Source organism: Chenopodium album, chromosome 26 (genome assembly GCF_948465745.1).
Source record: "Chenopodium album chromosome 26, dcCheAlbu1.1, whole genome shotgun sequence".
Taxonomy (NCBI): Eukaryota; Viridiplantae; Streptophyta; class Magnoliopsida; order Caryophyllales; family Amaranthaceae; genus Chenopodium; species Chenopodium album.
Window position 1 is genome coordinate 19418021 of NC_137859.1, and position 71292 is coordinate 19489312.

A 71292-nucleotide genomic window follows, 5' to 3' on the forward strand; every position below is an offset into this window, starting at 1 on the left:
TTCCAGATAAGGAATATGCTTGTATTATGGAAGCAAGCACCATTTTGGCTTTGGGAATTAGAAGTGCAAGGAGAGAGGAGATACAAGCTATCCATCGAACGACAAGAGTTACTACTCCGCCTTTCTTAAGGCTTTCCCCATCAGATTTGGGGGGTCTCCCGAATCTCCCCCTAACGGAGTTTGATCCTTCGAACACTCCGGCATCGCATCTTAGTTCCTTCAATTTTACTAATTTATTTAACTATGATGACAGTGCTAATGATAGGAAGCGCATAAGGGAGGCAATCGGGCACTATCCACTTTCTTGTGATGGGGACTCAATTAGGTATAGTGAGTCGAACTTTGAGTGGGTGGAGAGAAAAAGGTTAAAAAGGCTTCATAGGTGGTCCGACAAGGGTGGGTTTTCTATTTGGATCAAGGATGGTATAGGGGAAGGCAAGTTTGCCTCAAAGGCTATCTCAGATCCCGACATGGCAAGGGAGTTTGGAGTGGAGATCGATGGGGATCTCAAAGTGAGGGGTAAGAACAAGCGACCCCAAGACATCTCTTCTTCTTCATCAGAGTCATTCAAGAGGCAAAAGAGTGAGGAGGTTACTTCAGCTTTTAGGGAGGTGAGAGATGACATGGATATCGATTATCAAATGGCTATTTTTAAATCGGCAACAAAGGGTGTGGCGGTTGTACCCGATTAGCCCCCAAAGGAGATATGAAGGTAGTGGCGTGGAATTGTAGGGGTTTAAATGACCCACACTCTCTTACAATTCCCTACCTAGTGTGGCTCAATCGTTCAAAATCTCCTAGTTTCATGTTCATTTTGGAAACAAAGATGGCTCTTGTTGATGCGGCTTCTTCTTTAGGTGTTTTGGCTCCTACATCCACTTTTGGTTGGGATTCGGATGGGTGTAGTGGGGGTTTGTTAGTTTTATGTTGGTCAAATGATGTAGTAGATTGTTTGTACTCTTCCAAAAACATTATCTTTTGTAAGATTGTTGAATCTAATGGAAGCTTTAAGTATGTCCTTTTCTCTTATGGCGAGCCTCAAGTAGAAAATAAGAAGCTAGTTTGGGAACTTTTACAATGGTTCTTAGATAAGTTCAAGAATGTTTTAGTCATAGGAGACTTCAATCAAGTTGAGAGTGGAAGTGACAAGCTAGGGGGCTCGGTTTTAATTAGAGGCCTTGATGCTTTTCTTGATTGGAGGTTCAGTAGTAACATTTCAGAGGTCCCCTTTTCGGGACCAAGGTACACATGGAGTAACAAAAGGGAGGGAAATAGCCTTATTCTTGAAAGTCTTGATAGGGCTTATATAACAGAGGATTGGTTCCATCACTCCCCGGATGGGAAAATTGTCCATGAACCGATTATCTGCTCGGATCATGCAGCTATTACTTACTACTCTCAATCCAAGGAGACCATCTCTAATCGGCCTTACCAACTTGAGAATTAATGCCTCAATTTTCCGAAAGTGAAGGAAATTTTGGCAACGGAATGGAAAGAAATAGTTCAAGGTTCTTCCATGTTTTAACTTGCTCGAAAGCTTGGTAGTGTGAGAAATAGGCTCCAGTTTTGGTGCTTGGAAAATAAGAAAACTTGGGGGATTAATTGGAAGAAGCTGACTAAGGATCTGCAAGGTACGGAAACAAATATTAGGTCAGTCCAACATGGGGACAACTATATCCAACAAGTTAATCTTAAAGTTCCGGAAAGTCAACTTTGCTATGATTTTTGGAAGCAACCAATGAAAGCAAATTGGGTTAGGATGGGGGATCTCCCGACTCCCACCATGTATAGGAAGGTAAAACAACGCCAGGCCCACAATGAGATCCTAACTCTACGGGATAATATGGGTGATTGGGTGGAAGGTCAGAAGGAGGTGGAAGATGTTATTCTTAGTTCAGTTAAGGAGGTTTTCAACCCCCCCTACTCGGAGTGTCATGGAGAGGAAATCGATCTTCTTCTTAGACAGCTTGATATCCCACAAATGTCAAGGGAAGACAGGGAAATGTTGGATAAACCGTTTAAGGTGGAGGAAATCAAGAAGGCAATGTTTGGTATGCATTGCTCGAAGTCCCCGGGGCCAGACGGGTTACAGCTAATTTCTTCCAGGTTTACACTACCACAAAAATGGGAATAAGCAACACACTATACAAAACTGTCAAGTTGGATAGGCGATCTATAAAATTTTACAGATCGCCTACCTTAGATGAGCATTGTGTAAGTTAAAACTTATAGAACGCCTCCCCTACTTAACCGTTCTATATGATTTATTATTTTTTTAATGAAAAAGTGACTTTGCAATATAGAGCGCCTATCTTAGATAACAGCTCTATTTGCTTTTAACATATTAATAAAAAATAAAAAAATGCTTTAAAAAAATTAAAAAAAAAAAGAAACTGAAAAAAAAACCCTAAACCTCCTTTACTTTGCAATCAGCCGTCACTCTCATTTCCCTCAAAATTTTTCTATCTCTCACCTCCTACTCCTCCTTTCTTCCTCTTTAGATCTAGGCCATCTAGCTAATTTGTTGAACAAATTAAACAAATTAAATGATCAGAAAGTCTCTCATCTTCATCTAGCCCACCATATAAGCTTGCACTCTACATCCACCATTGACGTTTCCTCGCGCCTCCTCCTTAGCCAGTTTGATTCTTTTACAATTGATTATTGAACATTATCGGTTACAATTGAAGCTGATGATGCTAGGTAAGAAGTGTCTCTTTGTAATCATCGAAAATCAATTTAGAAGTTTTTTTTCAGTTTGAATGTTGTAAATGATGATTGTTGAGTTAATTTAACTTTATTTTTTCAAATTTATGTAGCTTTTAGTTGTTTTAGCTTTTTGAGTAATGGTTTTTATGGATAGTTTGTGCTTGATTTTTGTGGATTCAGATATAATATTATTTTTCGGTATGAAGTTTCTGATATTCGTATATATTTGATTTTCGATCTGAATGTTTTTTGTATAGTTTGCGCTTACTTTTTTCGGATTAATTTTCAATTTTTTTAGGATTCAATGATTATTCTATTTTCGATTTTCGTTTTAATCCTCAATCATTGTAGCCCTCTAAACTAAGTATTTATGATATTCATGTGTAGATTTTGTTTTTAATTTAGATTTCCAATTATAAATAATTTGTTGTTTTTGTTCTTACTTAGATCTGATTTTATCTTTTATTATCTTTGAGATAACTATTTGTTAATTTATATAATTTTGTTAATTTTTGGGGTGTGTGGCAGATTTTCGGATTTAGTGGTTAGTGTGGGTAGTGCGAGTTGTACTGCAAGTGGTGGTGTGGATCGTGGTGGTTGTGCTGCAGGTGGTGTGGGTCGTGGTGGTTGTGCTGCAGTTGGGGCTTGTGGGGGTGCGGTATTGGGTGGTTAGTGGTGTAGTCGTTGTGGTGCAGTGGTCGTGGGTGTTGTATTTAGTGGTGGTATTCAGGAGCTCGTGACGATGTGAAGATGTTGCATAAGATTAGAAAATTGATCTTTAAAATTGTTCTTAAATTTTATAATTTGTATAATATTTAGTTTTTAATTGTATTTGAGTTTTTCTATTTATATTTTTTTTAGGAAATTTTGACTTTTACCACCAAAAAAAATCAAAAAATTGTTTTTTACCACCAAAACTTCTAAAACTTTTATTTTACCACCAAAAAAATTTCTAAAAATTGTTTTTTACCACCAAACGGCAAGAAAACCGTTAAATCTAACGGCTTAAAAAAATTTCCTTCGAATTTCGTGCGCAAAATATGTTTTTCATGGGTTTAGGGGGGCACTTTGGTCCTTTGGGTCCAATTTGAGGTCAAAATTGACAAAAAATGATCGAAAATGCCTCGTTTTGCGTGTTCACGCAAATCGAGGTTTTTTTAAACACGCAAAACGAGGCATTTCCGATCATTTTTTGTCAATTTTGACCTCAAATTGAACCCAAAGGGCCAAAGTGCCCCCCAAAACCCCTAAAGAGCATGTGTTTGACACGAAAATCAAAGAATTTAAAAAATTCCGTTAGGTTTTTGACGACAGGTGGTAAAAAACAACTTTTAATTTTTTATTTGGTGGTAAAATAAAAGTTTTAGAAGTTTTGGTGGTAAAAAACATTTTTTTGATTTTTTTTGGTGGTAAAAGTCAAAAAATCCTTTTTTTTTATTAATTGAAGTTATAATGAAAAACTATACTTTGATGTTTTGTCGTAATTGTTGAACTTTTTTTTTGAATCATTATTATTATTGTTATTAACATTAATAGTAATATTATTAATATTAATAGTAATAATAATATTTAATATTTTTTTTTAAAAAAAAGTAAGGAAAAGAGAACGCCTATCATAGATAGGCGTTCTCTATTTACTTACTTATAGAGCGCCTATCTTTAGATAACCGCTCTTTTTCCCATGTTCTATATTAATTTTGTACTTAGAATATGAAGCGCCTATCTTAGATAGGCGATTTGTATTGTGCTAGATATAGAACGCCTCTTTGAGGCGTTCTGTAGACTTTATAGGGCACCCCCTCAGAAGAACGCCTCTGAGGCGTTCTATATTGCATGTTTTAGGCGTTCTGTATTCCCATTTTTGTAGTAGTGTTACTAGGATGAGGTAGGAGAGCTAGTGGTGAATAGTGTACAACAATTCTTGAGGACAAGTAATATGCTCAAGGAGTGAAATCAGTCTCTTTTGGTCTTAATCCCCAAGGTTAAGGCCCCTGAACTGGCAAGCCAGTTCAGACCGATCAGTTTATGTAACACAGTCTACAAATGCATCTCCAAGTGTCTGGTCAACAAGCTAAAGACTATTCTCCCAGGCCTTATTTCCGAAAACCAACATGCTTTCATCCCAGGTAGGTACATGGAGGATAATATCTTGTTGAGTCATGAGCTTATGCATTTGATTAATTCGAAGAAAGGCTCGAATTTCACTGCGGTCAAGATTGACATGTCAAAGGCATATGATAGAGTGGACAGGCTCTTCTTGCTAAAGGTGCTACAGGCTTATGGGTTTTCTGGTCATTGGATAAGGATGATTTCTCAATGTATCTCGACGGTTAGCTTCAAATCAGTCATCAACAGGAAAGCAACGGAGCACTTTGCTCCTAAGTGTGGTCTAAGACAAGGGGACCCTCTTTCCCCTTATCTCTTCATCTTCTGTATGGATATCCTTTCGAGAATGCTCTCCCTTGCAGAGGATATCAATCAATTCAAGGATTTAAAAGTCTCAAGAAGGTCCCCGTCTATCTCTCATCTTTTCTTTGCAGATGATGCAATGTTGTTCTTTAAGGCATGTGAGGAAGCGTGTTTATGCATTAATGATATTCTTCTTAGATTTGGGAAGGCTTCAGGGCAGCAGTTAAATCTCCAAAAATCTTTTGTCAAGTTCTCCCCAGGTTTTGACAATGATAGAAGGTTAGTGCTAGAGAGTATTCTTTCTATGCCAGAAACGGATAATATAGGGGTCCATTTGGGGGCCCCAATTAATATACAGGGGAAGAAGAGGGTGGCCTTCCAAGGCCTGGTGGATAGAGTTTCTGATAGGGTTCTGTTTTGGGCCTCTCTCACGCTCTCTCAGGCAGCAAAATTAATTCTCATCAACACAGTTCTTGTTAGTATCTCCGCCCATGTGATGAAATCCTTAAACTCCCGCAAGGCATTGCTAACAAGATAGACTCTCTCATTACACGGTTCTAGTGGTCCAACAAAGGAGGTAAGGGTATGCACTGGGTCAGTAGGGAGGTCATTCAAACCCAAAAGAGTATGGAGGGGTCTGGGAATTAGGGGCACTTCTGACCTTAATGATTCGCTTTTGTTCAAACAATCTTCTAGGATGCACCTCAACCCTCAACTTTTAATTTCTAGAGTGTATGGAGGGCTGCAGTCTTGTGGGGTGTGTTGTATGGCTAGGCCGTATGTGAGGAAGGGGAATCCATCGTTGGGAAGGTCAAGTCTGCAAAGGGTTGTTAGGAGGTTTAGTGATGGGTTTGCTTGGAAGATCGGCAATGGGAGAGAAGTTAAGGCTATCAGTATGCCTTGGGTTGATGGTGAGATCCCAACTATTAGGTCAAACCAAATCTAGGGTGAGGCTCTTGGTTGGAAAGTGGAAGATTCTATTGATCGGAACACAGGAACTTGGAATGCAGGGAAGGTTAGGAGCTGTTTCGATTGGGATAGTGCTAAAGCCATCTTGGCTATGGATCTTCCTCATAGCAGGGATGATGACTTCGTCTACTGGAAATACCACCCATCAGGGAGGTATACGGTTAAAACAAGATACTATTTTCTCTTGAAGGATGCGGGGCTGAGTCAGTCTTCCTTTTCTGGCAGGGATTAGAGGTTTGTAAAGCTGATTTGGAGGTTAGACATTCAACCAAAATGGAAATTCTTCCTTTGGAGACTCTTTCATGATAGTATTGCGGTTAAGGCCAACCTAGCAAGAAGAGGGCTACAAGTTGATGAGACTTGTGATTTCTATGACTCAGGGCCGGAGAATTGTCAACACCTCTTCCGGTTTTGTTCTCTGGCCAGGGAAGTTTGGGGGAATTCCCCTCTTCCTATTATCCATGACACTACTGGTTCCAACTCCGTGAGGAGGTGGATCTAGAGCCATATCCTGCTCTTTCATAGCGAGGATGGTAAGAATGGGACTCGTATTCCTTTGTTTATAGCAACCTTGTGGGGGCTCTGGAAGTCAAGGAATGTGAGATGTTTCAAGAATGCAAATGGGAATGCGAGTTTGGTTGCAGAATTCACTAGCCAAGCAATGCAAGACCATGAGGTCTTTACCCATAAGGATAACCATGATAGGGACAACACGGGGATAAGGAATGATGACCCTATCATTCCCCCAGGGTTCAATCATGTGCAGTTGAGAAGTGACAGGACTGGTTATGATGATTTCATAGTGGAGGTGGATGGGTCCTGGGATAAAAAGACCTCAAAAGCAGGGGTTGGATGGGCAGTGGTAGGGAATAACTCGGCTAACTTGATGAATGAAGGAGGTCTTAGTGGAGCAGCTTCATCGGCTCTACAGTGTGAAGCATGGGCATGCCTCGAAGCAATGAAATGGACAAGAGCACAAGGAGAAAATGGTATTCTTTTGCTTTCTGACTCCATCTCCCTTCTTAATAACTTACAGGAGCGCATGTGTAAGGATGTTAAGATTACCTGGTTGGTTAAGGAGATTAAGGAAATAGGGGCAACATTCCGAAGATGTGTAGTCTTAAAGGTCCCGAGAGAATAGGTGAAGAGGGCAGACGGCATAGCTAGGAAATGTCGTCTTACCTTGTCTAGTTTATATTAGTTTTTAGTTCCTTTGCTTTTGTTAAAAAAAAAATATTCAACCAACATAGATTAAACAGGTTTAGGATTAATATAATGTTTGCATGTTAGTCAAAAAGCGCACATGAATACGAGCAGAACAAAGTAGAGGCCTATTTTATAGGGCGGGTCCTTTCTTTTGTAGATTGGATTCGTACCCTCATCCCCGAACCCTATTTGGTTCAAGACCTTATGGAGTTGACGATTTCCTGGATCGTTTAAGGGGTGTAACCTTCACCACGTGATTGGTTTACAAGTTCCTAAAACTTGTTGGCGACTCTTTTGCTCTCTTTTCTTCCCTTTGGAACGCCACCATACTTTAGTGTATGATCACAGTGAGGTTCAAGCTTGGGGTTATAGTGCTTGAAATATATTCCCTACAGCTACTGCCTATATGGTTGCTCATCACCATCATATAGGTGGGCGCATCTTGGTGAGGGAGAAAAGAAAGAGGAATGCTAGACCCTTGTGGGTGCGCCCGCACACAAGCACTGTGCGGCCGCACACGAGACCTGTGCGGGCGCACCAAGCTCATGTGCGGCCGCACAGAGCTGGGTCGTGGCACCCTCATTTCTACCCCCCTTAAATCCGAATTCCTCTCTTATCCTTCTCTCTCCTACTTCATTTCATTTTCCCCCTCCAGATCTATTTGGTATTGCTCTAGTTCTTCCTTCATCTCCATCATATATTTCTCACTATTTCTTCATCAAAGTTCAAAATTTTCAAGTCTTTGTTGCTCAAATCCTCATTCTAGCACATTCAAGGTAACTTTCTCTCTCCTAAATTTGAGATTATTGGATATTTTTCAATTGAAGCTTGGTAGTATGTTGTTGAAAATGTTTTTAAGTAGTAGTATTTTTCTTGTTGATTTCTTGTGTTTTCTTATCAATTAAAGGTGTAATTGCATCAATTATGTGATAAATTTTCAATTTTTATGATTCATGAGAATTTGATTTCATTGGTACTACCTTTACTTACATACCCTTGTTGCTACTACTTGCTTCAATGCTTGATGATGATGAGGATGATGATGTTGATGGTGTTAATTTTTGTTATGATGATGGTTTTACTTGATCAAATTGAATATTTTGGCATGAATTTTGTTGGATTTATGTATAGATTAGTTTGTGGGTTTATTGTTGGTGTTGATAGTGTTCAAGTTGACAAGGGTTTGCTGCTAGTCATAAAATGTGATGTTGCTTCAACTAATCGTGTTATGGGACAACATTTGTGACAATTATTGTGATTTGATTATGCATTATTTAATTGAGCTGAATATTTGCTTACCTCTTTGATTATTGTGAACTTTGTTTGTCTCACCATTATCATGATTAGTTTTTAGCACATTATTTGCTATATTTTGAAACCCTTTTTCTTTGTTGATTGCTTGTAGATGGTCACTCCTCGCCGAACGAAACGTGCCAAACATTACAACCCACGGGATGTAATTGAGCCGCCTCCTTCTATTGAGGAAACTTATGGTATAAGATTCGGAAAGAAAGAGCATTGGGATAGATTTGCAAATCTATCATCTAGGAAACTTTACTCCACTCGATTCTATGATCAAGAGACAACTACTCTTTTGGGAATTGATGACAACGTGAGGATGCTAGCAAGGAACTTGGGCCTTGAAAACTTCATTGATCTTAATGCCCCAACTTTTCCTCGAATTACATTTGAGTTCCTTGCCTCACTAGATGTTCATGGTGGTGGTGATGATGATGATGAGCCTCCTACCTTATTCCTTTCAAGTTTTCAATGAAGATCATTCCATCCCTCTTTCTTATCTCAACGAAATGTTTCATTTTTCAGAGGCAATTGAAGGTCTTCCATTGATATACCCGGCTTATGAGACTCTTCACGGACCACAAGTATGATGAGAACGATTGGTGGGATAGCATGTCTTTTGAAGAATCTTATCGAGCTCAAAATTCAAAGTCCGCTTCAATCATCCACGCGGCAATGCGCTACTTTAGCCGAATTCTCACCTATGCTTTCTTCTCCAAGGAATCTCTTGGAGAGATGTCTCAAGAAGAGCTTAGTTGGCTTTGGCCAAAGGATGAAGAGATTGAAGTTATTGATTTTGCTAGGCATTTGCTTGATCGTTTCATTGATATACATGATGGGATTTTTCTCTCCGGTAGCATTCAAATAGGAGGAATGATAACCATCATTGTCTTGTCTCTTGAGAAGAAGTATGGTGGCATGCTCCAAAAGCTTCAACCAATTCAAGACATAAGAGAGAAGACCCCTTCATATCTTTTGAGCATCTTTGTCTTAATCAACCAAAAATCCTTGGAGCGGACTCTCATGGAGGATTTATTTGTATGGAAAGTGTCTCGCACCACGGATTGGTGTCTTATTCCCCATGAAGGTTCAATGGTGAGAGATTTGGAGTCGGCCTACCCATGGAAGCCTTGCAAGAGGGATATTGCTAGTTCCCTTCGACGGGTCCCCTTACCCCCCATTCGGCAAAAGAGGAGTGCTCCTCCTAAGTCTAAGGAATCTTCATCAAAGAGAGGTAACCCTAGTCCTCCACCTTCTCCTATTTCTCCTTCTATGCATGATTTGTCTAGTTTGCATGCTAAGGTTGATGCCCTTGCTTTTTCTTTGTCTTCTTCCTCTTCTATGGGGAATGGTTGTATGGGTAGTTATGACTTTCATGCTAGGAGAGTTTATAATTTTCATGTTTCAAGGGGAGAGATTGATCCATATTTTAACTACCCCTACCTTCAGGTCCAAGAGGGACCTATCCCTCAATGGGAGCCTTTTGATAAGGCCGTTGGACCCCGTCTTTGCTACCCTTATTGGGAGGGTCCCCGTGTGGCACGTAGTGCCATCCTTGGGACTTCTCGAGGGGATTATGACTATACGCGACCGGGGGGGGTGTGATTGGGCGTATGATCCTGGTAACCCTGCTCCTTTCCCTTCCCCTGAGACTGAGGGGAGATGGGGACATTCGGGCCCTCCCGTTCTTGATGATTGGTCCCATTTCATTGCCGCTGATTCCCTTAGGAAGATGGGTAGTCTAAGGGGAAGGATTTAGTTCGCAGTGTCGTTTATGACATTGGTGGGGGGAGTTTTAGCTCTACCCCCTACCACAGTGCCGAGTGAGCCTTGTCGGCTACCCCTCCTTATGCTTGTATTATGATTGTGTCTTTTGCTTGCCCTAGTGTTGGGATTAGCTTGGGGGAGGGGTAGCTCATATCTAGCTAGGGTGAATTGTTTTTGGTAGGTTGTGTTTTGCATGTCTTTCCCCTTGCTAGTGGTTCATTTGGCATTGTTGCTTTTCAGTCTCCATGTCTTGTATCTGCACAGTTGTTTCTCTGATGATGGTTTGTTGGTTTCCTGATGATGTTTTGCTCTGATTTTCTCTGATGATTGCTCTGATGTTATTCTGCTGGTTTTTATGATGATGCTTCCTGTCTGCTTCTATGATATTTCTCTGTCCCACTGATATATATTTTTGATATCCTGTTGTTATGCTGCCGGATTTTCGGCTGATTTTGTTTGGAAGTTACTAACAATTTTCTTTGTATATAGTTTTCTTCATTTCTTCTTACTCTATCCGGGTTGTCTACCTTGCATCTGCTTGGAGATTTATTTGGTGATTCACGTTTTTGCTTTTATTTCTTCGCTTTACCACTCTCCTAAAAGGGCTATCCTCCCATCTTGCTTGGACTTCCCGGTGAGACCTTTCCTTTATTTTCTTTTATTTTCTTGGTTGCTTAGAATAGGATTAGTTTAGGGAAGTTGAATGGTTCGAGGATGTATGTGTTTAACACCTAGCGTGTTTGGGATCTTATGGTGTTGATACCATTAAGATCACTTGTTTTTCTATTGGGATTTATGTGTTGCATATACATTCTTGTTATTATCTTCATCTCTTACTCTTCCTATTTCTTTGCATTTTGCATTTTGACCTTTTATTTTTGTTTCTTGCATTTTCTTTTTACTTTGCGTTTCTTTTTGAGGCTTTTTCTTTTCTTTTTCCCCTTTTCATGAGTTGGACTTTATATCACTCGACTTTTGCCTTTGAATGATTTTCTTCCTAAACGTTAGAGGTTTGCACATTTTGAGATTATGCTCGGTTGATCTAAGAACTAATTCATGCTAAGGTAGTTGGTTAGAACTAAGAGGATCATGAAACCGGATTCTACTTGATTGTGGCATGTTGGTAGTTGCCCACTATGGTGGATTTGACGCTAATAGTGAGTTTTTGCTAAAAACCATGTGAGTTCTATGTTTTTCAAGCCTTTTACCTTACTTGTATGAGCGGCATGGATCCTTGACTTCTTGCAAACCTAATCTTAAAACTTAACTCATAGATCTTGAGTCCGAGACCGAACCATTTAGGGAGGACAAAGGCATATTTTCGGGGTGGTATTTTTCTATTTTTAGGATAGTTGTATTCCTTTATGTTATTTTGGGTTTACATTTTTCTTATTGCTAACCAATTTGAGCCTACACCTTTCTTTTCTAGGCGCGTACTTAGATTCTTGAGCCTTTTGTTTCTTTTCGTTCCATCTTTGGTTTTTGTGAAGCAAATGGCCATATTTTGGAGTTGTGGTGTATAAGTTTGAGTTTGGTTCTAATTGGGAGCATGTTTGTGTTATGTACATATTTTGTGAATAATGGCAAATGAGTTTAAGTAAAAGCCGTCCTACATTGTAAAAGGCAAGGACGAATAAGTGCAAAGTTGTAAAAGCCGTCCAAACTTAAAAGAGGCAAGGACGATGCATTTTTGAGTATAAGGAAAATAAATGAAAAAAAGAAAAATATAAATTCAAAAATATTTTGATGTATTCTTTTCTCTTTCTAAGCATTGAGGACAATGCTCCATTTTAGCTAACACTACTAGAAAACAGGCCATTTCCGACGGAAAAATTCTGTCGGAAAAAGCCTGAAATCCGTCGTAAAACACGTTTCCGACGGAAATTCGGTCGGAAGTGGTTGTCGGAAAAGGCTTCGGAAAAAGCACCTTTTTCATCGGAAATTCCGCCGGAAACACTTTTCCGACGGAATTTTCCGTCGAAGGTGGTAATTCCGGTGCCGGAAAAATCCGTCGTAAATTTTCGACGGATACACTTCCGTTGGAAATTTACGACGGAATTTCCGTCGGAAAATTCTTTTAAGAAATTAAAAAAAATACGCCGCGCACCACCGGCACGGCGTATCACCGCCACCAACCACCACAATCCATTACCCTTACGGCCTACCCAACTGCCCGAAGAACCCATAAAACCCAGCAACCACCCTAACCGAAACAAACCCACCACCCTAACCCACCCCACTTAACCCTAACCAACCCAAATCCACATCAACGACCCAAACCAAACCCAGATCTACGTACTGTTCTAACTAAAAGACCACTCAAAAATTTTAAAAAAAATACATAAAAAAAAAGTCACAACACTGCTGCCAAAAACCACCATTACAACCAACAAATTAACTGTGAATTTTTTTAAAAAAAATCCAAAATTTGACTAAAAAATTAACAAAAAAAAAGAAAAATTAAAATCAGGATAACATACCTTAACACCAACTTGGATCTTGAGTTCTCCTCGAATTTGGTTTCATACGGCTAAATTCGGCCATGAAACCTCTAGATCTAGGGATTTCATGGTCGGATTTGACCATATAAACCATTAATATGAACTAAAAACACCATGAGCAAAGGAAAAAGAGGAGAGGCGTGAGAAAGAGAACCATCGGCGCCGACCTTCATTAAAGCTTTCAATTTTGAGTTCAATTTAGAGGAGAAAATAGAGGAGATCCGTGAGGAAAGAAGAGAGAAGAGGAGAAGATAGAGAAGATAGAGGAGATCCGTGAGAAAATACAGAATGAAAGTACGAGAAAATAGAGAAGATAGAGGAGATCCGTGAGAAAGACTAAAAGAGGGAAGAGAGAGGAGATCCGTGAGGAAAGAATAGAGAAGAGGAGATGAGAGGAGCAGAAAGAGAAGATGAGAGGATGAGAGGAGAGAGAAGAAAAAGAGAGGCTGAGAGAGGAGAGATAGCGTGTCAGTAAAATAAAAGGGGGAAGAGGCGCCGTTTTAATTAGGGTTTTGGGTGTTTTCTTTTTTTTTTTTAACTTAAATTCAGTTGGAAAGGATGTAAATTTCGTCGGTAGCTTTCGACGGAATTTAAATCCGTCGGAAATTTCCGACGGAAATTATATCTGTCAGAAAATGTAACACTTCCGACGGAAAATTCGTCAAAAGTGAATAATTTTCCTACGGATTACAATTCCGTCGGAAATTTCCGACGGATTTTCGACTGAAATAAAATTCGTCGGAAATTTCGTACTTTCCGACGGATTTTAGTGTCCGTCGGAACCGTTCCGTCGGAAATGACCTGTTTTCTAGTAGTGTAAGGGAAAAGCGCTTACGCTTTTAGTGTATATATTGTGATTTGTAGCTTCGAATAAGCTTGGCGGTGTTGTTTTTGTTTGTTGATAACTTGGTTTTGGTGTAAAGAAATGCGCAATCTTTGCTTCACAATTTAGGTTAACCACCAAATTTTAAATTTTAGCCTACCTTCACCCTTTTGCCTTAACGTCACAACCTTGGGGAAAGACCTTTTGATCTATATGGTTGAGTCATTCATCGGAGGAGAGGGATGTGAGTTTTTGTAGTAAGGAGAGGGGGTGCAAAAGTCAAGATGTCGAGTAGCCTAAAAATCTTCCTTTTCCGGTTCCTTCGAGGAATCATTGGGACGCTCACTAGAGGTTGATTTGAAGCTAGTAGGGGGAACGCGGTAAGAACGAGCGGGATGAAAGTGGAGTGTGATACTTAGTTCTCTATGCTTAGCATGTTTTATTCTTTCATCAACCTTGGATATCTTGAAATGTGCTCTCCTCTATTTGTTCGAGAAAGATTGTCATACATTGGAATTGTAGTTATTGTGAAATGTCCAACTCGTAGAATTTCATATTTTCCCTTTCCCTCTTGTTTTAACTTTGTCTTTTGGGTTTTTCCTCATTAATGTTTGGTGGAGAGTTATGGGTCAAACTCTTAGGATACCCTTACGAGACCTCACTCGTCCTCATAGGCGACTTTGGGGTTTAAAGGGCTTGTTGTAGCTAAAAGCAACCGTGGTTCCTACGATAGTGAGTCTTAGTGTACATTCTTATCTTGAGTCTTTCTTTATCATTTTCAATAAATTTTTCATCCTTTTTCTTTCTAGCTTTGTTTTGCTCGAGGACGAGCAAAAGTTTAGCTTGGGGGAATTTGATGAGTGACATTTATGGCACTCATTTGATCTATTTTTTGATGAATTTCATTTCATTTTATAGCTTTTCTCTTTAGTTTTCTTTAGTTTTGCTCTTTATTTCTTCATTTTGTGCTTTTCGTAGTTAGTTTCTTTATTTTGAGCATTTTCTCGTTTATTTGTTGTTTTCTCTATTATTTGCTTCTTTTCTTTTGATTGTAGGTTATGATCGATCATCCAAAGATTCCCGAGCTTCCGTTTAATGATTTTCATTGCTTTTGATGCCTTGTGCTAGTGTATTGAGCTTCAAGTCAAGAGGAACTCGAAGAGCAAGTTTCAAGACCGGTGCACACAAGTGGTGTGGACACCATTTATGTCTTGTGCCCACCAAAATGGCCATAAACTTGCTGCCTACTTCGTTGTTCATCACCATCACCAAAGGTTGTGTGCACCGAATGAGCAAGGATAAAGAAGGGGGGATTAGACCCATATAGGTGCGGGCGCACAGGCTGATGTGCGGCCGCACAAGTGGCGCGTGCGGCCGCACCCACATGGGTTTGTGCCCGTGCGTCCCTTTCTCTCTTCTACGTGCGACCGCACCGGCGTGGGTCTATTTTTGGAAGTCATAACCAACTTCTTCTTTGTATATATAGTTATTTCCTTCTATTTTTAGGGAGAGAATTAGATCTTTATTAGCTAGAATTAGATTAGATTAGATTTTAGAGAGAGAAAAACACTTGTTCTTAGATTTTTAGAGAGAGAAACTTTGGGTTTGATGATTGATGATTGATGATTGAAGATTGCTACAATTGATTTGATTTCTATCAAGTTTGTAAGAATTCTTTACTCTTTAATACAATTTTATGTTTGATTTCATTAGTATTGTTGTTGATTTAGTTTGTTAATAGTTTGATTGATTTGGTTTGAATTTGTTGATTTCAATTGATGAATATGGATTTGTTGATTAGTTTAGCTTTGATCTTGATGTTCTTAATGGATTGTGAGTAGTTTGATTGCTAGGGTAATGGTGAAGCATGTATTAGTAATGAATTGAGATTAATTTGGGGAAATTGATTGAGTTGATAATGTGATTAAATTGGTTGATTGATTTTGTGCATGTATGAGCTTGATTAGGCTTGATCACCCTTGTTATTCACACTAGGTTGCATGGTAAGTTCACATTGATACGGACCATTGATTTGTGGCTTGCATTTACACGATTGAGGTATCTTGTGACGTTTTCTAGTTAGAGTTTATCGTAGTTGGCGCTAGTTAGACCTCTAGGAGAATAGGATGATATGCTCTTTTGGTTGCAGTTTCGATTTTCCCTCACATTGCTTGACTTAATTGATTGACCTCCCAAATTGATGAATTTTCATTGTTAATGCATGTGGATCCTAACCCTAGTGTTTGTTATTTTTGGTTTACAAGTTATTAGTTGTGTTTAGCCCTAGTTTAGCCTTACAACCCTGCTCTTGACTTCGGAATAGCTTAGTATAAGACGATAGACTCTCAATTACCATTCCCTTGGGTTCGACCTTGACTTACTACTATACTCATATAGGGGTTAGTTGAGTTTACAAATATTGTCTGATCGGGTGGGGAAGGTAGCCCAACGACCTATCGTTTCAACGCTCATCACTTCTCTCCTCGCCGTGATTTCTTTTCTTCTGCCGGATGGGCTTTCTCTTTGGATCCACGGCGAGTTTGTGGACAGCGAGATCCGGGCTGATGCCTAGCATCTCTTCCACTTCAAAGGCAAAGATGTCTTTGAATTCTTTAAGAAGAAGGTGTAAGTCTACACCCAACTAAGCATAAGCAGTTGTCCCAACCTTTACAGTTCGATCTGGACGACTATCGTCCAAAGCGAGATCAATATGCTCACCAGCCGACTGCGGACGGAGCTCATCTGACCGCTCTTCGGTTAGTGATTGCTATTTCTTTTCCTTCTTCACCTCCACCAGCAGGGCCACTTTTCTTTTCTTTCCAGCTGCTGGTGGGGCTTGGCTGGTATCCTTGACATCGTCAAGGTCTATTGGTTCCTGCCCCTGCCCATCTGGGGCCACTGTATCTTTGACAGCCGAGAGATAGCACTCCCAGGCCGTCTTTTGATCTCCGTTCAAGGAACCAACAGAGTCATCATCCTTCTCATACTTGATCAACATGAGTGAAGGGATGATTACCGCCTTGGCTTCGTTGAGGGTGGGCCGACCTAAAATAATGTTATATTCGGTCAATTCCTCAACAACCAAGAACTTGACGACCAGGTGTCGTCCTTCGCCTTTTTCTCCCAGCCGGATGGGTAAGTCAATTCGGCCAGCTGGGTACACCATTCCACCCCCAAAACCAACCAGGGGGTGGGATACCGGGTGCATGCTGCTGGGCTTGTACTTCAGCTTTTGCAAGCACTTGTAACTGATGATATCTGAGGAGCTGCCGGTGTCTATAAGTATTCGCCCAACCAGCTGGTTGGCGACTTTACATTCAATGACGACCAGATCGTCATGCGGGTGGCGAACCCTGCCCCTGTCCTTCTCATTAATTAGGACATCAGGGAAGGTGCTCCTAGCAGACGCCTGTTCCTCATCAACAGCCGAGTCCATCTGCCTCAAATGGCTCTTGGTGCCCCGAATAGTAGGGCCTCCACAGGAGAATCCACCTACTATAGTGTCGACCAGATCTTTATTAGTGTCCGTGCTACTAGTAGGCTTGACGGTCTTTGACAATTGTCCTGGATTCTTCCCCTTGGATTTGGAGATGTAAGATTTCAACATCCCCTGGTCCGCCAGACGATCCAACGCCCTTTGAAGACAAAAGCAGTCGTAGGTATCGTGGCCAACTTCTTCATAAAATTGGCAAAATCTGTTCTTTTTCCGCTTCTGGAGGGAACTCTTCATAGGATTCGGCTTCTCAAGGGTTAGCTGGTCCTTGATCTCCATGAAAATGGAGTTGCAATCCTTGTTAAACTTGTACTTGGGGACATACGGTTTAAACTCCTTCTTTTTCTTCCGGGACGATTGATCAGAGTCATCCACCGCCCAGACTTCCTTTCTCTTCTTGTTCTCTTCCTTCTTTTTTGCCGGCTGGCTAGGCCGGCTATCTTTTGGTTTGTCGGACTTCTTAGGGTCCGACTGATTTCCAGATGAGCAGAGGTCGATCGCTTGTATAAAGCTTTCGGCCTCCCTCAATGCCGCCTGTAGGGTGAATGCCCCTTTTCTGACCAGGTCGAACTTAAACGTTGACCGGTCTTTCAGACCCTTGAAAAATTCTGTGAAAGCTACGTCGTCAGACAACACCTGGATTTGAATCCAGGTCAGGTTGAACCGCCTTACGTACGAGCGAAGACCCTCCTTCTCACCCTGCTTAATGGTGCTCAAGTCAAGACTTGTTTTCTTTGCAGGGATGTTCATTGAGAAGTTAGAAGCGAACAAGAAGGCGAGCTTCTTGAAGCTATCAATGGATCCGGCTGGCAGATTGCCAAACCATTGCTGGGCAATGCCCTTCAATGTGGTCGGGAAGCGACGGCACGAAGTGGCATCATCAGACCCCTACAAATACATGAGGTTGGTGTACGCCATGAGGTGGTCTTCTGGGTTGGTAGTACCATCATAAGTACCCACCAACACATTCTTAACCTTGGCAGGTTGAACCGCCTCGGTTATCTCCCTGGTGAACGCAGAAGGTTGTTCACCAAGTCTAAGCAGACGGAGCTGCCAGTCCAGAGGCTGGACATATGCCGCCTGACCTCCAAAGGGGGCTGACTGCATGAATTGAAGGTCATACTGACCATACTGCGCCTGAGACGCATGTGGGGCGTGCCCGATCAGTTGCGGACCAAGCTGAGCGGACTTGCCACCAGTTCCACTCTTATGTAAGGACAAAGAGTTCCTTACAGAGGTTTCTTTGAAGCTGTCTGGAAAGATCGAGGTTGAGGCTGACTCAGATAGTTGCTGATGTCTTCCTCGCTCAATGATATGCCGAGCGTCATGAGATGATTTTTTGCTGGTTTCCGGTTGATCATGCCGGATGTTCCTCTAAGGCCCTATGGGCAGGAGGATCTTAGTCCAGTCAAGTCGTGCGGCTGCCTTCTCCTTTGGATGGAGAGTTGGCTGCCTATCCTTGACTGGCTTCTTCTTCGTAGAAGAGGGAGCCTTTTAACCGGTTGGCTCTTGCTGATCATTTCTTTGATTTCACCCTTGAAGGAGTTCATGAACTTTAAGAGCTCCTCCCGAGTGACTGGGGTGTCCCCCTGCTTTTAGGGGCTTTCCCTTCTGACCTTCCAGGGGGCCGTTTGCTTGGACACGCTTTCGATGTTCCGTTCCAGCTGGTCTCTAGAACGTCTGTACTTTGAGATGAAGGAGCCGTCCTTGGCTACATACGTCTCCACATCATCATCATCATCAGTTTCATCCTCAGTGACGACCGCTGGCTGAGGCCGGCTGATTGGCTGAGGAATACCAAAGCTTCCCGGTTGAGTAACCGGTTGAGGGTTTTCCTAGGTTACCGGTTGGATAACCGATGATAGATTTGTAGGTTCAGGATGTTGTACAGACTCTTGAACCATCTTGAGGTACTCTCCCCACAGACGGCGCCAAATGTTTTGGGTGTTTTTAGTCCCTTGGGAGAGTTATAGCTCGAAGATTGGTCCGGTGCGGCCAGTACCTGGAAAACAACGGAAACTCCTGTTGATTGGAGTTCCGCCTCCGACACTCAAGTTAGAACGTGTAGGAGAGTAAAAAGTGCGGAAAAAGATAAAGGTGAGATCTTTACAGATCCCGAGATCAGGTGCTTTCTCTGATGTGAGAGAAATGCAAGTGATGTAATAAATGATTGATGGTAGTTGTTGTAAGTTGTCCCCATAATGGGGAATCTCTCCCTATTTAAAGGGTCATGGGAAATGTGCCCTTATTCTAGGTCATGTGACCTAGATTTGGTGGGCTATGACAAGTTATGAGTAATTGCGCTTGAAAGCTGCCATTCCATGATGTGACAGTGGAGTCCACGTGTCAGTTTTCGATTGGTCTTGTTTTGACCAATGTTGGGCGGACAAGTGTCCTAATGCTGGGCGGACACGTGTCGTATTCTCAGGCCGCCACGTGGCAGGGTAATTTTACCCAAAACAAAAATAGCGGTTAGTACTTAGTAGCATATTAGGTGGGGGCCACAGACGAAAAATCTACCGGAATTTTGAAAAAGATGGGAATCTGCGTAATTTTTTAATTTAAGGGGTGGTAAAATAAAATAAAAAATTAACGGGTAGTAATTTCAAATTTTCAACAGTCTATTATATGGGTGGTAATTTAACACCCCGATCAGTTGTAAAAAAAAAAAAAAAAAGAAAAAAAAAAAATTGGAAATGTTGGGCCAATGCCCCCTCCCTTTTTTCCTTCTTTCTTTTACGCTCGTTCGCACGACACTCGACAGTCAGCACTGACACTGTTACAGTGAAGAGGAAAGAAAAACAAAGAAAAGAAACAACCTGCTCAGCTTTGGTTACTGCAAAACTCAAACAACTCGACCTCCATAAAACAACCGTTTTCCCTCATTTTAATTTCCTTTAGCAGTAGGGTTTTGTTTTCTTGCTCCCTCATTTTCTTAGAATTTTCCACAAAACAATCAGTAAAATTGTTAGTTGTTGCTGCCTCTGCTTCTCCATTGTTCTACCACCCTTCTTATTTCAGGTACGTTTCTGTCTGACCCCGTTTTTTGGGGTAAGATAACGTGGTTATTGATTAGTGATGTAGACGGAATTTGATCTTAAAACAAATTAAGAAAGTTAACTCAAATATGAAATGCCCACATTTTTACTTATTTGGTTGTTTTTTTTATTTTGGGAAATTCTCTTTGGTAAACTCCAAGTTTATAAAATTCTAAGTGGTAAACAAAGTTTTTTAAAATTATCTTTGGTACTCCTAAACTTTTTATAATTATTAATGGTGCCATTAATTATTATATTTTATAAAAAATTTAACTATAGTTAGGTTTTTTTTATTTTTTTAACAATAACATTTAACTATAGTTAGGTTTTTAATTATTTTTTTTATAATTTAATAATTATACTAAAATTAAAAAAAAAAAAACCAACCACCCCTTCCCCCCCACCCACTGCCATCTCCCCCTCCCCTGCACCCACCCACGCCGGCGCACCGGCCGCCCAACCTTCATCGGCGCGTCGTCCTCCCTCACCCTGGAAACGCCGACCTCCCCCAACCTCTGTTCGCCGCCCTAGAAACACTAAACCCAACCCAAAAACACCAAAAAAACCCAAACCCGTTTAGGGTTTTTAAACCAAACCCAGAAATCGAGCTGAGTTTGTGTTTTAGGTGGTTTAGGGGGCTGGTTTTCGGGGAGGCGAAAGGGATAGGGGTCGAATCGGGGGGGGGGGGGGTCAGGGGAGGAGGGCCAATTCCGACAGGGAGAGGGTCGTGGTATAGGGGAAACGGGTTTGGGTTTTGCGGTGGTGAGAGATTATTTTCGAGGGAGAGTGGGCGGTTTTTGGGGTTGGAGTGGGCTAGTTAGGGGTGGTTTTTGGGGTTAGGAGTGGCTGGCCGGCCATTTTCGGGGGATAGGGGAGAAGGCCGATCATTTGCCGACGAGATGGGGGTTGGTCATGGGGTTTTGCGGTGGCGGGAGAGGAGGGGAGGGGGGCCAATTCCGACGGGGAGAGTGGAGGAGTCGTAGGTGGAGGTAGAGGTCGCCGGTGCTAGGGGAGGTCGGCGTTTTCCGGCCGCCGGGAGGGGGCTGGCAGTGGGTTGGGGGAGGAATTTTTTTTTTTTTTTTATAATTTCAAAATAACTAAAAAAATAAAAAACTAACTATAGTTAAGGAAATAACACTTTTCAATGGTAATCAATAATTTAGGTTTACCATTGATAATAAAATTTAAGATTGTTTACCACTTAGAAAATGGAAAAGAGAATTTCCCTTTTATTTTTTTTTATTTTTATTTATTTATTTTTTTTTTCTCTGTAAAAAAAAACCAAAAAAAAGTAATAATGTGTGTATTTGGTTGTTGGGATTATAGTAATGAATATACCAGATATATTATGTTTTACTTTTTTTATCCATCTGTTTTATACTATAAGTTAAAATGTTCAACTGTTTTTCTTCCCCTGTATTTAATGTTAATGTTAATTAATTGATGTATTTGCCATTTTATTATTAGTCTTAGATCTAAGCTCAACATTTGTGCTCATTATGTATTTTTTATTTATTTATTATTTTTTTTTTTAATTTTTTTTTTTTTTTTTGAGAGGAACTAGATAATTAGAGGGGAGTAATAGGAGTGACCCTGAAAATAAAACTAGCAAATTATATATATAAGAGGGGTTCCAAATGCAGATGCATTGCGTAGGGTAGAAGAGAATTGGTTTCTTATTCTGGAAGTGGAAGTTATTTTAGAGAAATAAAAAATGAATAGATACACCAAGATTAATTATTTATTGTTGCTGTTGTGTCATTGCTTCCTAGTTACATATCCCTGCTTTTCATAATGTTCTATAAGACCAAATCTATGTTCTTATGCACATTAACTTTAATTTGGTGGATGCGAGCTAGTTAAGTTGGTAAAGTCTTAGCGGGACCTGATATTGAATCCCGCTTGTTATCACTGTCCTTTATGGCTCTTTTTACACGTGTATTCAAATCTAGCTTTACTATTATATTATATAAAAGAAGAAAAGAAAAAGAATAAAAACAGTTTATGGTCTGGAGTGAAAAGGAGGAAAAGAAAAAGAAACGTAAAAATGTGGTTTGTGGGGGTTGCTTTTGTTTAGTTTTGTAATAGTGTTGTGTTTACCTTTTATCTTAGATAGCAACTGGTCTTTTTTTTTTGCTTTCCTAATATGTTTTCTGTTGTGGGTATTGGTTGGTACGAGTGGCGGTTGTTTAATTTTGATGGAGTTCCTTTGAAGGGATTGTTTGTATTGTTTGTTGTTGTTAGTTTTGCTTTGATTTGTATTATGCAAAGTACTACTCATTAAGTGTTGGGTATCTCTCTGATCAGCATTTCATTTCTTTTCTTTTCTGCACATGTATTGTTTCAGAGAGGTTTTCTGACATTGCTGTGTGTATATGCGCACTGGTGGGTCAGGGAGAAGGCTAATTTGACCATTGCTGTTTCTTGTTTGTTACTTATAAGATCGGGTGAAATATGCAGACTCCAAAAGAGAGGTAATGTCTGCTTTGTGTTTAACTCCTAAGGGGAACTTACAACTTTCTTTGCTTATCTAAATACAACTCATTTCTCAGTTGTTTTCCTGAATCCTGACCTTGCTGTTTATCATATTCGCTGCTCATGAGTCACGGCTATGTGCTTGAAGCGGTAATATGTATGTTCAATGTCTTTATGTCAAGTATTTAATTTGTTGGCTTAGGATATCAGTTTAATGTAGATCATAAGATGTCTGATTTATTTTGTGTTAGTGACCGAGTGAGTACTTCCCTCAAGTGCAGGGTGTGCACTCATAATTAAATTGTTGACAATGTTTGCTTGTAGGGCACATCTGGCATGTTTTACTCTGCTATGATTTTGTTACCCACATTCCTTGGCCTAGGAATTAGGAAAGGAGACAAAGGGGTTAAAGAAAAAAAAAAAAGACACCAATGTTCTGTGGCTATAATATGGAGTATATTATATAATATTTTTTTGCATAATAAAACTTTCTACTAATGAAGCTCGTCTTCATTTTTTTAATCGAGCTAAGCAGCAATGTTTTTGGGTGTAGGTGTGGAGAAGAAAGTATCGGTTCATTTTCAAACTGCTTGTATGAATTGAACATCATTCGACAACATTGATATACAGAGATTGTTTTGTTTTTGTTTGTTTGTTTTTTTTAACCCTTCATTCTGAATGGACTTGCAATGAACATGATATGCTTAATCAAGTGGTTCTTTTAACTTCCGTTTTTTATTACCTTGTGTGTGTGTGCGTGCTTGCGCGCGTGTGTAGGGGGGGGGGGGGGGGTGCAAGCTGTATATTGGATAAAAGAATAGAGAGATCTTTGACAAGAAAAGATGCTTGTATTTGTGACACTTCCACTGTTCACAACCAAAAAAATATCCACTGTCATATGGATACAACAGATGACTATGAAAGAGTTTATTTTATGCGGGAATTCATGCGCTGGCTTGTACTTCTATTAATTACTGATTTATTTTATTTTATTTTATTTTTTGTTTGTTATGGACAGTAGGAATGGCTCATCAGAAATGCCTCAGAGGACACCTTCGTCCACAAAATCTTCCCAGAAGTCATCTCCCACGACAAATCGGATTGCTAGGCCACTCAAGGTGGCGGGATCAGGTTCTGGATCAATTGTTTCTCCAAATTCTTTGAGTAAGACACCTAAAAAAAGGAGTCCTAAAGTCTTGGAACGTGGATCACCACGAAGCCCAATGAATGAGGTAGTCTATCCATTATGCTAATGAGTCTGATCAACTGGATTAGACTCTAATACTCTACAATGTATTAAGCATCCAATTAGCTGCACGTTACGAATAAACTCATCTTATGTTAATCAAGAAACATTACATGTTTTTGCAAGCTTCTGTTAATATATGAATATGATATAGGATTTCAGTTGTATCAATACATCTATTACATGGAAAAACTTCGGTTTTTGAAACCCACCAAGCAGATAATGCTGTTAATTCTTTCTTAAATTGATCGATTATGTTTTCTTTGACTGCCTACTATTTGTAATGTTTAAGGCAGTTGCATAACTTTCCGTAATAAAAAAGTTCAATGTAAAATTTTATCCATCTGAACTGGCGGATGGGGATAAGCAATATATGGAAAGAAAGAACTAATGATGGGCGGACGGTCAAATAGGATTCTTCCTCCCCATCTAATATATTTTTAGCTTAGTAGTATTATACGAAGTAACTGTTATTGACAAAGTTATCATTTGGTATTCTCTCTTATCCAGAAGCATACCCCCAGCAAATTGTCGGAGCTAGAATCTCAGCTCTCTCAACTCGAAGCTGAGTTTAAGAAGGCAAAGGACCAGCTGATCTCATCTGAAACACTTAAGCGGCGTGCCCAACAAGAGTCTGAAGAAACAAAGAAACAGCTCTCAGTCATGTCGGCAAGACTTGAAGAGTCTCAGCAGCAGCTGATGGAGCTTTCCACTTGTGAGGATTCTCGGGTTCAAGAACTCCGCAAACTATCTCAAGAACGTGATCGAGTTTGGCAATCTGAGCTTGAGGCTATCCAGAAGCAGCACTCTATGGATTCTGCTGCACTGGCCTCTTCCCTAAATGAGATCCAGAAACTTAAAAGACAGCTTGAAAAGGTGGCTGAGTCTGAAGCTACGCAGAGTATGCATGCAGAAACAGCACATTCTGAGATTGAAAATTTAAGGGTGGAGCTTTCTGAAACTTTTTCGCTGGTTGAGAGTATGAGAAAGCAGCTTAATGACTGCAAAGGATCTGAAGCTCACGCACTGCAAGTGGCTAGAGAGGCCCAGATGCAATTAGAGGAAACCATGAAAAGTGCAGAGAGTCTACGATATGAGGGTCTCAAGGCAAAGGAGGCTTACAATAGTTTGATGTCAGAGTTAGAACAGTCGAAAGGTGAAGTCACTTCACTGGAGAACATGGTGAGGAAGCTCAAGGAAGATTTGGAAACTAAATGCCAAAATTCATCGGAAGAGATCATGCCCAAGGAGGATGGTGAAGACACGAAAGGTGAATCTGGTGAGCTCAAAGCTGAAATTAACTCATTAAAACTAGAGATTGATCAACTAAAGTCTGCATTAGAAGCTTCTGAACTTAGATACGAGGAAGAGTATATCCAAAGCACATTACAAATTAGAAATGCATATGATCAAGTGGAGCGGGCAAAGTCAGACTCTTGTGCTAAGGTGGCTGAATTGGAGGAAGAGTTAAAGAAAGCAAAAGGTGCCATTGAAGAGCTGAAATCAGAGATAATGATTAAAGAAACAATGATAAAAGATGTATCAGAAAATAACAAAGAACTAAGCATCAAAATTGAGGAAAATGAGACAAGTCACAAGAAGTCTGAACTTGAGGTGGAACTGAAGAAGTTGAACACAGAACTCCAGGATCTTAAGGAAGCTTTGTTGGACAAGGAGACTCAAATTCAGCATACTGCAGAGGAGAATGAGATGCTAAAAGCAGAGATACAGAAAAGAGAGGAGAGCAGCCAAAAAAACAATGAAGCAGCCGCATTAGCAGAAGCAGCAAAGGCTGCTGAAAGAGATGCGTTGATGAAACTTGGGTGTGTAACTGAAGAGGCAGATAAAAGTAGTCAGAGAGCTACAAGAGTTGCTGAACAGCTAGATGCAGCGCAGACTGCAAACGCAGGATTGGAAGCCGAGCTAAGGAGATTGAAAGTTCAGTCAGACCAATGGAGGAAGGCAGCTGAAGCAGCTGCTAATATGCTTTCAACTGGGAGCAATGGAAAGTTTGTGGACCGCACAATTTCTCTTGACAGCAGCTATAATACTCTTGCAGCAAAGATGGACTCTCCTCTTTCAGATGACATGGATGACGACTCACCCAAAAAGAAAAATGGTAACATGTTGAAGAAGATTGGGGTGTTATGGAAGAAGGGTCAAAAATAGGATGCATCCAAAACGAAAACTGTTGTACTGTGTTTAAAATATCTTCTTTTAGAATCTCTTTGATGTTTTTGGTAGATTATGGCAATGTAATTGTGTATGTGGTTGGAAGGAAAAATCTCTAGCAAGACATGCTTTTACAGAGGGTTTGTATAGTTCAGCGGACACTTTCGCTTTGTTTGGATAGCAAATAAGGAAAGGAAGGGGAGGGAAAGGAGGAAGGGAAGGGAAAAGCAAGGGAGGGGGAGGTGAGCTCCATTTTCCCTCCAAATCTCTCCAATTTGGGAGGGAATATGCTTATTAAAGAAACAGGGAAAATGGATCCCTTCCTGTCCTTCCCTTCCTTTACCCAAACAAGAGAGTTTGTTCCCCTCCCTTTCTCTTCCCTTCTTTTCCTTTCAATTCCTTCTATCAAAACGAAGTGTTAATTCCAGTTATTCCATTACTATAAGCTTAGTACATGCTTGTTCTTGAGGTGATGGTTGAGTTCACCTTCTATGCTATTCAACTAAATTTCAAAATTTAAGCTACCTCTAGGATTGACAAGCTCTTAGATATCTTCAGAAAATATTGGAAGATATTGTTTATGTTTTGAAGGTAATGTAAATTGGTTTATATGTTATGAACCCCTTAGTAAGGAAGCCTACTTACCCACCATGTATACTAATGACATGAAAGCACTAAGGCTACATCTGATATCGCGATGAGTAGCAACTAGACTTGGTTATTGGGCGGGTTAAGTCAGGGTCGGTGTGGGTTGAGTGCGAGTTAGGTAAATAGCAGGTAATGGAGTGGCCAACAAAATATCAATGAAATTAATATTGGACAATGCCATTATTAAGTATATATGGTTACAAATTTATCTTTGTAATTATTTTTACATTATCTATTTTCCTTATCTATTAAATTGGAAAAACATTTTGACCCTATATTGACCCTATCCAATAAAGGCTCTGTCCATTAAAAGCCCTTTAAGTTTGGCTCTGAGCCTATTATCATTGAGCTACCCTACCCAATAATCTGGTCTAGTAGCAACATAAACCAACTCTTTGTTCCTTCCAAATGTGCATTTTTAATCATGTTGGTAAATGTTATCCTTACCAACAAGTCAAGTATATACTTTATCTTGTTTATTTGTTAAGGGGTCACCCCTACTGTTACTGGTTTCAAAAGAAAGATGACTTCGCTAACGTAACACAATAAAAACAAGTTAAATAAGTTAGATTGCTAAGGAAATGAGTAGATAAACATATATATATGACAAAAGACGCAAATGATTTCCATTAATTGAAAGATAAAGTCAGGGCTACAATTGTATAAATTGAAGGAAAGATTACTTCCATGTTCATACAATTAGAAAAACGGTTAATATTCAATACATGCTAAGGAACTAAACTATCGCTTGGCTACCAAGCCAAAGGAAATATTAGAAAGCTTAATGAAAACGAAATGTTTTTTGTTGATTGATTTGCTGATGATATTTTTCTTGAACATTCCCTCAAATTTATTGACAAACTATATTGGCATCGTTTACTCCACTAAATTCAATAACCGCTAGACAATTATGGCTCTTGACGCCAATTCCCTTTGAAATTTGAAGTACTCTATTTGCCTTTTAATTGGTTCCATTCTTATTCTCAAGCTTTCTAATTGAGCCTTATCCACCCAACCATACCTTACATTTTTTCAAAGTCCATTTCTCCTTAGTCAACATACTTAAATCAAGATAATTCAAAATTTTAATTTTGGGTGTAATAATTATCGTACGTGTTTAGATTTTCTCCCCTCAAACCTTTAAGTGGATTGCTAAATATCGCCAACGGCTTTTATTAAACCGCCAACAAAAGTGATGAAGGGACAAAATTACCCTTACTCATCCCCACTGCTTTCTCTCTCCTAAGTGCATCAAGCCTCAAACTCAACCATCAACCACCACAAAAGCAACCACCCTTGCCACCACCACTCACGCCACCACGACACCACCCACGCCACTACAACCACGACACCACCATCCACCATGACTACCCACATCCACTGCACCAAGAGGTACTTCTTTTTTGTTGTCGAAATCCCGAAAGAACCAATAACAATTATTAGCCATCGAAAAATGACCCACCACCTTCCCTCGTCTGCGGGAGGGTGGTGACTTTCTTTTAAGTTCTGTGACCAACACAATCGGCCGCTTGAAAAACCGATCACCTGGGATGGTAATCGATTTTCCAGCGTCGGTTGAACATGGTAACCGGTGTCCAAAACCGGTTACCGTCCCAGGTTACTAGTTTTGCACGCTAATTGACCATGGTAGACTGGCGTCGATGTGAATCAAGAGAGGAATTCTTTTGAAGGATCTAATGTACTTTTAGAAGGTCTTAATAACTTCATTATAGGCTGCCCAAACAAGGAAAGGTTCAATAGATCAATTGAGAAAGAAGGAAGCTTGATCACCAAGGAAGAAGATTTGCAGCAGCTTACTTCCGGCGGGGATGATGATGCACACACGTCAATCTGGGTCCCACGCGTCGGCTTCCCAGCACCGGCTTGAGCCCAGCTACACTGTGTCACTTATGGTGGCGTGTGAGGTGGTCTTAAGGTGGCGACACGAAATGGAAGATATTTTATACTTTAGTTTTTCTAGAGTTTTGCTTCTAAGTTTTTACCTTTCACTTGAGAGGGTTTTTCTTAGTTTAAGCATCCTAAGTTTTCTTTAGTTTCTTGTATTTTAGTTGAGTTGGAATTCCTAAGTTGTTAGAAAGTATCTTAATTAGTTTCTTACTTGGAGACCAAGCTAAGGGAAAGTTTCCTACTTCTAATAGGTTTATGCTTGGAGCCCAAGGTCTATGCTTTATTGTAGCCTATAAATAGAGGTTGGTCGTGGCCTTTCTTTGACACACAACCAGAAAATTCAATACAAGTTTTATAACTTTGTTTTACTTAATTGCTTACAAATATTTTGCTAGTTTTCAATTCAAGAAGTTGTTTTGATAATTAGAACGTTCAATAATTAGTTCTAGGAGTAGTCTTAGTAATTTCTGTAGTCTTGCATTCGTTCCAGGAGTGGTCGAATTACAAGTCATATCTGGTTCGTTGTTCTTCAAATTGTTCGAATTTCCTATCAAGTTCGGATAATTGGTTCTAATTGTGATATTGTAGGCGTCGCTTGAAGCGCGTCTACGAAAAAGCAAGTGTGAATATGCTTGGCACTCATAGGAAGTGGGAATTGACATATACGATTAGGGACAAGGAAAGTAGGGAGCCGCAAACAAGTTTTTAAAGAACTTATAAACTGTTCACGGATCATAAAAGACAACCACGATAAAGGGACAACGATAGGCAACAACGATTGACCCATGAAGGTTACACCCCTTTCATAATCCATGAGATTAGTAACTCCATATGGTTCGGAACCACGAAAGGAGGATCGGGGATGATGGTACGAAGTGAGTCATGGAGTCACATTCGCCTGTATTGGCCTCTACTCGATTCTTATTGTAAAAAGTATTCATGTGATCTCAAAGGCAAGTATTTCTTTTGAGTCTTTGCATGCATAGTAGAACTCGAGATAGGCCCTTAGTTGCCTTGGATCCGGAAATTGAAAGAACTCTTTCACGAAGAAGGATAGCCAACCGATGTTTGAGCCTAAGTTTCTTAAGTGAAGAAGAGTTTGAGGATGAAGAGCAAGAGCAAGGCATGGGAGAGAATCCAAGAGTAGCTTTGAAGGAGTTGGGAATTCTCGGTGCTTATAGGTTTGAGAGCGGCATTGCTCCACCTACAACACCAGCGAACGATTTTGAGATAAGACCGGCCATGATTACTTTGATAGATAGGAGGCAATTTAGTGGAGCCAAGAGTGAGAGCCCGTTGAATCACCTAAAGGAATTTGAGAAGTATTGTAATACAATTAAGGTGAACGGGATTTTTCAAGAGTTCATTCGGCTAAAGTTGTTTCCCTTTTCTCTTATTGGTCGTGCCTTAGAGTGGTTGGATAAGGAGGTTATGCCCAATTCACTTAGGATGTGGGATGAAGTCACAAAAGCTTTCTTGTCTCGCTTTTACCCTCAAAAGAAGACGGAGGAGGCTAAGGCATTGATCCAAGGATTCAAACAAAGGCCTAATGAGAATCTCTATGAAGCATAGGAAAGGTACAAGGAGTACCAAAAAGAGTGCCCACATCATGGAATTTCTACCTATCAAGTGATACAAATTTTATATGGAGGTTTGAGTGCTCAAAACAAGTCATGCCTAGATGGAGGAGCCGGTGGTCCTATAATGAATAGGACGAAAGAAGAGGTAATTGACATAATTAAGGATGTGGTGAGATACTATAGAGATTGGCAAGAAGGAGAGAGGGAGTCTACCGAGCAAGAGTGGCTCAACGGTTTATTTAGTGGATCATCTCAACGCGATTAACAACTTGTCATCCCAAATTTCAAATCTAGGGAAGGAGATAACATCGATCAAAGCAAAGCTTGAGAGTGTTTCTACGAATTCATTGAGTTTTCCCTTCCAATCCAAAGGGAGAGGTGTTAGTTTAGATGAACTACTACGAGAGGGGGGGTGAATAGTAGTAGGTTCCAATCGCGGAACTTAAGCGAAAATAAACAATAAAAACGTAAAGAAAATTTAAGCACACAACAAGTTTACGAGGAAACCATCCAGTGCCTAACTGGAAGTAAAACCTCGGCCCTATTGGGACTTATAAACTAATTCCACTATAATAGGCAACTCCCCTAGTACAACCTATTACACAGACCTTTGCTTTGCAAGTTCCACCACGGACACTTGACTCTATGATAGGATACTTCCTACCAGACCTAAGACACTTCTCAGGACCCTTTTTCTCTCCTTACCCAGGACACTTCCTAGGTGACCCAAGACACTTCTCAGGTACCTTTCACTCTCTGTGCACTCACAGTTACTACTCGAATTTTAGAGAATTCAAACTCATACACTTATGTGAATTTAAGAGAATTCACAATCTCACCCCAAAACCAATTACAACTCAAAAACACATTCTAACACATAAATGGAAAGCTACACATGAAACCCGAAATCAAAATGATAAAGCTTAAACCTTTGGCAAACTTACTCTTAAGCACTAAGTGGTTTTCACGCTTAAAACTCTCATTTTGCTAAGCTGAAATACTTCTATATTTATAGAAGTTCCTCAGCTTCTCAAACTAGGGTTTTTGCAAATAAGATAGCTCAAACATAAATCTGATCTTATGTTCTTTAAAACCGAATCCAAACAGATTTAAATTCGTTTTTATAAAAACCAAATTTTATCAAATTCGTTTTTGTTAAAAGATAAGATTTTGTAAAAAAGATCAAACCAAGTTAAACTAGATTTTATATATAAGATAAAATCAATTAAGTACTTTTTTATAAAACTCATAATTATCTTTTACGAATTAGTTAGTTTGCCAAGCTTTATCCGATTTCTAATAAGTTCCATGCATAATTATCATTTATATGTTTACATCATCCTACGAAAACAAACTTATCTTTTGCACAACTATAAGTTATGAAGTCCATCTTCTTTGGTTGATATCTTGATCTTTGTGTTGATCCTTGATTGTTGAGGCTTGCCCCAGCATTACACCAGAACCAGGTCGTTACAACCCGTTTGAAGTTCCTGTTGAGAAACTTCGGGAAGTTCCATTGCTGGAACTCTTCTTCTGTTCTTTACTTGTCTTCATGGATCTTCTAAAGTTCCTTTGTTCCAGTTCCTACTTCAGCCCTCTACGCTTACTAAACCTGCCAACATCACAACACTAGAGAATCCTTATTAAAAGGAAGTTTGCTCAATTCTTAGTATCATCATCAAAACCTCATAAGGGTCAACAATTTCCCCCTTTTTGATGATGACAAACTGAGCACACTTCTGAGGATGATAAGTAAAGAAATAGAAGGTTAATTTTTCATTTTTCAATTTTTTTCTTTTTTTCATATAAGCAAAGCAAAGAAACAAAACAGAACATAAATAACAGAATGAAAAGAATAAAAACAAACAGAAAGCAAAGAAAAATTTTAGAGAAGAGAAACCTTTGTTACTTACTCAATTGGAACTAGAACAACTTCAGCTTTCAAGTTTGCTCCTGCTTTTCCCCCTTTTGGCATTATCAAAAACTTGACTTTTCAAAGTTTTATTCATCTACTCACAGCCCCACAGGGAATTCATCGAATGTGGGAAGCTGGAAGCAGCGTTGGCTAGCTCTCTTAAGCTAGTACTTTCACACAAATTTTCCTGTTTATTCTCATCAATGCAAGCAAGTATAGACAAAGTTCCATAATATTAAATAAAACTAACCATCCAGAGTACTTAAAAATATTACAAACCAAGTTCCAAAATATTCAAAAGCAAACACAGTTCAAAAACATCCATTAAAAAAACATAACATTGTTCCAAAAACCAACAAGAGATATATATTAAGCTAGGAAATGGCTAGGGTAGGTTGCAGAGGTCAGGCATCAAGCGCATGTAAAATCTTCTCAAGATCAGCTTTGTTGTCCTCTTGAGCTTTCTTCATTTTCGCTTCAAGGCTTGAGATGGCTTTGTGGAACTCCTTGGCCTGAGCAGCGTCAGTCCTCTCCATAGCCTTCACCTTCCCTGTCAAGTCACGGAGCTACCCTTCAACCTGCATGAATCTGTTAGATAAGTCAGCTATCAGCTCATCAGCTCCTCCATCACCTTCACTCAACTCCAGGGGATCAGCAGCACTGGTCTTAGCCTAAGTTCCAACAGAGAGCCTTCTGCTCTTCCTGACAGGAACTCTCATCTGTGAGTCCTCTTCCTTCTCTTTCTTCTTTTGAGCAGCTTCATACCTCACACACTTCCCCCTCACTACAGCAATACTCAACCCTCTCAGAGTGGTTTCATTGATCACATTTTCTCCTTTCTCCCTCATATGCCCATAGAAATCCCTCAATTGCACACCTAAATCTTCAAACACAGAAGCAAGAATTGCAGCATATCCAACCTTTATTTCTTTTTCTATGCAGTGCTCTAAGTGTTGCAGCATAATTGCTGGGAAATTGATTTTAATTCTCTTAGACATGCAAAAGATTAGGGCCATATCTAAGTAGCACAATTAATTTTTCTTTTGAGTCCTTGGAACCAAGGACTTCTTTACCAAATTAAACAGCAATTTGTGCAAAGGAGAGAGATCATTGTGATTCATTACGCTAACACCCATTTTACCCCCTAAGTAATTTATGATTTCAGTTTTAGTGTGCCCTGCTACCTTAACAGTCACAGCCCCTTTCATGTAAGTATCAAACCCCTCACATGGAACTTGCAGAATAGACCCTAGTGTAGCAGCATCAAACTCAACATCAACACCATTAACTTTGCTATAACACACACCATCCTCAAATTCACATTCCTTACAGAATTCATCCATAGCCAACGGATACAAATAATTTTTAGCTTTAACAGCAAACATGAAATCCCAACCTTGGAACTTAAGCAGATCTAGAAATTCAAAATTCACCTTATTACACCATGCATCATCAATTCTATAACCTACAACATACCTGTTAGCAAATTTTCCCAATGCCTTCTCATCTTCTTCCCCCTCATAATGTTCTTTCTCTTCCTCAGGTTCCTCGTCCCTCGCCATCATGTCAATTTCAAGAATTTGATCTTCGAGTGACTTGTCCGTCTTTTCGGCTTTCCTTTTCTTCCATAACCCGATTCGATCAAGAACGTTGGGTAAACTTCCAGTAGAGGAAGTTGCAGTGTCCTCAACTGCTTTTGGCTTGGTATTTTTTGGTTCTGAGGTGGTTTGAAGTATCACAACAGGAATTTCTTGGCTGAGTGGTTGCGGGCTAGGTGATTTGGGAGGTGATTGCTCTTCTTGGTTCTTATGGTTTTCTTCGGCCATGGTTGATTGTGGTTTAGCTGTAGAAATTTTGATGTGGTTTACTTGTAGAAATTATGTGGTTGAGAGAGTTCTAGAGTTTAATTTGATGTGACGGTAAGTTAATGGGGTTGGTTGGGTAGTATTTATAAGGGAGTAAATTTTTGAAGCGGTGCATTGAAGTGGAAGGGATTAGTTTAGGAACAATGAATTTTATCTTGTTTTTGAAAACTAATTTGGATGGAATTTTTTACAAATCAAGAATTTATCTTTTCACACTATATTTAATAAAAGATAATTCCAGAAGATAAATCTTCTTGAAAAGAAAAAATAATTTTTCAAAAATAAAATTCATGGAACAAGTCACATACAAGTCTACATTGCTTTGAATAATATGTACAGTTTTAAATAAGTGTTAACTGCACTAACCTCCAAGAATTTACCAACGGTGACATTCCCGTTATGTTTATCACACAAAATTTGTGATAGATGTTTTATTTTTCTAATTGATCTTGTTAATTGACAATGCCATATCTAGGAACTTCAGTTGCAATCAATTGAGCTTGATCATCCCAAGTTCTAGTCTCATGTTCTCAAAGCGTTCTCTGCTCAAAGGCTTAGTTAGAATATCAACAATTTGATTATCAGTAGGACAAAATTCCAACTTAATATAGCCTTTTTCCACATTATCTTTTAGGAAGTGGTGTCTAATGTGGATGTGCTTAATCTTAGAGTGTTGCACTGGATCTTTAGATATACAAATAGCACTAGTATTATCACAGTAAATTGGAACACATTCAAATTTTAAACCAAAATCACATATTTGCTGTTTTATCCACAGCATTTGTCAACAACAAGCTGCAGCAGCTACATATTCAGCTTCTACTGTGGACAAAGCAACTGTATTTTGTTTCTTGGAACCCCAAGAAACTAATCATGGTCCAAGAATTAGAGTCATACCTGATGTGCTCTTTCTATTCACTAAATCACCTGCATAGTCAGCATCTGTGTATCCAACTAAATCAATTGATTAATTCCTTGGATAGTAGAGACATAAATCATCAGTTCCTTTGAGGTACCTAAGTATCCTCTTAACTGCCTTGAGATGAGATTCCTTTGGATTTGCTTGGAACCTCGCACATAAGCCTACACTGAAAGATATATCAGGTCTACTAGCAGTTAGATATAATAAGGAACCTATCATACCTCTATACATCTTCTGATCTATGCAAGTTCCAGCTGTATCTTCATCCAGTCTGGTGTTAGTTCCCATAGGTGTTCTTATAGTTTTGGAACTTTCCATCTTATATTTCTTTATGAGTTCCTTCACATACTTTTGTTAGTGAATCATTATTCCTTTCTCAGTTTGCTTAATTTGCAATCCAAGAAAGAAGTTTAGCTCACCCATCATGCTCATCTCGAACTCACCACTCATAAGGTCAGCAAAATACTTTACTAAAGATTCGTTAGTTGCACCAAAAATGATATCATCTATATATATTTGCACAACTAAAATGTCAGTTCCTTTATATTTCAAAAACAAGGTTTGTCTATTTTACCTCTTTTAAAATCATTATCTAACAGGAACTTGGACAACTTCTCATACCATGCCCTTGGTGCTTGTTTCAGCCCATAGAGAGCTTTATCAAGTTTATAGACATGATTTGAGAAATCTGGATCTTCAAATCCAGGAGGTTTTTCCACATGGACGTCCTCTTTTAATAGACCATTTAAAAATGCACATTTGACGTCCATCTGAAACAATTTAATCTCCATAAAAGCTGCAAAAGCAATAAGAATGCGTATAGCTTCTAACCTGGCAACTGGAGCAAATGTCTCTTCAAAGTCTATGCCTTCTTGTTGATTGTACCCCTTGACAACCAGTCTAGCCTTGTTTCTTACTATGATTCCATGTTCATCAAGCTTGTTTCTGAACACCCACTTTAGACCTATGACTTTCTGGTGTTCCGGTCTAGGAACTAGGTGCCAAACTTTGTTTCTCTCGAATTCTCCTAGTTCAAGTTGCATGGCTATGATCCAATCAGCATCTTGTAAGGCTTCATCACAGTTCTTTGGTTCCAACGTAGATAGGAACTAGAAAAATGCACAGAAGTTCCTTAGCTGTGACCTGGTCTGAGTTCCTTTGGTTATGTCACTCATAATCACATCCACTGGATGAGACTTTTGATGTTTCCAACGTTTAGGGGTAAAGTCTTTGATTGGATACAATTTTTCAGGTTCAGCATCATTGTTTCTTGTCTCTTGATTCAGTGGTTCCTGATTCTCAGGTTCTGGATTCTCAGGCTCAGGATGTTCCTCTTGTGGAACTTCTGTTTCAGTTGCAACTTGGTTTTCAGCTACTGGATTCTTGTTTTGCTGCTTCGTGGATATTGTTGATTCCTCATCAGGGTCATGTCTTCTTACTAACCCTATCTCGAAATCATCATCATCTTGTACATTAATCACAAAATCAGTTTCATCAAAAATTATATGTACAGACTCTTCAACACACATTGTTCTTTTATTATAGACTCTGTAAGCTGTACTATTTGAGGCATATCCTAAGAATACAACCTCATCACTTCTTTCATCAAACTTTCCCAAGTTTCTCTTTCCATTAGTGTGTACAAAGCACCTGCAACCAAAAGATCTAAAATAGGAAATATTTGGTTTTCTTCCTTTAATTAGTTCATAAGGTGTTTTGTTGGTTATTGCTCTAATAGAAACTCTATTCAATATGTAACACACTGTGTTTACTGCTTCTGCCCAGAAGTTCCTAGGCAGTCCACTGGAAATTAGCATAGTTCTTGCCATGTCTTCCAAGCTTCTATTTTTCCATTCAACTACTCCATTTTGTTGTGGAGTCCTGGGAGCAGAGAAGTTGTGGTCCATCCCATGTTCATCATAGAACTCATCAAATTTTGAGTATTCGAACTCAGTTCCATGATCTGACCTTAGGTGAATCAGTTGATGACCTGTTCTTCTTTGTTCTTTCTTCACAAAAGCAACAAAGTGATCAAACGTATCATCCTTGCTTACAAGAAAGAAAACCCAGGTATATCTGGAAAAATCATCTACAATAACCATCACATACCTTTTTCCACTTCTGCTTTGTATCCTCATAGGACCACACAAATCCATTGGATGAGTTCCAATGATTTTGTGGTGCTTACCATATTCTTAGATTTGAAAGATTTTCGTGTCTGCTTACCTCTAACACATGCACTGCAGACTTTATCTTTTAGGAAATTGATGGTTGGAAGTGATGAGTGGCATTTATGCCACTTTTACATCCTTTTTCTCTAATGACCGTCCCCTCATTTGCACTCGTTTGACCCTTTTTAAGCGGTTATCCTTTAGTTTTGCCTTTCTCTTTCTTTTCTCGTGTTTCCTTTCCCCTTTTCTCTTTTTGTTGGTTCTTCTTGAGTTTCTTTGTTGTTTTGTAGGTTCTTGGCCTCCTTGGATGAGCTTTGGATTGCATGGCATGCCGTGAAGGAGGAGCATGAAGGTCAAGAGAAGTAGAAGGGTGGAAGAATGAGCTAGGTTCGGCCGAACCCTGAGGAGGTTCGGTCGAACCTGGGTGTGGCCGAACCCTCTTTGTGGTGCGGCCGAACCACTTTGGCAGTTTCAAGATGAAAAACGGCCGTTTTGAAGGAGTGACCGAACATCAGCAGTTTGACCAGACCAAGATCAGGGGAGGTTCGACCGAACCTACCCAGGGTTCGGCCGAACCTACCCTGTGGTCCGGCTGAACCTTCCCACTGTTCGGTCAGACCATCTTTTTTATGCTACCTGCTTTGTACGGTTTACTTTAGGCGGTTATTTGAGAACGTTTTTATGTAATGTTGGGGGATTATCTCATGATCCTAGACCATTAAACCTAATCTTGGAGAGAGGTAGAGGAGTATTGCAGAAGTTATCTCATTGTATGCAACTTTGGTTCAAGCTTTCCCTTCAATCAATCAATCAAGTAACTTTGCAAGCTTTAATCTTTCTACTATTGCCTATCTAGTAATCTCTATTCCTTTCTCTTAGCTTTGTTTATTTGCACTCTACTTGTTTATTTCTATCTATTTTGTGGATTGATATCTTTTGGTATTTTCGTTGTTTTTTTATCATGTTTGCTTCCATGTCTATTTTGTTTTCATTTAGTTCTATCATCATGTTTAATCTCCCTTTTCTAGGCTAATTTCTTAGCTAGGGGAAGGGGGTGGAAAATATGTGTTGAATGTTGGATGAATGGTGATGGTTGGATTGAATACATGCCTTAAATTGATGAAAGATATGATTTTTAATGGCTTGAGATTATTGTTGCACTTTATTTTATTGCCTTCTAGTTTAAATGCATGAAAATGATTTGAACTAGATTAAGATCACCCCTATTTTGATGATTGCATGAAAATGAGTTGTTAAAATAGTGTTTTATGAATTGTGCCTCTTTATTCTCTTGATTTTACTAGTGTCTAATAGGATGCATGAGAATGATTCTATTAGCATAGGGCTCTTTCATTGATTTACCTAGACTATTGCATGAGAATGAATTGTTTAGGTAGGATCTTGTGTTCTTTGGCATGTTCTTCATGATAACTATCATTATTCGCCTCTTTCTAATCATGTTTGACACCCTCGTACCCCTAGCGTCGTTCTCTCGATCTTGATTTTGAATCTTCTTTTTATTTGCTTGTTTGTAGTCTTAGTGCTTTTAATTTTATCCAAAAACCAACAAAATTATCCTTTCCTTGTCTCTTGCTTAGTGAATTTGATATTTGGCTTGCATGCTTCCTTTGGGTTCGACCCTATACTTACCCCTATATTTGTATGAGGGTAGTTTAGGTTATAAGTAGTTAATTTGATTTGGGTTGGTAGTCCCAACGACCTACTAAATCCCGATCAGGAAGTCCTTCCACAAGTTCTTTTGATCTAAGTTTATCAAGCAAAGAAAAACTAGCATGGCCAAATCGTTTGTGCCATAATAAGGGATCATTCTCAATGACACTAAGACAAGTCAAACTACTACTTGGAACTTCATTGAGATCCACAATATATTTGTTCCCTTTTCTAGTTCCTTCAAGAATAACATTGTTAGTGTCATTGTTAATGATTCTACAAAGATTAGAAGTAAAGCTAACTGAGTTACCTTTATCACAAAATTGAGAAATACTTAACAAGTTGTGTTTAAGACCCTCGACTAAAAAGACATTTTCAATAGCATTGGAACTTGACCTTCCTACTTTACCTATAGCAATGATTTCACCTTTCTTATTATCACCAAAGGTCACAGTTCCACCATAGTAGGCATCCAGTGAGAGAAATTTAGATTTGTCTCCAGTCATGTGCTTAGAACAACCACTTTCGAGGTACCAAGTGTTGTTCCCCCTCACTGGAACCTGCATGAAAACTAAGCGTTAGTTTCTGGAACCCAGGTTTCCTTCGGTTCCACTGTTTTGGAAGAAGATTCAGATTTCTTCAACCATACCTGTTCAACATGCTCAGTATTCTTAAGAGTATCTTTATTTCTTTTAGGACATGCAGCTTTAAGATGTCCTATACTACCACAATAGTAACATAGTTTTTGACTAGGTAGATCCACATGCTTCTTGTTTCTCCTAGACTTCTTCTTATAACCTAGTCCTTCTTTATTCTTGTTATGGATATTAGCTATCTAAGATGGAATTCCATTATTAATCACTTCTTTTCCTTTCCTGGCTCTGGCAAGTTCCTCCTCCAAGGTTTGATTTTTTATTTTAACTTCTTCCAAATCAAATTTTAATTTCTCAAAATTTGGAAGTTGGCTTGCAATAGGAACTTCAGAGTCAGGGGTGTCAATTCCAAGTTTCAGTTGAGCTAACTCTACATTCAATAGAATATTATCATGTTTTAGTTTTTCAACTTGTTCTTTTAGAAGGACATTTTTATCATATAAATCAAAGAATCTAGTTTGTATGTCAGTTTTCATATTATCTACCCATTCACTATGTTCTTTGTAAATATTTAAAGCTTTATCAGTTTGGAACTTCGACCTGTTTAGTTCTTTGCAATCATCTTGAAGTTCCAGAATAATGTCCATAAGATTTCCTTTATTTAAATGTTTGAGTTGTCTATAGTCATACCATACCTCAGATTCAAGTTCCTTCAGACGAGCTTCTTCATTAGTTTTTGCCATCAAACATAGGTTGGCTGTTTCTTCTAAGGATTCTCTTTCTGCTTCTTCTATAGAATCAGAATTTCCCCAAGCAGCCATCATGGCTTTTCTGACATCCTCCTTGGAGAACGATGGTTTGTAACAATTGTTTGGTTCTTTCCCCTTGTACTTCGATTTTTCATCCTCCTAAGGTTGAGGACAGTCTCTGATGAGATGGTCCTTGGAAACACAACCGAAGTATTTGATCTCCCTGGAACTTGGCTGTCCTCTTCTGTTCTTCTCTCCTCTCTTTCCCAGCATCCTCCTGAACCTTCGTACCAGCATGGCTGTCTCCATGTCATCATCTTCAGACTCACTTGATTCGTAAGCCTTTAGAGCAAGGCTTTTGTTCTTGGAACTTTCAGTGTTTGCTCGAAGATGAAGTTCATGAGTGAGCAGTGATCCATTAAGCTGTTCAAGGTTGAACTTGGTGAAATCCTTGGATTCCTGCAGAGCAGTGACCTTGGATCTCCACCTCTCATCTTGAGGAAGACTTCTAAGGACTTTCCTTACCTGTTCATCAATGGGTATGGACCTACCTAAAGATTCTAACTCATTGACAATGTTAGTAAATCTAGTGAACATATCCTGAATGGATTCTTTGTGTAGCATTTCAAATCTTTCATATTTTGACATTAATAGATCTATTTTGGAACGTTTAACTTCATTCGTTCCTTCATGTGTTACTTGTAGTAAATCCCAAATCTGCTTTGCAGACTTACAACCCATGATCCTATTGTGCTCATGAGGTCCTAGTCCACAATGCAAGATTTTCACAGCTTGAGCATTTAACTCAAATTTTTCATAATCTTCTTTATCAAATTCAGCTAGTGGTCTAGGGATTACCTCTTTGTTTGCATTGGTTTTTGTTACCTCGAAGTCATCGCTTTCAATGACTCTCCATACTTGGTAATTTTCAGCTTTGATGAATATCTCCATTCTATTCTTCCAGTATGAATAAAACTTGCCATTGAACATTGGTGGTCTTTGGGTGGAATACCCTTTTTCAAGTTTCTCGTGTGCATTCATCACTTCAGGAACTTTACTCTACAAGGTTGCTTGTAATTTCGTGAGAACCTGCTCTGATACCAATTGTTAGTTTAGATGAACTACTACGAGAGGGGGGGGTGAATAGTAGTAGGTTCCAATCGCGGAACTTAAGCGAAAATAAACAATAAAAACGTAAAGAAAATTTAAGCACACAGCAAGTTTACGAGGAAACCATCCAGTGCCTAACTGGAAGTAAAACCTCGGCCCTATTGGGACTTATAAACTAATTCCACTATAATAGGCAACTCCCCTAGTACAACCTATTACACAGACCTTTGCTTTGCAAGTTCCACCACGGACACTTGACTCTATGATAGGATACTTCCTACCAGACCTAAGACACTTCTCAGGACCCTTTTTCTCCCCTTACCCAGGACACTTCCTAGGTGACCCAAGACACTTCTCAGGTACCTTTCACTCTCTGTGCACTCACAGTTACTACTCGAATTTTAGAGAATTCAAACTCATACACTTGTGTGAATTTAAGAGAATTCACAATCTCACCCCAAAACCAATTACAACTCAAAAACACATTCTAACACATAAATGGAAAGCTACACATGAAACCCGAAATCAAAATGATAAAGCTTAAACCTTTGGCAAACTTACTCTTAAGCACTAAGTGGTTTTCACGCTTAAAACTCTCATTTTGCTAAGCTGAAATACTTCTATATTTATAGAAGTTCCTCAGCTTCTCAAACTAGGGTTTTTGCAAATAAGATAGATCAAACATAAATCTGATCTTATGTTCTTTAAAACCGAATCCAAACAGATTTAAATTCGTTTTTATAAAAACCAAATTTTATCAAATTCGTTTTTGTTAAAAGATAAGATTTTGTAAAAAAGATCAAACCAAGTTAAACTAGATTTTATATATAAGATAAAATCAATTAAGTACTTTTTTATAAAACTCATAATTATCTTTTACGAATTAGTTAGTTTGCCAAGCTTTATCCGATTTCTAATAAGTTCCATGCATAATTATCATTTATATGTTTACATCATCCTACGAAAACAAACTTATCTTTTACACAACTATAAGTTATAAAGTCTATCTTCTTTGGTTGATATCTTGATCTTTGTGTTGATCCTTGATTGTTGAGGCTTGCCCCAGCATTACACCAGAACCAGGTCGTTACAACCCGTTTGAAGTTCCTGTTGAGAAACTTCGGGAAGTTCCATTGCTGAAACTCTTCTTCTGTTCTTTTCTTGTCTTCATGGATCTTCTAAAGTTCCTTTATTCCAGTTCCTACTTCAGCCCTCTACGCTTACTGAACCTGCCAACATCACAACACTAGAGAATCCTTATTAAAAGGAAGTTTGCTCAATTCTTAGTATCATCATCAAAACCTCATAAGGGTCAACAAGAGGTACACTTTCTAAATCTTCTCCTTCTACTTCCAATAACATGCCAAGTGGATGTCTATTTTGTGATTCTAGTGGATCTTATGATCATGGTTCTTCCATGTGTTCACAAACTTTTGTTGATGGATGTTGTGATGTTGAAAATAATGAATGTGAACATGTGAACTTTGTGTCTAATGTGAATGGTGGTCAAAGGTTTGATGGACCTAAGAATTTTGGCAATAGGAATTCTCATCCTCAAGGTGGTTTCGATAACTACAACAATGGACCAATGAGGGGCTGCCACGTGTCAGAGGCTGGCAGGTCACCTCTGACCAATCCCCAGCTGACACGTGGCTTCCTCAGATATGTCTTCAGAATTACGGCCTTCAGAGGCCCAATTCCCCATAAACCGCACTATTGCGGCGCAGCCCAACTGCCCTAGGTCAAATGACCTAAAGGAGGGCACTTTTCCCCATGGCCCTATAAATAGGGGGATATTCCCTCATTTTGGGGGCATTCAGAATCATTTATTACATCCATTTTTTCTCTCATCAGAGAACTCCTGATCTTGGAATCCAAGAAAATCCCTACCTTAAATTCCGTACTTTTTATCCTTCTTCAAGTTACTAACTTGAGCGTTGGAGGCGGAGCACCACCCAACCGGTGTCTCCGTTGATTTTGCAGGTACAGAGCCAGCGGGACCAGTCTTCGAGTTGTAACTCTCCCAAGGGACAAAAACACCCAAAACAATAACAACCAAGGTTATAGTAATCAAAACCCAAGCCATGGTTTTGCAAACCAAAGTCAAACTCAAGGCTTTGGTAGCCATTACCATAATGGTGGCAATAGTCAAGGCCGAGGGAATTAGAACAACAACCAAAGTCAGGGAAGTTTAAAAATAACAACCAAAGGGGACCCCCTCCCAGTTTTGCTCCAAGGCCCCAAGCCAATGGTGACAATTCTTACTCCCAACCATCATCATTTAAGTCAAATTTGGAAGAATTGATTGATAACCAAACCAAGATCATTTACACCTATATGGCGGTGAGTGACAAGAAATTTAATGAGATGATGACTCATAACAAAATGCTTGAGACACAAATAACCCAACTTGCCAACACTCTTAAGGATTGTGCTAGTCCATCCTCATTGCCTTCTCAAGGAGTGGAACCTAAGAAACTCGTGTATTCCGTCAACACTAGGAGTCGGAGAGTTCTTGATGAGGGTTTTTCAAGGTCCATTGATGAGGATGAGGTGAGGAGTGTTTTGAGAGAGGAAGATGAGAAGGGTGTGTCTAAGAGTGTTAGTTATGAGTAGGTGCAAGAGAAAAAGAAGGATGTTGAGAAAGAGCGTGAGGAAGTGAGAATACCCGATCGACCATACCCACAAAAGTTCTTGAGGCATAAAATGGATGAGCAATTTAGAAAGTTTCTTGAGATGTTCAAGGAAGTCCACTTTTCTATTCCCTTCACCAATGCAATCACCCAAATGCCTAGGTACTTTAAGTTCCTCAAGGAGATTTTAGATGGGAAGAGAGAGTGCAATGAGGTTGACTCGGTTGAAGTTGGAAAGTGCTTTAGTGCCCTCATTCAAAAGGAGTTGCCCAAAAAGATGGAGGATCCGGGAAATTTCTCTATTCCATGTAAGATCAAGGAAATGATGTTTGAAAATGCTCTTTGTGATCTTAGTGCTAGTGTTAGTATCATGCCTTATTCGGTTTTCAAGAAACTCAAGCTAGGTGAGCTCCTTCCATCCAATATAACCCTTTAATTGGCCGATCGATTCGTTGATTTCATTTTACTTGAAATTGAGGAAGATGGCCATATCCCTATCATTCTAGGAAGACCTTTCTTAGCCACTTCGGGAGCTTTGATAGATGTGAAAGGAGGCCGTATTACCTTAAGAGTTGGTAAGAAAGAGGAAAGTTTTAAGTTGAAACCAATGCATGAGTCTTTGTCTCTTGTGCAAGGAATTATGTGTGCTAATTCCCCTCGTTCTATTGATAATGTGTGCATGATTGATTCTTCAGCTAACGATGCTCTTGAGAATTATGATGATGTTTTTTCAAGTTTTGATAGCAAGAAGGTTAGTGAAGAGAAAATGATGATTCCCAAGCTTCTAGACGAGGAGGAAGTTGAGATTCCTCATTGGTTTGAGCTCTATCCTCAAGATGAAGGGGATGTTTCCATGAATATGGATGGTGAGAAACCATCTTCAATGAACAACAAGGCAAAGAAGAAAGCTCGTGATTCTAAGAAAAAGAGAAAGAAGTCAAGAAAAGAAAAATTTGCAATTGAGAAGTCTTTGTAGGAATTTCACCAAGCAACAATAAGAGGTTGCTAGAAGTTGAAGAGGATTTTGCTCTTTCCACTACCTTGAAGAAGGTGGTGCTCTTTGACCCTCCGTGATTTGGAGGAAGGGTCGAGCTTAGAACCATAAGCAACCCGGAGATTTCTAACTTTTCTTTTTGATTTTGAATTTTTCTTATTTTTCCTTCTTTTCGTTTCTTTTCGTTCACTTTTCTACTTGATTAGATTTGTAGGTTGCATTTTTGGGAATGGATTTCATCAAGTGAGCATGAAGAATGAGAAGGTGTTTTGCGGTTTTTGATGTGAATATACTCGATTTCATCTAGATTTGAGGTAAAAGGTGTAAGAATTTTAGTGAGGTAAGTTAGGGATTTTGTGCTTTAAAATTGAAGGAAGTTTATTTTTGGAGGGTTCATGTGGTGCTACCATTATTTTGGGATTTTGAACCCACTAATATCTTGATTTGAATCTGCCACTTTCAGTGGGTTCAAGAGCCCAAATGTTGATCTTGATCGATAAACCCACCGATGAACGCACCAAAAATAAAAGAGAAAGAGAAATTGGGCTTGGATGACCAGGTGCGGGCACGCACCAGCCGTGCCATACCCCCTTTTATTTTCTTTTTCCCTTCCTTCTTTCATTTCTCATTCATTCTTCCTCCTTCACTTTCGAACACCATCAACCTCAACCCTCAAGGCCGCACCTCTGCTTCTTCTCTACTCATCCAATTTCATCATTTTTCACTCAAATCTTCACTCCAAATTCACCAAAATCATCTACATTTTCATCCAAATCATCAAAAACATACTTATTTCACCAAATTAAACCTTCAATTTCTCTCCTCCATGCTTGGGTAAAATTTGGGGCTTTTCAATTTGGTGGAAATTGGTGGCTAAAAGTGGTTCAATCTTGCTCCATATATTGTATAATCATCTTAATTTCTTTAGTTAGATATTTGTTTAGTTGCTTACATAGTTTTACTTTACTTTCCTTTTTGGTCTATGTTAGTATTAGTTTTATTTTTGCTTAGTTGTTTAGAGTCTTTGTTAGCTTAGTTTAGTTTAATTTTGTAGTTTCTTTCTGTTGTTATGAAGTTACTAACCTTTTTCTTTGTTTATAGCTTCTTTTGCTTTTCTTATTCTCACATTGCTTTTTGATGTTGCTTACGATTTTGGAACGTAACGAAGGTGGTTCTTTTTATCGCCTCTCTTTATTATGCTAAGCATGGATAGCCCGATGAGACCTTTCTAATTTTTCTCTTTATTTTCTTGGTTGCATAGATTAAGATTAGTTTAGGGGAAGTTGAACGGTTCGAGGATGATTGCTTGTTAACACGTAATGTGTTTGGGATCGTTGACGATGTTGTCATTAAATCACTTGTATGTCGATTGGGATATATGTGTTTAACTTGCTTTCTAGTTCTTTTCTCCATTTTTCTTATTCTTCCTTTATCATGGCTTTCCTTTTCTTTTCTTTTCCTTTTATTACTTTTCTTTTCCTTTATTTTTCCTTTGTTCTTGTTTTGGTTTATGGTTTGGAATTTGTCTTTTGCATGAATTTCTTCCTAGGTAGTAAAGGTATGCACGGTTTGAGACTATGTTTGGTTGACTCTAGGATAGGTGTATGCTAGGATAGTTGGTTTGAACTAGGATGATCATGAAGCTGGATTCTACTTGTTTGTGGCATGCTTGGTAGTTGCTCCCTATAGTCGATTTGACACCACTAGTGAGTTTTTGCTACATCCATGTGAGGTTCATTGTATTTCAAGCCTTCAACCTATTTTGTATGAGCGACGTGGATCCTTCACTTTTGCAAACCTAATTTATAAAGCTTGATTTATGATTCTTAAACCCGAGACCGAGCTAACTAGGGAGGACAAAGGCACCTTTTCGGGGTGGTATTTTTCATTTTTAGGATAGTTTGGTTCATCTTTGTTTTTGGGTTTACATTTGCCTTCTTGCAACCATTTGAGCCTATTTTCTTCTTTTTCAAGCCACATTTTTAGATTTTTGGCCTTTTGTTTCATTTTATCTCTTTTCTTGTTTTTGTGAAGCAATTGATCATTCTTGATGGAATTTGTGGTGATTAAGTTAGGATGTGTGGATCCATTGATGCAAGCTTGTGATTATGTCTTCTTTGTGAATAATGGCAAATAAGTATGAGTAAAAGCCGTCCTACATTTTAAAAGGCATGGACAAATAAGTGCAATATTGAAAAAGTCGTCCGACTTTAGAAAAAGGCAAGGACATAGCAAAGCATATCAAATTGAAAAAATACAAAAAAATTGAAAAAGTGAAAATTCAAAAATAATTTGATGTATTCTTTTCTCCTTCTAAGCATTGAGGACAATGCTTCATTTAAGCTTGGGGGAGAAGCGTTTACGCTTTATGTACATATTTCTTGTGAGTATAGCTGTTTAGGGTAATTTTACCCCCCCCATGTGGCCAAATCAGAGGGTGACACGTGTCATTCATGGGATGGTCCAAAGTGGACCTATCCCTGTGTGACACGTGTCATTCCGGATATTTGGGAGAATGTCGGCCTTCAGGCCCAAATCTCGAGAAAGCCGTAATACGGCGCAGCCCATCTCTGATTAGGGTTCTGTCACCTGATCAGGGGCACAAATCCCAATGACCCTATAAATAGGGAGATTCCCCTCTTTTGGAGGGCACGTTTTTCCTTTTACTAAAAACTGTCCCTTTAATAGAGACAACTGAGCTAGAAAACCTAGCAGATCCCCACCAAAATTTCCGCACCTTTTTCTCTCCTTCAAGTTACTAACTTGAGCGTTGGAGGCGGAGCACCACCCAAACGGTGTCTCCGTTGATTTTGCAGGTACAGAAGCTCTCAGGACCAGTCTTCAAGTTGTAACTCTCCCAAGGGACAAAAACACCCAAAACATTTGGCGCCGTCTGTGGGGAGAGTACCTCAAGATGGTTCAAAGTTCTGTACCGATTCTCAATTCTACCTCTCTACGTCCGGGCACTCAGACGGGTACCTCGGACGACATGCAACCGGTTATTCAGCCGGTAGGATTTGAAATCCCTCAGCCTCCCCCTCAGCCTCAGCCAGAGGTATTCACTAAGGAGGAGGAAGAAGATGAAGATGATGATGTGGAGACCTATACATCTAAGGATGGCTCTCTCATCTCTAAATCCATTCGTTCCAGGGATCAACTGGAACGAAATGAAGACCAGGCGGGCCCAAGCAGGCGCTCATCTGGAAGGCCAGAAGGGGAAACCCAGAAGGCCAAAGGCCAAGCCCCAGTCACCCGAGATGAGCTCATGAAATTCATGAACTCTTTCAAAGGTGAAATCAAGGCCATGATCAACCAAAACAAGGCAGGCTCTAGCAAGAGTCAACCTGCTAAAAAGACTCCCAATGATGGGAAGAAGAAGAAGCCGGTCAAGGACAGGCAGCCAACTCCTCACCCAAAGGAGAAGGCAGCCGCAAAACTTGACTGGTCCAAGATTCTGATGCCTCGGCGACCCCAGCCGGAGGGCAAAAAAGCCTCCATCTTCGATGCCCGAGAAGTCATCAATCGAAGGAGGCAACAGCAGTCTGAGTCTGCTTCTACCTCCAGCTTTCCAGACAGTTTCAAGCAAGCTTCTGCAAGGAACTCTATGTCCTTGCATGAGAGTCGGACAGGCGGTAAATCCGTCAACACCGAACCTCAACTGATGATAGGGTCTATGCCATACGCACCTCAGGCGCAGTATGGGCAATATGGCCTCCAATTCATGCAGCCACCTCCTTTTGGAGGTCAGGCGGCATATACTCCAGCCCAGCCTCTAGACTGGCAGCTTCGGCTAATGAGGTTAGGCGAACAACCGTCTGCCTTTGCAGCCAATATAACTGAGGCGGCTCAGCCGGCCAAGGTTAAGAATGTACTGGTGGGCACCTATGATGGTACCACCAACCCAGAAGACCACCTGATGGCATATACCAACCTCATGTGCTTACAAGGTTGGGACGATGCCACCTGGTGTCGTTGTTTCCCGGCTACACTGAAGGGCATCGCCCAGCAGTGGTTTGGCAACTTGCCAGCCGGTTCTATTGACAGCTTCAAGAGGCTAGCCTTCTTGTTTGCTACCAACTTCTCTATGAACATTCCTGCCAAGAAGACGAGCCTTGATTTGAGCACCGTCAGGCAGGGTGAGAGAGAAGGGCTACGCTCATATGTCAAGCGGTTCAACTTGGTCAGAATACAGATCTAGGGGCTGTCTGACGAGGTAGCTTTCACAGACTTCTTCAAGGGTCTGAAGGACGGGTCGGCCTTTAAGTTCGACCTTGTCCGAAAAGGGGCATACATTCAGGCCACCGACCTCTGCTAGCCTGGTAGCCAGTCAGACTCCAAGAAGTCTGACAAACAAAAAGAAAGCCGGTCTGCTCAGCCGGGTAACAAAAAAGAAGAGAGCAAAAAGAGAAAAGAAGTCTGGGCGGTTAGTGATTCTGACCAGCCGACCCAGAAGAAAAAGAAAGAGTTTAAACCGTACGTCCCCAAGTACGAGTTTAACAAAGATTGCAACTCCATCTTCATGGAGGTGAAGGATCGGCTGTCTATTGAGAAGCCGAATCCGATGAAGAGTTCCGTCCAGTCGCGGAACAAAAATAAATTTTGCCAGTTCCATGAGGAGGTTGGCCATGACACCAACGACTGCTTCAGTCTACAGCGGACGTTGGACCGTCTGGCTGACAAGGGGCTCCTAAAGTCTTACATCTCTAAGTCCCCTGCCGGGGCAAAAAAGCAGAATAAGGGACAGTCCTCCAAGGCTGGCCCCCAGCCTGCTAGTAGCTCGGAAACCGACAAGGATCCGGTCTACACTATAGCAGGCGGATTTTCATGTGGTGGCCCTACCATCCGGGGCACCAAGAGCCATCTTCGAAAGATGGATAAGGATGATGATGAGCAGGCTTCTGCCTCCTCCACCTTCCCAGACGTCCTCATAACTGAGAAGGATAGGGGCAGCGTCCGCCGTCCGCATGACGTCCGCATTCCAGAAGCTGAAAGAGCACTTGCACTCTTTGCCTAGGCTGGTCAGCCCTGTACCTAGGGAGAAGTTGTATATGTACTTAGCCGTCTCAGATCATGCTCTCAGTGCCGTTCTCCTTGCTGAGCGAGACGGCGTCCAACTCCCGGTTTACTTCATTAGCCATGTTCTTAAAAATGCTAAACTCCGGTACCCCGTGGTTGAAAAATTTGGTCTTGCTCTGTACATGGCATTCAAAAAGTTGAAGCCTTACTTTTTGGCTCATCCAGTGGTGATTTACACCGACCAGCCACTCAAGCGGCCAATGTCTACCTTGGAGTCATCCGGCAGAATGTTAAAATGGGCTATTGAAATGCAAAGTCTTGAAATCACTTACGAACCGAGAAAGGCAGTGAAAGGTCAGGCGTTTGCCGACTTCATTGTGGAAATGACTCGTCCGGTGGCTCCGGATAACCTCAATCAGGTTTGGAAAGTGTATGTAGACGGGAGTTCAACAAAAAACGGCTGTGGTGCAGGCGTAATTTATGAGTCTCCTGAGGGGGACAGATATGAGTACGCACTACGGTTCAAGTTTCAGACCTCAAACAATGAGGCGGAATATGAAGCTCTGCTAGCCGGAATTCGCATGTGTAAGGCGGCAGGGGCAACAAAAATTGACGCCTACTCTGATTCACAGTTGGTCGTTAGCCAATATGAGGGCACATTTGAAGCAACTCACCCGGCTATGATCAAATATCTTCAGGCGGTCAAAGAGGAGGCTGGGTCACTTGAGGAATTCCATTTGAATCAAGTACCCAGATCCGATAACAACCAGGCGGATGCTTTGTCAAAACTCGCATCCTCCGCCTGCCATGATACGCCTCGGTCAGTCTTTTGGGAAGAATTTGAAAAAAGAAGCATCTATGAAGATCCCATTGGAGTCCTAGACCGAAGCTCTACCTGGATGGATGGCATCCGGGCCTATCTCTCAGACGGGACACTTCCTAATTCGCCACAGGAGGCAGCCGTTCTGAAAAAGCGAGCTGCAAACTTCGAGTTAAGAAACGGAGAGCTCTTCAAGGCGGGGTTTCTTAAGCCTCTTTTGAAGTGTGTAACCCTAGAGAAGGGGAAGGAAGTTCTCGAAGATTTGTACTCAGGGTTCTGCGCCTCCCATATAGGCGGCAGATCTCTAGCCGTCAGAGCAAGACGACATTATTTTTGGCCCACTTTAGAGGCAGACGCCAAGGAATTGGTGAGAAATGTGACAAGTGCCAGAAATTTGGCAAACTTATTCACTGTCCGGCTACTGATCTGACGGCCATCCACAGCCCAATCCCGTTTGCAAAATGGGGCATGGACATTTTGGGTCCTTACACGTCTGCTCCAGGCGGAAAGCGCTACATCTTGGTGGCTGTGGATTATTTTACCAAGTGGGTAGAGGCTGAGGCGCTAAAAAATATCAAGACCTCAGACGTGATCTCCTTCATCTGGAAGAATATCATCACCCGGTATGGGGTTCCTATGTCTATGGTGTTTGATAATGGGCCTCAGTTTGAGACGCCTCAGCTTAAGACTTGGTTGGGAGATCAGGGGATCTCAAGTTATTTTGCATCAGTTGGTCGGCCCCAAGCAAACGGCCAAGTTGAAGCCTTCAACAAATTAATCTCAGACGGTATAAAGAAGAAAACTGAAAGAGCCGGTGGCTTATGGGCTGAAGAATTAATTCATGTCCTATGGGCCATCCGGACAACTGCAAAGGGGGCAACCGGTGAAACCCCATTTCTCATGGTTTATGGTGCTGAAGCCGTCTTGCCCATTGAGCACTATGAGCCGACTCTCCGAGTCATGCTATATGATGAAGAGGCAAACTGGGAGGCAATGCTCCTGGCATTGGACTCACTTCCAGAACGCAGGGGCAATGCCGCCTTGCGTAATGAGATTTACCGTATGAGAATGACAATAGCCTACAACAAGAGAGTACACAGGCCTCCTTTGAAAGTGGACGACCTAGTGTTACGAAAAATGGAGGCAACCGGTAAGGCCAATGAGCTTGGAAAGCTAACTCCTAATTGGGAAGGCCCCTACCGGATTTATGAAGAAGTAAGAGACGGCACCTACCGCCTGGAAACTCCAGACGGCAGGCGCCTGCCTAGAACTTGGAACGTAGATAATTTGAAAAAATACTACTTCTGAGATTTTGTAATAATTTTTGTAAACAAGAAGTGTACATTAATGAGAAATGCCTTTTTGTTTTCATTTTTGAAGTTCTTTATTCCCCGTCTGAATTACAGACGGGTTACATGTTTGTTTTTCTAAGTTTGATACTTGGAAATTGAATTGACGTCTGATTGACGAAGAGGCCAATGGCCAGATAATTAAGCTAAGCACAAAAACGCTTAGTGGCTACACTGCTGGTCTCAAACAAGACCAGAGGCTAATGGCCAGACGGCTGATTTTCCCATAAAATCGCCTGTTCCTACACGGACTAAGGCGTCCGGCGACACCCCTCCGGGTGCAATCGTCGCAGAGAGAAGACAACTTGCTTACTCTACGTACCAATGTAGGCGGCCACGATTGGACGGCTGAATCAGCCATTCATAGCCGTCTGCCTGAACAACTTAAGGAATGGAAAACCGGATGTCCATGGACATCAGTCGGCTACCGACTGCATTCCTTACTTAGCGTTTTTCGCATTGAAATTGTACACATCCTCGTTTGGGGCAAAAGAGTTGTACAATGGCTAAATGAACTTCACTTAGACGGACATTACCGTCTAGGTAGAAGCGGAAACGCCTGTAAATGTACGGCTGTGCACCTGGTTTGGGGCAATCACTACTGTGATTGATTGACTTACAAACGTATCATGCTCTTTGCAGCATCAGACGTTCCCAAGTCAATCAACCAACTCCACTTGAAACAAAGCACACAGCCGTCCAGGGGCAAGGACAGCCGCATACTTTTGACAAGTTAGGCAAAAAATTGAAAATTGAAGCCGCATGCTTTTGATAAGTTAGGCAAAAAACTGAAAATTGAAGTGTAAACACAAGCGCAAAAAAGATCAAAACCGACTCAGTCGGTGCATTCATTAAATTTCCACCTAGCCAAACGGCTGTGATGGATTAATTGTTATCCGGACCCCGTCCGGGAAAGTGAAATCGTTTGAACTAAAACACGGCTCCTCAGCCGGTAAAGATACACATGTACTCGGCACGCAGGCCGAAAAAGTAGAATAAATGGCATACTGCCGCAGAAAAAAAAATAAAAAAGACTTGGCTTCAGCTTCAGCTTCAGGAATAAAAGTAGAATAAAAGACTTGATCTCAACCTCTGGAGCTTCAGCTTCAGCTTCAGGCTCAGGTTGTTCCGTCTCAGCCCAGGCGAGGAAGGATTCAGGCTCCGGCTCACCCTTTTCTCGCAAGTAGACAACTTCTTCCGCATACTTGTGAGCCAGAGCCCAGACGCCATACTCCTTTCCAGGGTACAAGGCTTCCCAGGCGATCCGCCTGCTTTTGGGCCGACTCTGCAGCCTCAGCCTTCTGGTTGGCCGCCTGCAGCTGGGACTCCAGCTCTGAGATCTTGGCCGCCTGCGTCATTTCGGTTGCTTTAGTTTTAATTTCATTAACTATAGAGGTGTGCAAAGCAACGTCATTGGCATTTGTGGCGGACTGATTGGCCCGTCTTACCTCATCCCGTTTGCGGGTGTAAGGACGCTTGAGCCCGTCTACCCGCAACATGGCCTGCAAAAATGAACAAGGTTAAGAATACAGGCGGGGAAAGGGGCAGAAAAAGTTATAAAAAAAATGGTTAAGTAAACTTCCTCAGCCAGAAGGGTCAAGATACGTTCAAGATTGAACGTCTCAATCCCTGGGATAGCATCCTTATCCCGTTTGCCAACAGCCTCCAGCATGGCCCTCGCATGCTTCTGGACGTCTGGCCAGCGAGGCGATTGATCTGCACCACAATCAGCATCAGATTGAGTTACTAAAGCAGCGCCTATCTGGTTCCGACCGTCTGAGCACTACAAGAAAACATTAATTTGCTGCTTTGAATTTGCTGCGTTTTTGGCGAATCGCAGCAAATTAAAATGCGTTTTACATGTACACACGTAAAAAATATTGATTTGCAGGGGTTTTTTATGTTTACTGCTGCGTTTTACATGTACACACGTAAAAAATATATCAGTATATTATTCTTACCCTAAACCCTCATTTCCTTGCCCACCTCATTTCACTCTCTCCCAACTTCATCAATTTCAAAGATATTCCGACCCGCCCCAACCATCACCGGTCACCGTCGAATCACTTCCTCTCCACAACCATCACCAGTCACCGCCTTTTTTCGCTGTCAAAGTTTCTCACTATCCACAAGCCTCACTATCATCGCCCTTATTCACCATTAATCTTTTCGCCCAACTTCCTTGAGTACTCGGAGCTACTGTCTATGATTGATGGAGTCGTTGCTGCTGCTGCCGGAGATTCATACATATCTTCCTCCTTTTCTCTATCTTCTCAATTTTTACTCACCATAGTCCTCCCTTTCACCGCTCTAATTTGGGGTCAATTTTCCGATTTTCACTCCCTCACTACCAAAGGTAATGTTAGAAATTATCACCTCTTTTTTTTAACACCTTAATTGAGAATGACTTTTGATTTGGGTAGTGTTTTGGGTGTTTTTACTTTTGATTTATGGGTAATTAAACGACATGTAAATTGGAGTTTTTACTTTTTAAAATTTTGGTTCTTTAATTGATTAGTTCTTGCTTTAATTTCATTAGTTTAGATTTAGTTTATAAGTATTTGTTTTAGTCAATGCAATTGCATGTGCTATGTAGTTTATAGCCCATTTTTGTTTGAGATTTCCTGTATCTTCAAGGTTCTGGTTGAAGATTTTTGAGTAATCTATTGTCACATTTTCTGGGTTTGTTCTACTTTTTTTTTTCCATAATACTTTTTTTTATTATTATTTGTTGGTTTTCCTCTTTCTGATTAATGTTTTTTTTTTATTTTTTTTTCTTTCTTCTGATTAATGGGTTTGATTTTAAACCCAGCTGAATTTTTTGTTCGGCAATTAAACCCATCTATTACCTGTCTAATGTAAATTTATCATGTCTTAATCTGGGCTACTGTACGTCTTACTTGGGATTTTGTGGTCCATGCCATGAGTAGTTGAACTTGAACTAATTGCTTATTTTGGTTCTGTGAGTTTAGTAATTGATGAAGGAAATGGGTTGCGAATTGGGAAATTTTGGTGGATTTTGGGTGAATTTTGCCTGTTGTTAGGTGTGGAGTTTGATGAATTATGTTACTTGTGTTGATTTACAAGTTTAGATGTTTCATTTTGGGTTCAGGTTACGTCGTTCATTGGAGTTTACTTCTGGGGTGAAATTGGGTGTTGTGATAGGATTTGACACATTGCTGTGAGTTTATGTAACTGAGGTTTTCTTAAGCTTTTTGTAATCTGTTCTTGGGCTAGAATTCTATACTTGATCAGTTCTATCTTTCCTTACTAGTTTATTTCTAAAAACAACCGAAAGTCGTGTGTTTTGTGTTGTGTTGAAATTGTTTTGTTGGTTATGTGTTGAAATTCAATCGTGTTGCTTATGGATAAGTGCTATCCATGAACCTATGTTATGTAAAAGTCTTCTTTAAAAGTTTCGGGAAGTGTGGGATTTGTGCTTCCAACAATAACATCTCCCTAAGGTAAGATATGAATTTTTTTTACCATACTTTAAGTAGACTTCGGTTTAGTGGACATTAGACATGGCCTAAATAAAAAGGATTTTTCTTATAAAGAGTTGACTTATTTTGTTATGGTGTTGTATTTCATTTTTTGCACAAAACTGAATAGAAAGTTCATGTAGCACTTATTACCTATGTTGTGGTGCCTAGTTCAAGTAAGCTATGTGTGTTTATCTATTTGATCCTAAAATGCACCATAGTGCATAATCTCTCTCATTTTAATGCTAGTAATATATTGAATTACAGACAATGAAATGAATAAAATTGTATTTGGTGGTAGAATAAGCACTAGTTCTTGATCCTATGCATTGAGACTTGAAAGCCTAGCTTATCTATAAAGAGAAGCAATTGTTAAGTTGCCGATGCTGGTGCTTATGTCTCTTGTACCTGTTGTGTGCTTGTTCCACTGCTACTAGCTCTCTGTTGGAGGTTGCTCGTGATACTTTCTACTATACACAATTGTTGTTGCTGCTGCCCACTGCCGTTGCTTCCTTCTATTACCTCTTTTTTCATTAGATCTTAGAATTTGTAATTTAGTATGTTGATGCGGTCTGTTACTTACACTTAATTTGTAGATGTGCTCCAGTTGTATGACGTTAAGTTGTTGAATTGCCTAACGTTTTCATATTGTATTATTTTTAAGTGTAATTTTACAGGTTTTTATTAATGGAAATATTTAAGTTTAATTATATTTATTTAAGGGTGTTTATCAATTTAAGGTGCAATTTTGGTTTTTCTGCTGGTGCAAATAAGAGTATTAACAACTTTTTTGTACAAAATAGCATTAATAGCTTGCTGGACAAAGACAAATGCAAAAATCACATTTTTAATTAATTGTAAAAATATATTTATTTGCTGGGGTTAATGGATACAACCGCTGCAAATCAATCTATTAATTTGCTGCATTTCTTAACGCAGCAAATCAATACATTAATTTGCTGCCCTGGCGTTTGCTGCCACTCCAAAAACGCAGCAAATAAATCATTTTTTACCGCTACAAATAAATGTTTTTCTACTAGTGGAGGATGACGTTTGCTGGGAGTGTGATTTCACTCGCAACGGCCATCCCAGTTCAGGCGGGGATTCAAAAGGATTCTTACCTGTAGAGCCGGCGCGGCGAGAGCCGCTGACAGCCGTTGAATGCCCCCCAGTTGCAGGAAGACGGAGGGCCAAATCTAGGCCAAAGGGGCCTGCCACTTGCTCATTTCTCCCCCCAACCCTCATTTGCCTCCCAGACGGGGCAACAGGGGTAGCCGAGGAGGCGGCCTTTTTTGAGGACTTACTAGGGTTAGAGACGGGGGTCTCCTCCCTAGCCCGTTTGAGAGCCTTCTTAAACGTCTTGTCCACCTTGTCTCCTCACAAGACAGGTCAGGCGTTTACCTTGGCCCTGAGGTCTCGCGCTTGGGCCTCCGCCAAGTCTCGGCGGATCTGTGCTGAGGACCGCTTAGGGGTCTTCTCTTCAGGCAACATGTTTAATGCGTCTTCTGCAAGATCAGACGGGAAAACAGTTAGAACATTATCAAGAAATATATTTCCGACACAAAAGTACTACAGACGGAAGTAATTTAGGCGCATACATCTATCAAACATGTGCCCTAGCCCGCAGGCGGCTAGGAAGCACTCGTCCCTGAACCAGGCGCTCTTGGGGATCCAGTTTTTTGGAACCTTTATTGTATCCCCGGTTGACAGGGTTGCGTCTGTGAGGCCGAAGAGATCAGCCTCAATTATTTTGTCGTAATCCTCATCCGGGATTCGAGGAAGAAAACACTTCCGGCCCATAAGTTCGGGCTGTTTATTGTACTGGCGGAGCTCGTAGTTCTCCCGCTTGGTGGGAGCTGTGCACAGGTAGAACCTGTTTTTCCAGCCGTCGAATTTGGAGACCTTATCCAAGGTCATCATGTATTGGGGGAACGTGGTCAGAGTATACCACGCTCTGTACCCGCCTGGGTTGCGACTGAGATAGTGCATCTTGGCAAATGCTTCCCAGCCGGGGTGAACCCCTTGGAATTCGCAGGCGGCAACATACCCCAGAATGTTTGCCCAAGAATTGGGGGTAAGTTGCCAGACTCCGAGGCCATAGCCCCTCAAAATTGCCTTCACCGCCTGGTGAAGGGGAAAGCGAAGACCCGCCTTGAACGTCGCTTCGTAACAGTCGAAGTAGCCGTTTGCGTTGCGTTCAGTGTCTTCCCAGGAAATGGTGCCGTCTGGGGGAGGCACCCTTATTTTCCACCCGTCTCCTATGGGGTGTGCCTTCAAAAATTTATCAAGACCTTTTTCCATAAGGTCAATGTCTTTTGAGGAGACGTGGATCTTAAAGGGATCATCTTTCTCTTTCCACGTCTTCCTCTCTTCTTCCTCACTATCCTCAAACAGAGGAAGATCGTCACTGCTCTCTGAGGAAGAGACGTCAAGACCACTTCCCGTCTCCTCCCAGTCAAAGATATAGAAGCTGAGGCGGCCTCCTCACCGCCTTGGTTGGTGACCTCCTCCACACTTTGGTCGCATTCCTCCAAAAAGGAATCAGGAGGAGTTGGGGGGCCACGCGGAGGAGATCTCTCCGGAGCCGTCTGGTGTCCAGAGCCAGACGTCTCCCTTTCAGGCGTTTGGCCGCCTGAGCCATCACTTCTATAATCTGGATCTCGTGCCGTCTGCATTGTCTGAGCCATTGTGTCCTGCACAGATGCGCAAATGGTCGGAATCCAAGCATGAGGGTGGTCCCAACACCCTGAGACGGCACTACCAGTCCTAGACTCAGCCGTCCCTGGTGAACGGCTGGATTCTACCCTAGGTTGTGCCGTGTGTGTTGGTGATGAATCCATTTATTGCAAGGAATATATACAAACGGAAAAATGAAAAAAGAGCTGAAAGAGTCAGAGACGGTACCTTTAGATTTGATATCTGAAGGTAGACGGGTCCGCCTGTGTTGTTGCGACTAAGTTTCTTCGAATTTGCGCCTGACTCAGACGGATGACTTTTGTTCTCTCTTTCAAGATTCTCTCTAAGTTTACTCTGAAATTTTTGTGAAGCGTAAACAAAATTATGAGGGTAAACGCCTATATAAAGAGGGTAAATGAAGGGGTATTCCCGTAATTTACTCAGAAGGTGAATAGTAAAATTTCGGCGGTAAAATTACCACCACTCAGGGAGTGACGCGTGTCACAGATGCCACGTGGCGTGCCACGTCACACCTGTGAGGGGCAAATGTTTAGGGTAATTTTACCCCCCCCCATGTGGCCAAATCAGAGGGTGACACGTGTCATTCATGGGATCGTCCAAAGTGGACATATCCCTGTGTGACAAGTGTCATTCCGGATATTTGGGAGAATGTCGGCCTTCAGGCCCAAATCCCGAGAAAGCCGTAATACGGCGCAGCCCATCTCTGATTAGGGTTCTGTCACCTTATCAGGGGCACAAATCCCAATGACCCTATAAATAGGGAGATTCCCCTCTTTTGGAGGGCACGTTTTTCCTTTTACTAAAAACTGTCCCTTTGATAGAGACAACTGAGCTAGAAAACCTAGCAGATCCCCACCTAAATTTCCGCACCTTTTTCTCTCCTTCAAGTTACTAACTTGAGCGTTGGAGGCGGAGCACCACCCAAACGGTGTCTCCGTTGATTTTGCAGGTACAGAAGCTCTCAGGACCAGCCTTCGAGTTGTAACTCTCCCAAGGGACAAAAACACCCAAAACAATAGCTTTGAATAAGTTTGGGGGTGTTGTTTTTGTTTGGTGATTTCTTGGTCGTGATGTTAGAGATTGATCACCCTTTTGCTTCACCTTTAAGGAAAACCGTCAAATTTTAAATTTTAGCCTACATTTACCCTTTATGCCTTACGTTACAACCTTTGGGAAATACCTTTCGACCTATAAAGTTGAGTCACTATTCGGGGGAGGGTATCATGGGTCATTGCCTTAGGAAAAGGGAAACATAGTCAATATTATCGAGTAGCCTTAATAAATCTCTTTTTCTGGTTCCTTCGAGGAATTTATTGGGGTTTGGTGAGTCCGACTCACCGCGGAAACAACCCTGACCCAAGAACCACCCCCAATTAATAAAACCATAAAGCATAAGAAAAACATAAAGAAGGGTAAAACCGGAATTTACCTTCGACGCGTTTTTTGCCCTCAAATAGGGGCACTTACTTGAAAGTCTTTAGCTCCGCAAATGCCGAGCCTCCAACGGTATCCACCCACAAAGGACGAACACGACTTTTTAGGTCCGTTACCTTGGAGTTAGCAAGGTTCGACCAAAACCCAAGTGTTTATGGAGTTTAAGAGTTTTTGCCAAAATGCAATGCTCTTTCTAACTCTCACTCAAGCACTTTTCTCCAAATCCCAAGATTGGTATTTATAGAGAAATGTGGGAGTGAGAATTTCAATCCCATCAATGTGGGATCATGAAATTCCTCAATTTAATTTAAAGCTAAAATAAATTAATATGTAAGCAAGTAATAAATCAACAAGTGTCCTAGTCATATGAGGAGTATGAACCACTTGGAGAGGAGGGGACCATACATGCTCCCCACTCCTTCCTCTCCTTGTGACACTTGTCCACGAAAGCAAGCTTCCTTACTAGCTCTCCCCATTTACCCGACCTTATGCCACGGCCCAGCTAGCCCCGCACCATGCGGGCCTGCTAGCTGCTGCCAGCTCGGCCTAGCATGCCCATGCACAGTAGTGCGGGTTGTTGATGTCGAGTGGCTCTGCTAGCTTGCCACGCACTGGTGTGGGCTGCTAGCAGCAGCACACGCCAGAACGCCACGCTTGCTTGGGGGCTGTTGGCTGTGCCATGGTGCGGGCTGCTAGCCGTGCCTTGCTAGCACGCCTCGCACATGGTGCGGGCTGCTAGCTCGGCTAATCCCCAAGAACTCGGGATTCGATGCTAGGGTTATTTTAGTCATTGTTAATTTATTACTAATTTAACATCTCGTCTTTTTACTATTTTTGACTCGACTTCCGACGTTCGGGTTCGACTCTATAAGCTCGAATTTCCGATGCCTAAATATTTAACACTCGGGTGACGAATTAATTTCTTCCGAATTAATTTGTCGGGTCGGTTCGTATATTTTCTTGGGTGTGACCCGAAAGTCAAGATTAAGTTGTAACATTAATTATATTAATATTACTAATCGGAAGCGGCCTCCACCCAGGCATTCCGATCACTTGACCTCACTGAATATATTAGCTTTTTAATAATTGTGAACCCGCTATCAGAATAATACACTTGTTCGAAGGACACCATTCGTTTCAATCTCCCACTTGTCCTTCTGGACAAGTGAGCATTTAATGTATAGCCCCTTTCCTATGTCTCTTCATGTCTCTTCATGAACTACAGAGTAAGATTACTCGTCATCCCTATTACATCCAGAAGTGTTTCTCGAAATCCGAGTTTGACTGTCAATAAGCAGAAGTGTTTCTCGAAATCCATCTGAGCACGACCATGCATTTTCACAGTCTCGCTCTTCGAGAGGCCTTGTAAACAACAAGATATATTTCCCTATTATTAGTAGGGGGACATTCCCAGTCTTGTAATGTAGCTTCTCTTATTAAGAGTACCTAGCCTCCTGATATCTGTCGTTATAATCTCCAGTTACGGCAGATGTTTGACGGATACCAAAACCGGACTAGTACTCAAACAAGAGACCTCCCACTACTCATGGTCGAGGAAAAGAGTTTCGATAGTAATAATGAGAAAAATACTTATGACGATTTTTAAATCTCTTTAAGTATTCTCATAGGTCGATCTAGTATGGTTCTAAACCAATACCTGTGAAAATGATTTATATCCTCATAGCACAAGAAACGGCGCTATAAATCATACTACACACTAATCTCTAAAGGTCATTAATCGTCCACAAATAAATGACCTTGATTAGGGATAATTTTCGATTAAAATATTCAATGTTCACTTAATAGGTGTTTCTTTATCCAAGCCATTGACTTGATACCCTATTTTGAATATTTATTAAAATCGAATGGACTCATTATTTAACTCTAAACCACAATTAAATAGAGACGGAGTGATTTAAATTGCATGAAAATTTAATTACTCCAAAAACTGAATGGTTCATCATAGTACTTTACATTAACATTGTCCAAAATTTAATTAAACACTATGATATGGAAATCAAAGCCAGTTCACGACATGCTTGATTCCCATTGCCTCAATGTGTTTGTTGTGCTTCACTTGAGACAAAGGTTTAGTGAGTGGATCGGCTACATTATCATCTGTTCCCACTTTGCAAATTCTGATTTCACCCTCTGACTTCCATTCTCGAATCATGTGAAATCGCCTCTGGACATGTTTGACCTTCTAATGTTCTCATGGCTCTTTAGCCTAAGCAATAGCTCCATTATTGTCACAATAGAGGTCTATCGGACCCTTGATGGAGGGTACAACACCAAGTTCCGCAATTAAGTTGCAAATCTAAACTGCCTCCTTGGCTGCCTCAGATGCTGCTAAGTACTCAGCTTCAATTGTAGAATCAGCAGTTGTGCTTTGTTTTGCACTCTTCCAACTAAACGCTCCTCCATTAGGACAGAATATGTATCCGGATTGTGACTTGAAGTCGTCTCTGTCTGCCTGGAAGCTTGCGTCGGAATATCCCTCAACAACCAATTCATCTTTACCACCATAGACCAGGAATTTATCCTTGTTCCTTTTCAGGTACTTTAGAATATTCTTGGCCGCAATCCAATGCGCCTCTCCTGGGTCTGATTGGTATTGGCTCATAGCGCTCAAGGCATACGATACATCCGGCCTAGTACATATCATGGCATACATGATCGATCCAATAAGCGAAGCATATGTAATATGACTCATCCTTTCTCGCTCATCAGGTGTCTTTGGACACTGCTTCTTGCTTAGGGTTATGCCATGTGACATGGGTAGGTGCCCTCTCTTGGCTCCTTCCATTTGGAATCGAGCTAGTACCTTATCAATGTAAATACTTTGACTCAATCCTATCATCCTCTTTGATCTACCCTATAGATCTTGATGCCTAGTATGTATTGAGCCTCTCCCAAGTCTTTCATTGAAAAGCACTTCCCTAGCCAAGTCTCTATAGACTCTAACAATAGAATGCTATTTCCAATGAGCAAAATGTCATCGACATACAAGACTAGGAAGGTGATGTCACTCCCATTGACCTTCTTGTAAACACAAGACTCATCTGGATTCTTGATAAAACCAAACTTACTAATGGCTTCATTGAATCTCAGATTCCAACTTCTTCTTGCTTGCTTTAATCCATAAATGGACTTCTTAAGCTTGCATACCTTCTTAGCATTGTTTTGGTCGACAAAACCTTCAGGTTGTGTCATGTACACAGTTTCTTCCAAAATTCCATTGAGGAAGGCAGTTTTGACGTCCATCTGCCATATTTCATAATTGTCATATTCAGCAATCGCTAGAAGAATCCGAACGGACTTAAGCATTGCAACTGGAGGAAAGGTTTCATCATAATCAAATCCGTAAATTTTCCTATAACCTTTTGCTACCAGTCTAGCTTTGTAAATGAATACATTTCCATCTTTGTCGGTTTTCAACTTGAAAATCCATTTACATCCGATAGGTGTGTAACCTTCGGGTAAATCAACCAAGTCCCATACTTGATTTTCAAACATGGAATCCACTTCAGATTTCATGGCCTCTTGCCATTTTGCAGAGTCAGGGCTCGTCATAGCTTGCTTGTAGGTTGCCGGCCATCCACTACTAAGATGTCTTGATCTTTAGTTAATACAACACCGAGATATCTGTCAGTTGAGATCTTGGCCGAGTTGACCTACGAAGGGTAATGGACTGAGTGAGCATTTGCATTGTCGGTTTGACTTAGCATGTTTTGACCTATATCAACAGATGGTTTGTGAGCACTTTGATTGTCAACTTGTCCTTGTTGCTGGTACTCTCGAACTTCGTCGAGTTTGATTTTCCTCCCACTTGTCATTTTGGAAAGATGTTCCTTCTTCAAAAAGACACCATCACGAGCAACAAACACTTTGTTCTCGGATTTGTTGTAGAAGTAATACCCTTTGGTTTCTTTTGGATAACCCACAAAGTAAACCTTGTCAGATTTCGGATGAAGTTTGTCAGAAATGAGTTTCTTGACATATGCTTCGCATCCCCAAATCTTGAGAAAAGACAACCTTGGACGTCTATTTGTCCATAAATCATATGGAGTCTTTTCCACTGCTTTTGACGGAGCACGATTCAGTGTAACTGCCGCAATTAAAAGTGCATGTCCCTAGAAAGAGATTGGAAGTTCACTAAGACCCATAGTCGATCGTACCATGTCTAACAAGGTTCAATTTCTCCTTTCGGATACTCCGTTCCATTAAGGAGTTCTCGGAGGTGTCAATTATGAAAGTATCCCATGTTCTTTCAGATGGTCATCGAATTCTTGGCTCAAATATTCGCCACCTCGTTTCGATCGAAGCGCTTTGATTTTCTTGCCAAGTTGATTTTAAACTTCACTCTGAAATTCCTTGAATTTGTCAAATGATTCACGTTTGTGCGACATTAGATAGACATAACCATATCTATTATAGTTGTCTGTGAAGGTTATGAAATACCTAGAACCATTCCTTGCGGGTGTACTCATTGGCCCACATACATCGGTGTGTATTAGGCCCAACAAGTCACCGGCCCTTTCTCCCAACTTGGAGAACAGTTGCTTTATCATCTTGCCTAATAAACATCCTTCGCAATTCTCAAAAGATTCTAAATCAAATGAGTCAAGAATACCTTCTTATAGAAGCTTCTTGATGCGTTTGATGTTAATGTGGCCAAGACGACAATGCCACAAGTAAGTTTGTGTAGTCTTAGCTTTTTTGGTATCAAATATCTTGTCTAAAAAACACGTGAAAGTGTCATTCCATAAATATGTTCAAGACATCAAAACAAAAGTCTTGGTTGATGAAAACGACGTCCAATGTTGGAAATACATCAAAACAAAAGTATGGTGCATAAAACTAAACAAGTTCTATTTCTTTTAGACAAAATATGAGATTACAAGTTTTCTTGGATAGATCATCTTCATCCCACTTGTGTACTCACTTCCACTTGAAAAAGCACCGCTCACTTGGTTCCTGAAAAAGGAGTGTATTGTGAGTCAATTTTCCGGTATCTAATACCTTTTAAACACTAGGCGAAAAAACTAATTGGGCACCGATTCAAAACCCCCCTATGCCACCGGTTTTGAACCGGTGGGCATTTCGGGGGTGGCAATAGTCTAATGCAAAGCCACCGGTTCAAAATCGGTGGCAATAATAATTAAAAGCCACCGGTTAATACAATAAAAAAATAATTTTTTTTTATTATTATTTTTTCACTTAAAAATCAGGATACATATACATATAATCAAACTATACAAAAAATTATTCTAGAATCTGCAAAAAATGTTCTTGAATCTACAACAAAAAATTACAAAAATTACATATAATCTGCAAAAATGACAAAAAATTATTCTTGAATCTGCAAAAATTACAAAAATGTTCTTGAATCTGCAAAAATTGTTCTTGAATCTGCAAAAATGTTCTTGAATCTACAAAAAAAAATTACATAAAATATGTCAAAATTACAAAAAATTGTTCGAATCTACAACTACATAATTTGATTGTTATTTAATCTGCAAAAAAATTACAAAAAATTAAAACAAAATTGTAAATCATGACCTACCCACTGCACAACCAACGAATTTTAGTAGTATCAACAACTAAAAAATTAAATCTAAATATTAAAACATAAAAACCACCCACAACCCACGTCTTACCCACGCATAACCCATGACCCACCTACGCACAACCCTCGACCTACCCCACCAGTAACCATCCCACCACCAACCTAAAACCACCGCACCACCGACCTAAAACCACCGCACCACCGACCTGTAACCACTGCCTCCGCAAAAAACAACCCAAAAATTAACAAAATCAGAAAAAATGAAAAAAAAAACCACATACCTTCATTCGACCACACAACCGTGAAATTGGGTTTACAAGGCCAAATTCGACCATGAAAACTCTAGATCTAGAGTTTTCATGGTCGAATTTGACATGAAAACCTATGGGAACATCACGAAGAGAGAATGTGGATGAAAACCTTGGTGCGGCAGTGGTTAGGATAAGTGAGACAAGAGAAGATAGAGGGGTGAAAGAGCAGCTAGAGACGAAAGAGGAGAGTTAGGATGAGAGTCATGAGAGTGAGGAGGAGAAAGAAAGAGGAGAGAGAGGAGGAGACGAGTAAGAGAGAGAAAGCAGGAGAGGCGCTGAGGGAAAGGTTAGGGATAGGGGTTTATAAAGGAGTGGGTCCGATATTTTTTTTATTTTTAAGAAAGCCATAGATTTTGAACCGGTGGAATCATTGTTTTTTCCACCGGTTCGAACCGAACCGGTGGCAATACTATATCCCCACAATCCCGCCCATTTCTCCACTATTTTTTGCCACCGATTTTTAAAAACTGGTGGCCATTGAGCGGTGCATTTTTGCTTTTTTTCTACTAGTGAAAATTGCTTATATTCAAGTGTATAAGATGATACCTGAGATTAAGGTTACTTTTCCTTTTGCCTCATCATCCAGATACATGCCGCATTCTCTTTTGTAGTGTCCGGGGTTACCACAATAGAAGCAGCGCATCTTCCTCTTGTCTTTGAACTCCTTCTTCCTTGGTCTAAGGGCAAAATTGGCCTTCTTGCAAGAGTAGGTCTTTTGGAGCTCTTGGATGACTTCCTTTAAGGACAGTGTATCCCTATTGGCGGTGAGACGCATTTTAACCCCTACATATCCCAAGTGAAGAGAGCTAAGAAGCATGTGAGCTGCTTGCTCGTCTTCCACTGGTTTGCCAATTAGCTCCAGATGGTTGAATAGCCTTGTTTGGGGATTTTTTACCCTAGACATGTGGACCAATGAGGAAACGCCACGTGTCACAAGGTGTCATGTCATCCTAGACCAACCCCCAGTTGACACGTGGCCACTCCAGATACCCTTTAAGGAATTGCGGCCTTCAAGGCCCAATTCCCGAGAAATTTGCCTTTTGGCGGCGCAGCCCATCATTCCTAGGTTACATAACCTAGGATAGGGCGCCTTTCCCAAGGACCCTATAAATAGGGAGATATTCCCCCAAAATGGGGGACATTCAGAAATTTACCCAACATTTATTACACCCTACTTTCTCTCTCATCAGAGAACACCTGAGCTTGGAATCCAAGCAGATCCCCACCTTAAATTCCGCATTTATTACTCTCCTTCAAGTTACTAACTTGAGCGTTGGAGGCGGAGCACCACCCCAACCGGTGTCTCCGTTGTTTTTGCAGGTACAGAAGCCTTCAGGACCAATCTTCGAGCTGTAACTCTCCCAAGGGACAAAAACACCCAAAACATTTTGGCGCCGTCTGTGGGGAGAGTACCTCAAGATGGTTCAAAATTCTGTACCAAATCTCAATTCTATCTCTCTACATCCGGGTACTCAGACGGGTAACCCGGAAGATGTACAACCGGTTATTTAACCGGTAGGATTCGAAATCCCCCGGCCTCCACCTCAGCCTCAGCCAGAGGTATTCACTGAGGAGGAGGATGAGGAAGAAGACAATGATGTTGAGACTTACATCTCTAAGGATGGTTCTCTCATCTCAAAATCCATCCGTTCCAGGGATCAGCTGGAACGAAATCTGGATCAGGCGGGCCCTAGTAGCCGGCCACCTGGGAGGTCAGACGGGGAAACCCGGAAGGCCAGAGGAGAAGCTCCAGTCACACGGAATGAGCTCATGAAGTTCATGAACTCCTTCAAGGGTGAGGTCAAGGATATGATCAACAACAAGGCGGGCTCTTCCAAGAGTCAGCCGGCTAAGAAGACTCCCACTAGTGGGAAGAAGAAGAAGCCAGTCAAGGACAGGCAGCCAACTCCTCATCCAAAGGAGAAGGCAGCCGCAAAACTTGACTGGACCAAGATCTTAATGCCTCGGCGACCTCAGCCGGATGGTAAGAAGGCCACCACCTTTGATGCCCGGGAGGTCATCAATCGTAGGAGGCAGGAGCAGTCTGAGTCAGCCTCTACTTCAAGCTTTCCAGACAGCTTCAAGCAAGCATCTGCAAGGAACTCTTTCTCCTTGCATGAGAGTCGGACAGGCGGTAAATCCGTCAACACCGAACCTCAGCTAATGATAGGGTCTATGCCATACGCACCCCAGGCGCAGTATGGGCAATACGGCCTCCAATTCATGCAGCCACCCCCATTCGGAGGTCAGGCGGCATATCCCAGTGCTCAGCCACTGGATTGGCAACTCCGGCTGATGAGGCTAGGCGAACAGCCGTCTGCCTTTGCAGCAAATATAACCGAGGCGGCTCAGCCGGCCAAGGTTAAGAATATCTTGGTTGGTGCTTATGATGGCACCACCAACCCTGAAGATCACCTGATGGCATACACCAACCTGATGTGTTTACAAGGTTGGGATGATGCTACCTGGTGCCGCTGTTTTCCGGCTACATTGAAGGGCATTGCCCAACAATGGTTTGGCAACCTGCCAGCCGGGTCTATTGACTGCTTCAAGAAGCTTGCCTTCTTGTTTGCCACCAACTTCTCAATGAACATCCCTGCTAAGAAGACAAGTTTAGACTTGAGCACTATTAAGCAGGGGGAGAGAGAAGGGCTACGCTCATATGTCAGGCGGTTCAACCTGGTTAGAATTCAAATCCAGGGGCTGTCTGATGAGGTAGCGTTTACAGACTTTTTCAAAGGTCTGAGAGACGGGTCGGCTTTTAAGTTCGACCTTGTCAGAAAAGGGGCCTTTACTTTACAGGCGGCCCTGAGGGAGGCGGAAAGCTATATACAAGCAACCGACCTCTGCACGCCTGGTAACCAGTCGGACTCCAAGAAGTCTGACAAACAAAAAGAGAGCCGGTCTGCTCAGCCGGCAAAGAAAAAAGAAGAGAGCAAGAAAAGAAAAGAAGTCTGGGCGGTCAGCGACTCTGAGCAGCCGTCTCAGAAAAAGAAAAAAGAGTTTAAACCGTACGTACCCCGGTACGAGTTTAACAAGGACTGTAACTCCATCCTCATGGAGGTAAAGGACCGGCTGTCTATTGAGAAGCCGAATCCAATGAAGAGTTCCGTTCAGTCCCGGAACAAGGGCAAATTTTGTCAATTCCATGAGGAAGTTGGCCATGACACCAACGACTGCTTCAGTTTACAGCGGACGTTGGACCGTCTGGCTGACAAAGGGCTTCTGAAGTCCTATATTTCTAAGTCCCAAGCCGGGGCGAACAAGAAGAACAAGGGTCAGTCCTCTAAGGCTGCCTCCCAGCCGACAAGTAGTTCGGAAACTGACAAGGATCCGGTCTACACCATTGCAGGCGGGTTCTCTTGTGGTGGCCCTACCATCCGGGGCACCAAAAGCCATCTTCGAAAGATGGATAAGGATGATGAGGAGCAGGCGTCTGCCAGCTCCACCTTTCCGGATGTCCTCATTACTGAGAAGGACAGGGGCAGCGTTCGCCGCCCGCATGATGATCCGGTTGTCATTGAATGCAAAGTTGCCAACCAGGTGGTTGGGCGTATCCTTATTGACACCGGCAGCTCGTCAGACATCATCAGTCTCCGGTGCTTACAGAAGCTGAAATACAACTCCAGCAGTATGCATCCGGTCACCCACCCTCTGGTTGGTTTTGGGGGTGGGATGGTCTATCCAGCCGGCAGAATTGACTTACCCATCCGGCTGGGGGAGAAAGGCCAAGGACGACACCTGGTCGTCAGATTCTTGGTCGTTGAGGAATTGACCGCCTATAACATCATTCTTGGGAGGCCAACCCTCAACGAGGCCAAGGCTGTAATCATCCCGTCTTTCATGCTCATCAAGTATGAGAAGGATGACGGTTCTGTTGGTTCCCTGAACGGGGATCAGAAGACGGCTAGGGAATGCTATCTCTCAGCCGTCAAGGATACTGTGGCCGCAGACGGCCAAGGGAAGGAACCAATAGATCTTGACTATGTCAAGGATGCTTCCTCACCTTCACCAGCAGCCGGTAAAAAGAGAAAAGCTGCAGAGTTGGTGGTGGTGAAGAAGGAAAAGAAATAGCAATCACTGACCGGTGAACGGTCAGAGGAGCTCCGTCCCCAACCGGCTGGTGAAAGTATTGATCTTGTTTTGGATGACAGCCGTCCAGAACGAACTGTTAAGGTTGGGACGGCTACTAATGCTGTTCTGGGTGCAGACTTGCACCTTCTGTTGAAAGAATTCAAAGATGTGTTTGCCTTTGAAGTGGAAGAGATGCCAGGCATTAGCCCGGATCTCGCTGTCCACAAACTCGCCGTAGATCCAAAAGTGAAGCCCATCCGGCAAAAGAAGAGGAACCACGGTGAAGAAAGAAGTCAGGCGGCAGCTGCCGAAGTAAAAAAGCTGTTAGATGCCAAGTTCATTCGGCCTTGTAATTTCCCCGACTGGGTGGCAAACGTTGTTCTTGTAAAGAAGCCGAATGGAACCTGGCGGATGTGTGTAGATTACACATATCTCAACAAGGCATGTCCAAAGGATAGTTACCCACTGCCAAAAATTGACAGTCTGGTTGATTCAACAGCCGGCCATGCCTTGATGAGTTTCATGGATGCCTATTCCGGCTTCCATCAGATACCTCTGTGGAAAAAAGATCAAGAAAAGACGGCCTTCGTCACTGATCAGGGGTTATTCTGTTACACTGTGATGTCGTTTGGCTTGAAAAATGCACCGGCTACATTCCAACGGATGATTAATACAGTCTTCATTAATCAAATTGGGAGGAATGTAGAAGCGTACATTGATGACATGATAGTCAAATCCAAGCAGCAGACGGATCATCTTGCTGATCTCCGAGAAACCTTCACCACACTCAGGCGGCATAAGGTTATGTTAAATCCTAAGAAATGCGTCTTTGGTGTTGAGTCTGGGAAGTTTCTCGGATTCCTGATTGATCAAAGGGGGATAGAGGCTAACCCTGAGAAGATACAGGAGGTGATTGACATGAAGTCACCCCGCACTGTCAAAGAGGTTCAGAGACTTACCGGTTGCCTGGCCGCCTTGGTGAGGTTCCTCAGCCGGTCAGGTGACAAATGCCTTTATTTCTTCCAAGCAATTAGGAAGAAGACTAGATTTGAATGGGGGGATGATGCTGAGGCGGCATTTCAGAAATTAAAAGAACACTTGCACTCTTTGCCAAGACTTGTTAGTCCTTTGCCAAGAGAGAAGTTATACATGTACCTAGCCGTCTCAGACCATGCTCTCAGTGTCGTTCTTCTTGCTGAACGAGACGGTACGCAGCTCCCGGTATATTTCATTAGTCATGTGCTAAAGAATGCTGAACTCCGGTACCCCATGGTGGAAAAATTCGGCCTCGCTCTATACATGGCCTTCAGGAAGTTGAAGCCATACTTCTTGGCCCATCCGGTAGTAATCTACACCGACCAGCCCCTCAAGCGGCCAATGTCCACCTTGGAATCATCCGGTAGAATGCTTAAATGGGCTATTGAAATGCAAAGTCTGGAAATGTCTTTCGAACCAAGGAAAGCAGTGAAAGGTCAGGCGTTTGCCGGCTTCATTGTTGAAATGACTCGTCCGGCTCCTCCGGATAATACTGATCAGGTTTGGAAGGTGTATGTAGACGGGAGCTCTACGAAGAATGGCTGTGGTGCAGGGATAGTTTGTGAATCTCCGGAAGGGGATAGATATGAGTATGCACTGCGGTTCAAGTTTCAGGCCTCGAATAACGAGGCGGAGTAT

The 71292-nt window shown here is 41.1% G+C and overlaps 3 protein-coding genes and 1 non-coding gene across 7 annotated transcripts; 1 reads left to right on the forward strand and 3 right to left on the reverse strand.

The window, feature by feature from the left end:
- Positions 1 to 22302: 22302 nt before the first annotated feature.
- On the forward strand, positions 22303 to 26577 carry LOC145617220 (interactor of constitutive active ROPs 2, chloroplastic-like). Of its 4 annotated transcripts, none has more exons than XM_081671910.1 (3): positions 22303 to 22688; positions 23711 to 23921; positions 24446 to 26577. In XM_081671910.1, the coding sequence occupies exons 1-3, from the start codon at positions 22669 to 22671 to the stop codon at positions 26102 to 26104; spliced, it is 1890 nt and encodes a 629-aa protein (XP_081528036.1). In that variant the 5' UTR covers positions 22303 to 22668; the 3' UTR covers positions 26105 to 26577. The 4 variants fall into 4 exon arrangements, with proteins under 4 accessions (XP_081528036.1, XP_081528035.1, XP_081528037.1 ...); XM_081671909.1 differs by having other exon boundaries at positions 22304 to 22688; positions 23708 to 23921; XM_081671911.1 differs by lacking the exon at positions 22303 to 22688 and adding an exon at positions 22701 to 22839 and having other exon boundaries at positions 23708 to 23921.
- A 3596-nt stretch (positions 26578 to 30173) lies between these two features.
- Positions 30174 to 30279, reverse strand: LOC145618815 (small nucleolar RNA R71). Its single transcript, XR_014108053.1, has one exon. It is a non-coding gene; the product is annotated as a small nucleolar RNA R71 (small nucleolar RNA).
- Positions 30280 to 32398: 2119 nt separating this feature from the next.
- LOC145618516 (uncharacterized) lies at positions 32399 to 34027 on the reverse strand. Its single transcript, XM_081673286.1, has 2 exons — positions 33635 to 34027; positions 32399 to 32746 (listed from the first exon to the last, which is right to left on the reverse strand). The coding sequence occupies exons 1-2, from the start codon at positions 33982 to 33984 to the stop codon at positions 32725 to 32727; spliced, it is 372 nt and encodes a 123-aa protein (XP_081529412.1). The 5' UTR covers positions 33985 to 34027; the 3' UTR covers positions 32399 to 32724.
- A 780-nt stretch (positions 34028 to 34807) lies between these two features.
- LOC145616922 (uncharacterized) lies at positions 34808 to 41170 on the reverse strand. The gene is made up of 9 exons (XM_081671638.1): positions 40829 to 41170; positions 40421 to 40654; positions 40076 to 40288; positions 39437 to 39504; positions 38837 to 39063; positions 36127 to 36410; positions 35863 to 36054; positions 35520 to 35715; positions 34808 to 34890 (listed from the first exon to the last, which is right to left on the reverse strand). The coding sequence occupies exons 1-9, from the start codon at positions 41168 to 41170 to the stop codon at positions 34808 to 34810; spliced, it is 1839 nt and encodes a 612-aa protein (XP_081527764.1).
- Positions 41171 to 71292: the final 30122 nt, after the last annotated feature.

Coding starts and splice junctions, on each gene's coding strand:
- LOC145617220 (XM_081671909.1), top strand. CDS start 22,669: ATGCAGACTCCAAAAGAGAG. Junction 22,689..23,707: donor ATGCAGACTCCAAAAGAGAG/GTAATGTCTGCT, acceptor TGTTATGGACAG/TAGGAATGGCTCATCAGAAA. Junction 23,922..24,445: donor CACGAAGCCCAATGAATGAG/GTAGTCTATCCA, acceptor TCTCTTATCCAG/AAGCATACCCCCAGCAAATT.
- LOC145616922 (XM_081671638.1), bottom strand. CDS start 41,170: ATGAATGCACACGAGAAACTTGAAAAAGGGTATTCCACCCAAAGACCA. Junction 40,289..40,420: donor ACATGGAGACAGCCATGCTG/GTACGAAGGTTC, acceptor CCTCAACCTTAG/GAGGATGAAAAATCGAAGTA. Junction 34,891..35,519: donor AGATAATGATTTTAAAAGAG/GTAAAATAGACA, acceptor GACCATGATTAG/TTTCTTGGGGTTCCAAGAAA.
- LOC145618516 (XM_081673286.1), bottom strand. CDS start 33,984: ATGGCCGAAGAAAACCATAAGAACCAAGAAGAGCAATCACCTCCCAAA. Junction 32,747..33,634: donor TTGGGAAAATTTGCTAACAG/GTATGTTGTAGG, acceptor CTTATCTAACAG/ATTCATGCAGGTTGAAGGGT.